The following is a 72,089-nucleotide window of genomic DNA, read 5'->3' as shown; positions in this document are numbered from 1 at the left end:
ACATATAGATCTCCCAGTGACTTAACGGTCTCAGTTAGTTTGTGATAAACTATTGTAAAGCTTGTAGCGTGATTGGTCCTTATACAGCAGTAATTGATTTGTTTACTGCGATTCTAAATTAATTGTTGAACAGTATAATTTCACGTAATAGGGATTTATAATGCACGAATCTACTGGGAAAGCGAGAAGGAAATTTCACGAAAAGTTTCCTCGAGCACGAGTGCCAGTGTGTTATAGAACTGAGAAAATACTGAATAAATTCAAAACTCTGAATTCAGTGCTAAACCAGAATGGGAAAAACAACCGTCTGTCTTAACAGACGAAAAATCTCACGATATTCGTGAGTTACTTGGTCTATCACCCCAAGAATATTTAAGGAACCTGGGTCAGCAAATTAAGGCTTCGTGTTCTTCTGCACGGTAAGGGGAAACAAAACTTAAATCTAAGCCCAACATAGTTAAATTCCAAGAGAGTCAGCCATAAGAAAACGTTTTTTGCGATTAGTTCCTTCAGTCTGTCAACAGTGGTGAATTAAATTCTGAATTAAGCTGTTTTATAATGAGTCGTATTTTTGTTTGCATGGACGTGTAAATTCGCCAAATACCTGGCATTTGTCATGTATTAATTCTGACCGTTACGTAGATTTAATAATCAAAGAAATTTTTCTTCAACTTACAGAACAAGAAATCCACAGCCTGTTTCCAGGCTCAACCAAGTCAGGAATAAAACGAATGAAGCCCTATCTAGCAGCGAGGGTAGGAAATGTGCCGGCTGCTGAAGGCTGTCGCACTCCACTGGGACAATGATTAATGATTTACAGATCAAATTATAAGGGAAAGTGTTGGTGGAAGGAAAAATGACAGGGAAATCGGAATACCCGGAGGAAAACCAATCGCTTCCTTTTTGTCCTTCACAAATCTCTTAGTGAGCGACCGGAATTTGAACCACGGACTCAGCGGTGAGACGCCGACGTGCTGTCGCCTGAGTTACAGAAGCATCATGTCCATAGCTCGTAATTCAATTAATGCAGTGCGTAATATTTTCTGGGATAGAAGAATGAATGTAGGTTCATCGTCAGCTCGCTTTCCCGAATGAGCGACTTGCGACCTCCATTTTTAAGGTAGTTTGAAAGACAGAGTATATAAAGGTAACGCCCATATCATAGAAGTAGTGAAAAATGTTATTCACACAGCAATTTTGAAGATTCGTGACGGAGAATTGCATGGAGTGAAACTGTATATCGTCACACGTCGCAATACTTGTCCACAGGCTGAGAGAGAGCATTCCCAACACTTACTACAGTGGGATAAGATTTTGTTGTCATTCTATCTGTTTTTAAACCTAATTGTCGATTCATCGAAGTTATTGAGTTATTTGTCTTCCCCTACGAGTGTAGGGGAACGATATGATACTGACCACGCTCTGACACACGGTATGCACGAAAGACGGAAACTCCTGTATTTACAGAAAATAATTAAGTTTTAGCTTGGTGCGAATTTAGTTCGGAGAGAGGGAGACATCCCACTACACGAACTTGCCTGACGATCTAATAATCGATAAGGCCATGCAGCTCATGACGGTTCCTTCAGCTCTGTGTTAGATTTTACTTAACGAACATTAACTAACAATTATTATTAACTTAACACTTCAGTTAAAAGTCTCCTACCAAACGAGTTGGCGGTGTTGTTAGGGGCGCGCTGCTGTGAGCTTGCATCCAGGAGATAGTGGGCTCGTGCCCCACTCTCGGTAACCCTGAAGATGGTGTTCCATGGATTCAAATTTTCACACCAGACAAATGCTGGGGCTGTACCTTAATTAAGGTCACGGCCGCTTCCTTCTTACTCCTAGGCATTTCCTATCCCATCGTCTCCATTAAAACAATTTGTAAAGAAATCTATCCAGTTTCATGAACGCATTTCTTACGAAACAATTGTTAGAGACACATTAACACGTTGCCGTGAGATTTCACAACGCGTTTGATAATGAGAAACTTTTTTTGTTTCTTTACACAAAATATTCAGAGTTGTATATTGTAATATTTTAATTTCTCACACTTGGTTGAGGCTATTATATATTATGGTCAACAGAGATTACAAACACGTAAATGTGAACAGTAACAGGCAACACAAGGATTGTTATAATGAAAATAAGAAAAACATTCTTATGGATTTAATATGAAAGTATGCGAGCGTGTTTGTTAAAGGGAATTTCTTAATATTCAGTACAGTCTCGTTTGAGTGCTACCTAGGATTCCTACAACTCTATGTGATAATTGATATGTCTTTATTTATTTTTGGGTATTCTTTTTGTGTGGAGAAAGGAATATAATGGTTGTAAATGCTTCAATGGCAGCAGAAACTCTTCACAATTCTGCACACTCTAGCAGTGCTCACATAAATATCGCACAATATCCAAAAGCTGTAAGCATCTTCTATGTTTATATATCTGGGAAACACAAACATATTCTCAAATTATTCTAGTACCTCGTTTGTTGCGGCTTTCCAAAATTTGTATCTTTATTGAAAACTTCCTTCTGACAACTCTAAAATGTCGGGTTACTTTTTGTATGGTTCGACCTTTGTCTTCCCCAGTTTACAGATTCTCTTCATATAGCAGTAAAGTTTTAAACATACATGTTCTGCATGCTTCCATTTTGATATGTTACAGCTGCTAAGGAGTTTAACACAGGGTTGGTGCCATGTTAATTTATAACAAGTATTAACATTTTATTAGTATTCAAAATTCTTGATAATGCGGTTACTTTATTGTCTTGTATGTTAAGTCTACATAACAAAAGTTAACAATTAACATTTGTTGAAGAAACTGGGCAAGGATCGCCTTATATCACGAGAGTGATGTCCGGCTCCATGGCTAAATGGTTAGCGTGCTGGCCTTTGGCCACAAGGGTCCCGGGCTCGATTCTCGGCAGGGTCGGGAATTTTAAACTTAATTGGTTAATTTCGCTGGCACGAGGGCTGGGTGTATGTGTTGTCTTTATCATCATTTCATCATCATCACGACGTGCAGGTCGCCTACGCGAGTCGAATCAAAAGACCTGCATCTGGCGAGCCAAACTTGTCCTCGGACACTCCCGGCACTAAAAGCCATACGCCATTCCATTGCTACCAGAGTGATGACTGAGCTCTCGCTATTGTTTCCCACGCTCTGAATAAGCTTCCTAAAATCTATCAGAAATTGCACCTTAACATTTTACGATCATTTCGATCATCGATCGATAACATTCAACTCTGCAGCTAACTAATGTAAATAAATTACTTTTAATTCAAACATCATGGCTTTTCCTCGCTTTTGAACGTTACAAGGGATTCTGTGGTCATTAACTTAGTACCACTTACTTAAAATTAACAGTACGCATGCACTGGAATAAAAATTGCATACCTACTCCTAACGAGTGGAGCTTTATTACTCAGCAGTCATGAAGCTTACCTCCTCTCCACCTAGAAAGCCTTCCTGAGCATATTCTCAGGGTTTGATGGTAAACATTGAGATTATTACGTTATTACACTCGTATGAAAGTTCCTTATGCTTGTGTACTTACGCTGTTTTGATTCTGAGGCTCAGTTTTCAATTTCTTGTAAACGTTTGAGATCTTACATATTTTCTAGAAATCTTGAGGCATACATTTCTCTGATATGAAGATATAAATACATTTTTCTAGAAATCGTGTGGCAGAAGTTTCTCTGGTATGATGATTTAAATTTGTAGGGTACCTACAATTGCTTCATGAATTCATTTCCCTTTTCATTTTAATATCCATCTCCCAACACCGTTACGCTTCTACTTCCATTTATTGCGCCTTCTGAGGAAGAATTATGGACCAGTCCGAAATATCATCAATGCTACACTCCCCTTCTTAGATTGGCCGCAACAACCGGACATCGACTTGTAATTAGTCACTCGTATAATATTTTGAATACTAATCTGTCATCAGTGAATTTTATCAAGGATCTTGGCGTGCATTTTGACGCTAAATTGACGTTCTCTCTACACATAAACTAAGTAGTTGCAGATGCTTACAGAATATTAGGATTTATTAAGAGATGCACACGTGACTTCACAAATCCCGAGGCAATAAAGTTATTATAAAACTCCTTTGTAAGAAGTCGGCTAGAATATGCATCGACCATTTGGAATCCCACCTTTACACTATACGAAAACAAAGTTGAAATGGTGCAAAATAAATTTCTTAGATACCTTACGTACAAAATAACTAATAATTACCCTAAATTTGATTCGTATGATGACTTAATGGAACAACTTGGCTATATAAGTCCTTAGCAAAAAGACGAGTAATTGCAGTTCTTCTATTTATCTACAAATTATTTAACAATCTTATTGGTAGCTCTAACTTTCTCCCTCTGTTCAACTTGTCTGTCCCTAATCCATCTACACGCCCGAAATATGTTACTTTCTACTGCTCTAGATCAAGAACCCAACAACATAGTAATTCACCAGTGTTAAACTCAATGAAAATATTTAATAAATATAGCAATGAGTATAGACTAGATATATTTGCAATTACATACAAATCCATAGTAAAACAATGTAAACAAATAACTTAATTGTTTTCTGTTCTAAGTTAAAATCAAACTTTGCTGATTCCTATTGTTAAGCTCATAACATTAGTTAATATTCTAGTTTCTAGTTATACCATCTACCTCATCATTATTATCTTCGATAACATCACTACCATCATGTATAATTACAGTACCAATGCAGCTTTAAAGCAGTTCGTAAATCATTTTAATTGTTATAGTATGTGTATATGTAACTGAATATTTGTAATACTATGTTACTGAAGAAAAGTTTATTTTTTATTTCATTTATGACTTTATTTGACAAGGAATTCCATAAGAGATATTGTAATTTTAATTTAATATTTGTTTTTATCTAATGTAATAGTAAATGTATATGTGTTTCACATTATTAGGTTTGTACCTGTCTGAAGCACAATTAATTAATTAATTAATGTTATCATTATTGTTGTCCTTAAATGTATTTCATAATTTTATTTTCAATGCTTACCATACGATAAATAATAATAATAATTTTTACAGCAGAGGTGAAAGAAGGTGCCGGGGTGAATGGGTCTAACCTCAAAGTCAAAGTTAATTTAAAATTTTAACAAAGGTTATATTTTTCGAAAAATAACAAAACTTTAACAACTTTTCACTTACTGAAATAACAATGAGATAGCAAATTAGAAAACAAGATTTAGAAAGATCCAAGATTTACGAACTTGAACATTCTTGGGCTACAAGACCCTAGTTTTACAATTTTTGGGTACCCAGCTCGATTTTACAATGAATATACATTTACCCAAATGGCAGAAATCCTCTAAGACCTGGAGCACTCGCTCCCAAAATTGCAACATCAGGCCTCCCAGAGGCAATTTTACAACAATTGAAAAAGAGCTCACACGCTCTCAGTCCTTAAGCCTATTCCAGGCAACGCATTATGAAAATCCAATAATCACTGGCCTTACAAGGTACTATTTACAAAAGCCATCTTATTACACAGAGGTATCTAGTACCCAACCTATGGGGCCTTAGTAAAAAAAGAACAGGTTCAATAAACGGCCCGAGTACAACAGGAATGGAGTCGGAGATTGAACTCCACAAAAAAATTACAGACCTATAGGGCACATGGCCAATGAGACAGGGGCTAATCCCAATCTACTGAGGTAGCGCGCGTGGAGATAACTTTAATACATAGCAGAAACAAATGCGGTACCTCAAACCAAGATGAAGGGCAGCTCGAGAGGGAAAATCACTCTCTATCCCCGGAATACAGTTAAAGATTTATGAAATTTTACATGAGCCGAACGGAGAATTACATTTTTAGGAAGTTGGTTACATAATTAAAGTTTCGAACCTTTCCCTCGAATTAAACTGCAGAGCTAACAAGAAATAAAGATGTTACACGGCCATTACCTTGCTGAAGAACTGCTGCGTGAAGAAAGAGGCGCCTCCCGCCCCCTGCTTGACACACACACAAAGTTAGACGACGATCAAATGGCTAAGAGACGAGAAAATCTGCAGTTTATAAACCTTCGGGGAAGGTTCGAGACCTTTCATGAATAATCAAGACACACCCGTTCAATTTTATTAGCTACCTTAAAGTTACACTCCAAATCGAAGAAGAAGCCTGTGATAGGCTTAAAATTAATTACAGAAATTCTTGATTGGCTAAATTCAAAACTGGCGGAAAGAAAAGATAAATATTGCCAACCTAAAAAATGAATGAACGAAATTTAGTAAAGATAAAACTTATGAATACAAAGTTTCTTCAAAGGGGTTCCTTCACTTCGCACCAGGGTGCATGATCATAGTTTGTTAGTAATGACATCTATGAGAGAATTTTCAAACTTCTTGATGAATGAAGAACAAAAACAAGTAGAAATTCGCACAGTTCACAATAACAAGTTTTAGTGGTGCCGTCTTCAGAGAAAATGTATAAGTTGGTCCAGTTTTAAGTTCACGGTTTCTCCTGTAGTGGAGTTCTTTAAGGCGCAAGATTTAAATGTGCGGCGTAGAGGTGTACCCCCCCGGTACAATAATAATAATAATAATAATAATAATAATAATAATAATAATAATAATAATAATAATAATAATAATAATAATAATAATAATAATAATAATAATAATGTGTACTAATGGAAGAAGTCATGTGTGGTGGAGCTCCGAGATATTGACATCTTTTCTCGCGTTCTGTATGGTGTTGGTGGGTGTCGGGGAGTGTTTGAGCGTTTAGTGGGTGTGGTGGTTCTGTGGACGTGTTTTCTTGGAGGTCTGGAGCTTGTTTTAATTGATTTGAGGGCATAATTTTGTTTCATTTTGTGGCCCTGCGTGCCTCAATCTTGGATTTTACTACAATTTCTCCATAGATAACATACTAAGAGTGTACTTTGGTTGCTAACCTTGCCTTAACAACCACCCACTTGCTAAATTTTCTTGGTCTCCATAGATACTAATAACTAGATGTATAACTCCACCCTTCCATTAAGGCATTTCTAAGGCAACAGATCTTAGCCTACTGTTGGGAGCCATCTTGGTGGTCTGTGAAAATATAATAAACTAAAGAGAAAAACGGTCAACGGCTTCTGAGGCGGACGAAGATGGTTTACATCATCCAACGGCAAGGAAGGTGGAAGAACCGCTGTGGGGAAGATTGGTCTCCGTTGTAAGCCTCGGAAGGCAACCAGTCTAAGGGAGAAAACCCTAAAATAAACCTACCAGTCTCTAAAGCAGAATAGGAAGATTCCCAATGGTTTAGAGGGCGGAAGAACCAAACTCTGGGGCTTACAACCTCAGTTTTAATTTGGAGGAGCAGGCAATGCCTACTCTCCCAACTAACTTCAACGTAAGGCATGATGGAAACACCTTCAGGTTAGACTACTCCAGGGGGCAGCCGGAAACGGAAATCCCCCACCGCCGTGAGCGGTGCAACCAGGCCTTTGGATTCTGGAGAGACTGGAACGTCATGCAGGGAAGAGGCGTAGCTTCTAGAACCTCCTCAAGGCAGATACGAACCAAGCATAAACATCTGCTCGGAACACTAAACATCAACACGCTCCTAAAAGTTGGAAAATTAAAACAACTTACTGATGTTTTGAGAGAAAGAGATATTTACATACTTGCACTTCAAGAGACAAGATACCTTGATGAAAATCACATGGAATCTAATGGCTATAGAATTTACAAAGGAAAACCTGCAATAAAAAACAACGCAAATATAACAATCCTAGGTACGGCCTTTATGGTTAAAAGTAACATTCTGGAGTCCATCATCAATTTCACCTCACCAACAGAGAGGATCTCGTTTCTGTCCTTTAGGTCTGGCAATAAAGCATACACGATCATCAATGCACATGCGCCGATAAATGACGATAACAAGAACAACCCGGAGAAGGTTGATGACTTTTGGGAAATTCTTGAAGACACAACGTCCAAAATTCCACAACACCATGTGAAAATTTTGGTTGGTGATTTCAATGCTCAGATAGGTAAAGAAAGAAGGTACAGGAAAATTGTGGGGGACTACCCAGCACATAACAGAACAAACAGAAATGGCGAAAGATTAACCAGTTTCTGCAGACATTTTAACCTGAAACTCATGTCTACGTACTTCAAGGCACTCCCTAACAAGAAAAAAAAAACATGGGCATCTCCTAACACGTTGCTGGGGGAGTTTCAGATCGACCATGTTGCTATTACGACCAGAAACCGAAGGGAAATCTTGAACGTCAAGGTAAGAAAAAGCTTCGGACCACTACCTCTCGGAGATTAAAGTAAGATTCCAACCAAAAAAAACCAAACAAAGAATCAAGAGGAAGCTTAGAATTGATGCAGATACTCTGAAACAAAGCAAAGAGACATATTGTGAAAAATTGTCGAAGCTGAATATGAACAGCTGGGAAGATATCAAAAACTCAATGTTTAAAAGCAGCTGAAGGTTTGGGGAATCCAGCGAGGAAACGAAAACACAGATGGTGGAATGAAAAGTGTGATGAAGCTTTGGACAGAAGACTACAAGCATGGAAGAGGTGGCATTCCAACAAAACCGAAGAGAGATGGGAAATCATTAGAACATGGGAAAATGCCTTGGAAGTGAAGGGAATAAAGGGAATACATTTAGGGAGGAAACGACAGAACTTAGAAATTAAGTGTTTGGCTTTCGCGGATGATCTTGCACTCTTGGCTAACAACCGAGAAAATGCCCAAATTATGCTGAATACTCTACATGAGATCGCTGAGAAAACGGGTCTCAAAGTGTCACATGAGAAGACGGAATACATGGAATATGGACATCAAGGGGAGAGACACTTAGAAGTGAAGCATGGGACTGTAAAAAGAACTGAGAAGTTTAAATATCTAAGGGAATGGATAGAACCTAATGGATTGGATAAAGAGGCGATTAGGGCAAGAATTAGAAAACTAGAATGGGCTTACAGGTTAACCCAGAACAGATACAACAAAAGAGCAATATCTTACAAGGCGAAACTTAGACACTACAGCTCAGTGGTAAAGCCAGAGGGTCTCTACGCTTCAGAGAACCTGACAATGAATAAAAAGGGTGAGCTTCAAGATCTCGAAAGAAAGGAGAGGAGAATCTTAAGGAAAATTTTAGGACCACAGAAGAATGCTGATGGGGAGTGGAGGAATAGGAAAAATGATGACCTCTATAAATACACCGAAAAAATCAGTCACCATGAGAGAGCGAAGGCTAAAATTCTATGGACATCTAGAAAAATGGATGAGAAACGGCTAACTAAGAAAATATTCAAGTACATCACTGGACAAAAAGCTTCGACGAAGTGGGTGGAAGAGGTAAAAAGAGATGCAAAAGAAAGTGGACTTACAGTGGATATGGTTCACAACAGAAAAGAATTTAGAAGTCGAGTGGACAGCATCAAAACATTCCAGGGGAAACCACCAAAATGTAGACCCAAACTGGTCATATCTGAGAAAGAAAGGAAGATCAGAATTGAAAGAATGAAGAGGTTCTGGGAGAAGAAGAAGAAGAAGAAGAAGAAGAGAAAGCCTTAAGTTCAATGCGGTCCATAGGCGGCCATATTCGGAAACAATAATAATAATAACAATAATAATAATACAAACAAAAGACTATTTTGACATAAATATGTCTCAGAGCTGGGGGTCATCGAAAAATACGTGTAATGAAATAATGACATGTAACAAAATGTGTGACGCTATGTGTCCTAGCAACAGTACCTTGAGAGCTGGTTAGGCCATGGTTCAGTATGTCATGGCCATCCATCAATATTTCACATCACAGCCTGCACGGTTGCTAGGTAACATCGCGTCACACATTTTACCGAATTACATATTTATGTTCATTTTATCTTATCAAAGGGAAATTTAATAACTTTTTAGTTACTTATGTTCCAGATGGAGTTCGCTGCGTGATACCTGCCGTGTAGCTGGGTTCGAACTCCACCATCGGCAGCCCAGAAGATCGTTTCCCTTTGGAATTCCACTACCACACCTTAATTATGGCACAGCCACTTCCAATCCAGTCCTAAATCTAGCTTATCGTTACCAAAAACCTACTAAACCTACTGCCAGCTACTCTCATTTCAGGATTTCTTTGCATAATTCCATATTCTTTCTTTATGGTCATTAATTTTTCTTACTGAGGTATTCAACCTCATTAGGTTTTTGCAATCGTAAAATTACCAGCGTGTGGCACCGGTCTCATCAGTTGGATTGCCACACATTTCCTGGACGCTGGCAGCGTTAGGGCAAAGCAGCAAGCCTCCTTTGTGGGATACTCGGGGAGATATTATGCACTTCCTCTTGTACAAATGCTTGCCTTTTGCTGATAATTTCACTACTGAAATGTATTAAAAGACATGACACTTTGATATTCACAATCGGTTAACTTAAATAATGCTTCCTTTCTGAGGACTTCAAATTTCTTACTTTTCCGTCATGGCAAGATGAAATTTAAGACCGCACAGAAAAACTGAGCTTAAAATCAGTTTTCACAGAGATGCCAGACTTAAAATAATGGACACTATATTCTATTGACACACAGTCAGTTTTATTGCTGTCAAGTTAAATTTCACAGCAACTCAACTTACACAAGGCCTAGTTCAAAAGCACTTTACGTTGTACGAATAACCCTCAAGCTGGATAATCCGTACACGAATAATCTGTAATAAAAATATTCTCAGAATTAAACCTTTTTAGCATAACTTCCTCTGTCTCTTCCACCCTCAATGAACAAAACATAAATTTCCCTGGGCTAGCTGATTCTCGAAAATCTCTGGCACATTATCGGGTTGAAAGCTTCAAATCCAGTCTGCCTATTAGGCGGAAAACTTCTCTTTTTTAAAAATCACTCATTTTGTGAAGGAAAATATCAAAAGAATAGATTTCGTTTATAATAAACTGTAATAAAACTTATAATTATGGACATTTAAGGGGAGACCCTACTGAGTTTTAATTTTTCTACAATTCTTATCTGATTTTCACCAAATTTTGGTAGTACAATGAGATAAGTAAGTTTAAGCTAATTATAACATTTGAATGAGTTTGAATGGATATTTTTCAATTTATAATAATTTTTTTGAAAAAAGTACATTATTTTCAAAATGTCCCATGCACAATATTTTTGAAAATATTTTCTTGAAACTTTCTTACAATAGTCACAACACATATTTTAATAATAATTGGTATTCATTTCAAAAACAATCCATTGGTTATCCAATTATTTCCATTTTTCTCGCTACACCTCATAACCATGTTAAAACCTATGAATATTTTGGATTTCACACCCAATATCTCTGAAAATTATAATTACATTTTAAAACGGATACTAAGTTTCATGAACCTTATAATGTAGAGTGTGTGGACACAGTTTGAAGGTAATCGTGCAAAAACTGTTGTGCAAGGAATGTTTTAAACATCTGAAATTGTTAGTTCTGAGAAAAAGATAGTTTTATAAATAAACATCTGTCAAGTAATAATACCTTCATCAGAACTTCCCAGCACCTATGTTTCTCCTTCCTTAGCCCTTTTTCTCTCTTCAGCAACTGATTTTGACTGCTTCTGCTTCTTGCTAACAGTTTTTTTGTCTTCTTTACTATTCATGGCACTTTTTAGCTTCCTGTCTCTGTCACGTTCATGACCCACTTTGTAAGTGGTTTCACTCAATTGTCTGCCATCAACTGCCATTTTGACCTTTTGACAGGCTACGGAACCCATACTGAACTCCCCCACAGCATTTACAACAGCCATGTCCACCCTTGCTTTGGAAACAAAGGTCTGTTTAGGGCATTTATGCCAAATAACAGATTGTAAACTCTCATTTGGATTTTGAGTTTTTTCCCTAATACACCTCTTCAACAAATCATCAAAAATAAGATAACAGATGGCAGCACTAGGCCATTCCTAAACATCATGCTCAAGAATCAAGTTGAAACACAAAAGAATCTTTGAGCTATGCCACTTTATCTGCAGGGAAGTGGGCGTGTCCATTCAAACTGAAGTGCACGTGTCATTTTAACGCCCCCGCAGAGCATTTAAAAATGGCCGTACAAGCAAAAAAGTATATCACAATGCGCGGCAAGGAATGAAAGATCATCTGATGGAAAAATCTCATTTTCGGTTTCTGGACCATTTTTGACTGAAAAACTCAGTAGGGTCTCCCCTTAAAATGCGTAGTTCTTTACTATACTCAACAATCACTTAATTAGGAACATCTGGGACGTATTATCTTGTAACAATGATGCGATATCACGTGGTGATCTCACAGATAACGTGCTGACACATCAGGCTATAACATTCGACAGTAATGGATACAGGTGATGATTCAAGTGAGTTTGACCGCGAGCAGATATTTCGGATCGGTATCTTGGCAGGAACTGCTCTTGGTAGATACCGTACCACGTTGTCGAGGATGTGGTGGAACTGTGGCCAGGCATCGACTTGAAGATGAAACTGCTGTGACCACGAGTCATCGATGCGATGCGAGTGTCGGGTGCCACAGCTGATATCACAGAAATTACGCTCCGCAATGGAACGTTCCTCCCTCCAGTACAACAGCGGGCAGGTACGTCCGGTTTGTATAATGACCAATTGACATATCTTGTGTCGACCCGAATTCGGGAAAATTGAGCAACAATGGAGCCCCAGTGGGCACGAGAAGGGTCGTTGGACGCATGAAAGAACGTTAAATGGAGTGACAAGTCCCGTTTCCTGTTGCATCATGCCGAAGACTAAATTCACATCTGGCGTGAACACCCTTACCTGTACCGCGGGGTGTATGGAGTGTATTTTCCTGGAATGAATGGGAGATCAAAGGTCATTGTACCACACACTTTGAGTGGTAAGGACTACAGCAACGTGTTAACCGACAATCTGTAACCGTATTTTCGGGAAGTCTTTCCGAACATCATTTCTCCAACAGGACAGTTCATCGTGTCACCGAGCTCAGGTCACTAAAAACTGCTTCAAGGAACATGACAATGAATTCTTCACTCTGCCTTTGCCTCCACATTCTCCGGACTGCAACTCCATCGAACATGTCTAGAATATGCTGGAACGTGCTTTGAGGGTTGTTCCTACGCATTCACAAAACGTGCGTTAATTACATGAGATACTGAAGCAGGAAATCCTTGGATTAGACACGGGTGAAATGCGTCATTTGTAAAATCTGCTTCCGATGTTTGCAAGCCATGATCGCCGGTAAAGGGGAACCAGTCGGCTATTAGATAGGTGTACCTAGTGAAGTGGTCGTTCATTGAAAGTTTTAAATATTTTTAAAGTATGCAGTGTTTTCTGACTTAATTATACCATATGTAATCTTATACTTTATTACAATCTAGCATAAGTACCAATGCGTATTTTTCTGTATGTTAAATGCCATAGCTGAAATGATTCGTAGAAAATATTTACTAAGAGCAAAAATTCTTGAATGAGCTTCTAGATTCTTCTGTATTTGTGTATTCTAGATTAATCAGGCTAACTATATTTAACAGAAGGAATGTGAATGAGTTCGACATTTACTGAACTACCTAGAATGTCCACCTTCTAAGTGAGGAATACCTTCAGTTCTAAAAGAAATAAGAATGGTAATAATATTTGTATAACAATGTTGCTCGCTGTGTCTATACCGAAGCTTTTAATAAAGGATAATTATATTGTCTACCTGTAACGAATTATTGAGATCATATTTCAAAATCAGCTCTTAGATTTAAATAATAAATAATAAATACGTTCAAAAGTATCCATTTCCTCAGTCGTAGAATAATAACACAACATTAAATACAGTACACGTACCTTACGTAGTTAAAAACATACAACTTTAAAAAATGAATATTATATACTGTGTACCCCGATTATTAATGTACGAACATCCACGGAATTTCGTAATGCGATCTATCTCTACTGTTTTATTTCACTTAGTAATGGCTTGTAGAAGGTACTCCTAATGGTTCAAGGTAAAGACATGCTATAAATGAAATCACGTATATCATTATTGTGCTATATTAATAATCGCTACAGTGGAATACTTTTTAATACGAAAAATAACAGTTTACAAAGTAGAGTATTAAAGTGAGGTCTAACAAAATAAATAAGGTTTTTCTGTTTGTTTGGCTTTTATTTTTTCGAGGATTTCTGATTTCTTTCTTATCTTAAATTTCTAATATATAATGTAAATCTCTGTAAAAAGAAAAGTCGTAATAATTTTCCATGTAATACAAATTAGTGTCTTCCTGAATACCATTTATGATGAGTATAAGTTTCGTATCCACCAATCTGCGACGTCAATCTCGCATTGTTGACAATCTGCATCAACTTTTTCTCCAACAGGTGGAAGATATTCTTCTCAATTCCTTATCTTCATTCTACTCTTCTTTACCGATCTCGAAACATTCACCCACATTATCTCCTGTTTATGCATCAGAACAGTCATTGGGCGTGAGGTTTAGAATAATGTCTTCCCCGAAGTCAATATTAACCTCTAGTTCACTCAGAAGAGATTTCTTTAATATGTTTGCAGTTTCCAAGTACTCTTACTCGTCTCAAGCATCCCACCCGCTGACGAAATGGTCACTTTACTTCTCTTGATGAAAAGTTTACTGGTGAAAATAATTTTAACAGTAGATATGGGAATTAAACGCACACAAATTATTGGGAGTTAACTGTATTCACAAGCACAATAAAATTTGCTTACAAATAAATAATTCAGAAAATCAATAAAGATCATTATATTGCTGCTACTCCTCTAGATTTAGGATCCATTTCAGTCTCAAACACAATATTCATCAGCTTTCATTTAAATTCTCCTTTAAACAGCGATAATCTTCAAATAAGAGCTCTGTCAGTAAAATACAAATTAATACAACCGAGAACTTCTACTGTTATCAAACATTAGAAACGTTCAAGTTTCTCTGAAAGTTCTACCATATTAAATACGTATGAACTTAAAATATATTCGAGTACACCTAAGTGATACTTTGAAATTTAACCACTAAAGTTCTTCTCTTCCAAATATTTCCATTCAGTTCATCACGTGCGGCACATTTTCAGAACGCAGGTAAACAGAGAGTTAAGATTTTCGTCGGTGGATTTGGAGAAAATTTAGATTATTTTAATTAACAATTATTGACCTCTTTGTCATCGAACATACGAGTATCGTTCGATTATCAAAAGAGTAATCATAAAAATATTTACACATCTTCATTACATATTTTCTATGATCAGTCTGCATCATTTATCCATTTTTAGGTAATCAACCCGCGTACCTAAAATATGGAGGAAGTTGGCCAGGGATAAATTGCATATTGAATCACTAACTTTTATTACTCCATCTCTTAGATACTTCTCTCGTAGTTGGATTGTATTTTTCACAGAATCTAATACGTCTCGCGTCGTTCCTGTGTTGAGCGCACGCTTCACACTTCCATGAAGAACACTAGTCACTTATTGTGTATCAACCTGGATGTCTGTTCCAGTGCTTACCTACGCTAGTGGTATGTCATATAGGCTTTCGGTAGTTGAAGTAGACTCCACGGACCTGTAACCTCTGGACCGTATATAATATTTTCTCCAAAGTAAAAGACCACTAACTGCAGCACCTAGGATCAGTCCCCCGAAGAAAGTGACTATAATACTAGTGGAAGAGCTACCTTTCACGGGATCCGTAACTTCATGTGCCAAGCGCCTCCCCTCATACACTGATGGATCATCGTATAACGGAGGTTCGTCAATATCATACTCTCCACTATCCGTGTCTTCTGTAGGTGGTGCTGTGGTCTCTGAGAGGCTTTCATTTACAGTACTGGAGAACACTGTTGTCGTTACTTCTTTAGAGTCTATTGTCGATATTTCTGTACTTTCTGGGGTTGAAGATTTTATATATTGTATTGTCGTTAGTTCTGTAGTCAACATTTCTGTATACGTGGTGCTAAACTTGTCTGTGGTTGATATTTCTGTATATTGTGTAGTCGTTTCATCTGTCGACTCTGTCGTCGATAAATCTATATACTCTACAGTCGATACTTCTGTCGACTCTGTAGTCGATACTTCCGTAAACTCTGTGGTTGATTCTTCTGTCAACTCTGTACTCGGTACTTTTGTAGACTCTGTGGTCGTAATTTCTGTATATTTCATAGTCGTTTCTTCTGTCGACTCTGTAGTCGACAATTCTGTGTATTCTACAGTCGATACTTCTGTCGACTCTGTAGTCGATACTTCCGTAAACTCTGTGGTTGATTCTTCTGTCGACTCTGTAGTCGGTACTTTTGTAGACTCTGTGGTCGTAATTTCTGTATATTTCATAGTCGTTTCTTCTGTCGACTCTGTAGTCGACAATTCTGTATATTCTACAGTCGATACTTCGGTCGACTCTGTAGTCGGCTCTTCCGTATACGCTGTGGTTGATTCTTCTCTCAACTCTGTGGTCGATAATTCTGTCGACTCTGTAGTCAATTCTTCTGTTGATTCTGTGGTCGGTATTTCTGTGTACACTGTAGTCAATACCTCTATCGACTCTGTGGTCGACACTTCTGCCGACTCTTCAGTAGACACTTCCGTTGTTTCTATAGTCGATAAGTCTGTATACTCCGTAGTCATTTCAGTGAGTATCGATTGACTGGTTGGGTGGCTGGTTGTATATGAGATTGGCGGTCTCGTCCATTCAGAACAGTTGGCAATACACCGAATGCAGTTAGAAGAACAGACTTCCATTAATGAATGAAATACATTACCGCAAACAAGTGGGTTTCCTGACAGGTCCACACAACTTAATCTATACATTCTTGAAATTACATTTGAATCAAGTTGCTCAAGCTCATTAGATGATAGGTCAAGTTTGGTAAGATAAGGGATATAAACAAAAGCATTTGACGGAAGATGCGTTATGTTACAAGATGCCATGGCAAGCTTTGTTAAGGAACGCGATCTGAAGAGTGAGCGTTTAGGTGGAAGAGTTAGAGGATTATTAGATAGGTCCAGCGTTAGCAACTTGTAGTTATAAACAAAAGCATTATTCTCGACGACAGCTATCCTGTTTCCTTTCAAACACAACACCCTCAGGAACTGAAGATCGGAGAACACGTCGTCCTCTATGACAGATATCTGATTGTAATTCAAGTTTAATTCATTCAGCCCGGAAATGAGTTCGAACGTTTTTCTTGACAAGTGATCTATGGCGCACCAACTCATATCTAAAATACGAAGACTTTTCGAATTTAAGAAAGTACCATCTTCAGGCAGATTAAATGGGTTGTGACTGAGAATCAGTTTCCAGATATAGTAATTATGTTTTAGCGCGTTCGACACAACACTGGTTATGCGGTTTCCTTTGAGATGTAACTGACGAAGTTGAGTTAATCCTTCGGTTATGTGACGGTCAAAGGTGATTATATTGTTGTTATTCAACTCTAGTATTAAGATGTCTTCTGGAATCTCTATATTACTCTGATACTTATTCGTTAAGTTACAAGAGTTCATAATAAGTTGTTGTAACTCCACTTCGGATAATAGGGAAAGCTTCCCAGGAAACGAACCACTTATATCGAGGACTTCTAGTCTGCTACGCTGTCTATCTCTATCACGAATGGCAATTAAACTGTTATTCTTCATTAATATGGTATAAAGGTTTCTGGTATAATCAAATATTGTAAGTTGAATCAATCCGAGCTTGTTATAGCTTAAATCTAGATATATCAAACCATGGAGACCACTGAATGCCTTCTTGTCGAGCTTGCTAATATTGCAATATTTCATATATAAATGAGTGACAGATGGAGCCTGCAATATGGGGCCTTGCTTTGGCAGCATTAGTGCATTATAACTAAGATCCAGAGACTCCAAATTGATGTTATTATAAAATAAACTAGTTGAGAACACAGTGATGTTATTCTTGCTGAGATCGATCCATCGAAGAGAGTCTAAACCATCAAAGGTATTGTTGTCTATTTCAGAAATATTGTTTCCCTCCAAATCTAGATGAGAGAGACAGCTCAGTGTAGAAAATGTTGTGTTATGTATATGGGTAATGTTATTGAATGATAAGTCCAGCACGTTGACTTTGCTCGGCACTTCAGGAACACTGGGGAGAGACAAGCCACTGCAGTTCACTTTCTGGATAATGGAATAGTAGCCCCGCACATTGCTGCATGCACAGTTTAGGGGACAAGCATCGAGGCCACATATTAACAAGCAGAAGACCAGCCATCGACACAACTCCATTTCTCACAACCTGTAACAGAGATAACTCTGCTTAAGAACAACAAAAAATATCATATCAAAAACCACTCCATTGTTCACAACCTGTAACAGAGATAACTCCGCGTAAGAACAACAGAACATTTCATATCCAAAACCGCTCCATTGTTCACAACCTGTAACAGAGATAACTCTGCGTAACAACAACAGAACATCTCATATCAAAAACCACTCCACTGTTCACAACCTGTAACAGAGATAACTCTGCGTAAGAACAACAGAACATTTCATATCCAAAACCGCTCCATTGTTCACAACCTGTAACAGAGATAACTCTGCGTAAGAACAACAGAACATCTCATATCAAAAACCGCTCCATTGTTCACAACCTGTAACAGAGATAACTCTGCGTAAGAACAACAGAACATTTCATATCCAAAACCGCCCCATTGTTCACAACCTGTAACAGAGATAACTCTGCGTAAGAACAACAGAACATTTCATATCAAAAACCGCTCCATTGATCACAACCTGTAACAGAGATAACTCTGCGTAAGAACAACAGAACATCTCATATCAAAAACCACTCCACTGTTCACAACCTGTAACAGAGATAACTCTGCGTAAGAACAACAGAACATTTCATATCAAAAACCGCTCCATTGTTCACAACCTGTAACAGAGATAACTCTGCGTAAGAACAACAGAACATTTCATATCCAAAACCGCTCCATTGTTCACAACCTGTAACAGAGATAACTCTGCGTAAGAACAACAGAACATTGCCCCCATAACAACTCGATTTGTTCTGGGCGATTTCCGACAAAAGAGTAGCGTTACAAAAATGTTGCAAAGTTTGGGATGGGAAGACTTGGGAGAAAGGAGACGAACTGCTCGACTAAGTGGTATGTTCCGAGCTGTCAGTGGAGAGATGGCGTGAGAGGACACCAGTGACGAATACGTTTGAGTGGTGTCTTTAAAAGTAGGAAAAATAAAAGAAGAAGATAAAATTGGAATTAGAGGATAAATATTGGGCCAAATATTCGTTCATAGAAACGGGAGTTAGGGATTATCATAACAAAAATTAGCTAAGTTTATAACGGGAATTATAAAGCATTATCGACAAACGTTAAATAAATTAATCTAGGAAGGTCAGTTGAATCAGACGGAACCAACTAGATGGAAGAATATTCTATATATATATTCTATATAAGAATATTACTATACATTAACTGTATAGAGAAACTGAAGTGACAGACGATATAAGTGACGATATAAATGATCATGGAGGTGTTCCAATCCCTCTCAAAATAAATGTGATAGAATGTTAAACATGTAGGACTATTATGAAGTTCCATATAGTTGACAAGAGAATAACAAATCAGTTTTAAACAGTAAATGTGCCCGGTGGAAAGTGATTAACAAATTTTACGACCTCTGCGTTTGGTTTAAAGCAATTGCTGATTAGTGTGAAAACAGGTATGTACCTTTAAATGTGGTAAGGTATGACTATATTATAGCACAGAAAGAAAGATATTAATAAAGAGGATTGAAGAGTATAAAGGGTATAGAGTTAGACGAGCCTAACGGGTGGGACTAGTTACTTCCTCACTCGCATCACGGTATTTTGCTCGGCGAATTAACACGTTTTTAGTCAAAATAGATTCCTCGATACGAATAAATGTTTTCATCGTAAATTTCCGTGTTATGAAGTTAAGAAGGCCAGGTATTGAATGTCCTTATATTACCAAGCCAGAAGAAAAGAAAATGTGATGTCCTACAATGTCCTAAGCCCACAAAAGGTATCAAAAATAACGTAACAGTGATTGCTTGTTTTTTGCTGAGTTGCACTTCTCTTCTGCAATATCTCCACTGTATTATACGACATTACTACTACAATTACGACAACTAGCATGTCAACCACGGGTTCACAGGAGCAAGTACTCAAGACATGCATCATGCATGGGTCGCTGGAAGTTTTTACTAATTGCCTCCTATCCACTATCAGCAGACCAATACTGATAGCTCTTTTATTAATTTCGAATTAGAATGTGACGTGAGACGTGATGGATGTGAACCAGACCAGTGCTTTGTAACAGAATGACGTTTAGAAGCATTTGTTAAACACAGATGGTGAAAAGTATCGCGTGAACAGAAAGCACTCTAAATAATTGACCATTCAGCCAATAGTATGATCATTTTTCATATATCAAGTAGTCGATGGAAAACGTCAGTTGGACTTTCTACACTGTGTGGTCGCTGGATATATCTGAAATGTAGCTAACAATAATACAGAGATTTAGTGTCCTTGGTAATAGTTGGAGTACAGTACAGCATAAAATTATGAATCGTAATTCAATATTCTTTCCTTATTTCTCGGCTATTCGCTTTTTTCATTTTCTTTTCTTTCCTTCCGGAAGTCCGTGTAATTTGGACCACCTAAAATTAAACGTCCATAAGTCTACTGCCCGTAATTTTTTTTTTTCAAATTGTATACACGGTAATTAGTAGAATGTATCAAATGTTTTGGTGGGAAAATGTTAATATTATCTTTAGGATTTGTTTAAAAGCAATTCTATAATTTGTTATCGTGTAATTTGGACCGATGCGTGTAACTTGGACCAGGTGATGGTGTTATTTGGACTGGTAAGTTGGCGAAGATGTAGTGTTTACAGTGCCCTTTGTCTTCTGGTATGGGCTACAATAAATTTCTTATTTTTATAGATTTGTTCCAGTCTCATCCTTGGCTTTGATAATATGAAAGTGACTGAGGTATGGGCGATGCTAGTAATACCATTCCTTATGCAGCCAGGCCCTGCTATGTATGGAGAGAAAATATCTCTCATAAGGTCGGTTGATGCATGTCTTTCAATGGGCTTGGCAGACTGATATGTAATAGCAACTTCTGGCTCGGTGAGGAAAGCAACGGGGAAACTATCTCACTCCTCATTTCTCTAGTACGCCTCTTCAGTGATATTTATGACAGCTGTTGGCGGAGCTGTGGAGGGTCAACCCAGCCTTCGGGCTGAATATGCAACATACATGCAAATATAAAGAAATACTTACAAGCGATTTAAGTGTTATGAAATTCTAAGCAATAAAATACGACACTATGAATAGTGGTGGTCAAGTTTGGCTTGTAAGACAGTGATAAAACACTCTACACTTCCACAATTACAATTACACGCGGGTTCATTTCATATGGTGCAACTACTGGCAAATGATCTCTAGAGGTCGAGCCACGAACAAATATAATTAAAATAATAATATGCAACATACTTAAAATTCATGAATGAAACTATGTTAAAACTTACCTAGATATTTCATCAGTACTTGCAAAAGGTGGACACTGTTTGCTGAAATAACTACTTCACAGTACTCTCACCGTAGAAGCTTGATAGGAATGTGAGTATTAAGATTAATTTTCCCTTCACCTTACAACCTCAAGTCCATTAGCAAAACAACTTCCAGGAAGAAAGCTACCCTCGGCTGCCTTGCTGACCTTGCCTCAGACAGGGGGCGATCAAACTTGCAAATACCAAAAATATTACCGGTCAAAATTACTCGCAGGTCCTCATTACATAGACTTCTCCTAGCTGGGGTAGAGTGGAGCTTATAATTATGAAACATAATTCCGTATTCTTTCTTCATTTCTCGTCTATTCTCTGTTTCCTTTTCTTCTCTTACCTTCCCTTCCTCTCTCTTCTCCTCTTGTTGGCCGTGCAGATAGGGGTGCACAGTTGTGAGCTTACTGTATATTCAGGACGTAGTGGGATCGAACTTCACTGTCGGCAGCCATGAAGATGGTTTTCAGTGGTTTCCAATTTTCACACCAGGCAACTTCCGGGGGTGTACTTTCACTAAGGCTACGGCCGCTTCTTTACCACTCCTAGACCTTTCTTATCCCAACGCTGCCATAAGACCTATCTGCGTCGGTGCGACGTAATTCAAAATTGTCCTCTCTTCTCCCCTATCTCTTCACTTACTATCATCATCGCACTTCTCTTCGTTCTCCGCTCCTCTCATCAATTCTCTTCTCTCCTATTCTCAACGCTTTTCTCCCATTCTCTTCTCTTCTCTTCTCTTCTCTTCTCTTCTCTTCTCTTCTCTTCTCTTCTCTTCTCTTCTCTTCTCTTCTCTTCTCTTCTCATCATGGCTGACAATCATAGCAGATCGAGTATAGTAATATGATGTTACTGTCAGAATATCGTACAACATATTAACTATTTAATACAATATGCAAAAGGTGACGACAATCTAATTATGATAGGAGACTGGAATGCAGTGGTAGGCCAAGGAAGAGAAGGTAATACAGTAGGAGAATTTGGATTGGGATAAAGGAACGATAGACGAAGTCGGCTGGTTGAATTCTGCACTGATCATAATTTAGTCCTTGCCAATACTTGGTTCAAACACCACAAACGACGGCTGTACACATGAATGAGACCTGGAGACACTGGAAGGTATCAAATAGACTTCATTATGATTAGGCAGAGATTCATAAACCAGGTGTTGGATTGCAAAACTTTCCCAGGAGCAGATGTGGACTCTGACCACAACTTGTTGGTCATGAAATGCCATCTGAAGTTGAAGAAAAGAAAGAATGCAAAAGAACGTGATCTAGACAAGTTGAAAGAAAAGAGTGTGAGGGATTGTTTCAAGGAACATGTTGCACAAGGGCTAAATGAAAAGGGTGAAGGAAACACAATAGAGGAAGAGTGAATAGGCATGAAAAATGAAGTCACTAGGGCTGTTGAAGAAATCTTAGGAAAGAAGAAAAGATCAACAAAGAATCAGAGGATAACTCAGGAGATACTAGACCTGATTGATGAACGACGAAAATACAAGAATGCTAGAAATGAAGAGGGCAGAAAAGAATACAGGAGATTAAAGAATCAAGTGGATAGAAAGTGCAAGGTAGCTAAGGAAGAATGGCTGAAGGAGAAGTGCAAGAATGTCGAAGGTTGTATGGTCCTGGGAAAGGTAGATGCTGCATACAGGAAAATCAAGGAAACCTTTGGAGAAAGGAAATCTAGGTGTATGAATATTAAGAGCTCAGATGGAAAGCCACTTCTAGGGAAAGGAGACAAAGCAGAAAGATGGCGGGGGCATATCCAACAGTTGCATCGAGGTAAAGGTGTAGATAATTTGGTTCTGGAATATGAAGAGGCTGTTGATATTGATGAAATGGGAGACCTAATTTTCAGGTCAGTGTTTGACAGAGCTGTGAGTGATCTAAATAGGAACAAGACAACCAGAATTGATTACATTCCCCCTGAATTACTGAGGAGAAACCAGCATGGCAAGGTTATTCCATTTAGTGTGTAAAATGTATGAAACAGGAGAAGTCCCATCCGATTTTCGGCAGAATATTGCTTTACCTATTCCCAAGAAAGCCGGTGCTGACAAGTGTGAAAACTACTGCACCATTAGTTTAGTATCTACTGAGCTTGATAGCTGCAGTCGCTTAAGTGCGGCCAGTATCCAGTATTCGGGAGATAGTGAGTTCGAACCCAACTGTCGGCAGCCTGAAGATGGTTTCCCGTGGTTTCCCATTTTCACACCAGGCAAATGCTGGGGCTGTACCATAATTAAGGCCACGGCCGCTTGCTTCCCACCCCTAGCCCTTTTCCGTCCCATCTTCACCATAAGACCTATCTGTGTCGATGCGACGTAAAGCGCAAGTTTAGTATCTCATGCCTGAAAAATCTTAACACGTATCATTTACAGAAGAATGCAAAAACAAGTTGAAGCTGAGTTGGGAGAAGATCAATTTGGCTTCAGAAGAAATGTAGGAACACGTGAAGCAATCCTGACTTTACGTCTGATCTTAGAGGATCCAATCAAGAAGGACAAGCCCACGTACATGGCATTCGTAGATCTAGAAAAAGCATTCGATAATGTTGATTAGACCAAGCTATTTAAGATTCTGAAGTTGATTGGGATCAGATACCGAGAACGAAGAATTATCTACAGTCTGTATAAAAATCAGTCTGCAGTGATAAGAATCGAGGGCTTTGAAAAAGAAGCAGCAATCCAGAAAGGAGTGAGGCAAGACTGCAGTTTGTCCCCCTCCTTTTCAATGTTTACATAAAACAGGCAGTAAATTAAATCAAAGAGGAATTTGGAAAGGGAATCACAATCCAAGGAGAGGAAATAAAAACCTTGAGATTTGCCGATGTTATTGTTATTTTAGCTGAGACTGCAGAAGATCTTGAGAAGCTGCTGAATAGTATGGACGAAGTCTTGGGTAAGGAGTACAAGATGAGTTGAAAATAAATAAGTCCAAAACAAAAGTAATGGAGTGCAATCGAACGAAGGCAGGTGATGCAGGAAATATTAGATTAGGAATTGAAGTCTTAAAGCAAGTAGATGAATATTGTTACTTGGGTAGTAAGATAACTAACGATGGAAGAAGTAAGGAGGACATGAAATGCAGATTAGCACATGCAAGGAAGAGCTTTCTTAAGAAAAGAAATTTGCTCACTTCAAACATTGATATAGGAATTAAAAAGATGTTTTTGAAGACTTTCGTGTGGAGCGTGGCATTGTATGGAAGTGAAACAAGCACGATAACTAGCTCAGAAAGAAAGAGAATAGAAGCTTTCGAAATGTGGTGTTACAGAAGAATGTTGAAGGTGAGATGGATAGAACGAATCGCGAATGAAGAGATAATGAATCGAATTGGGGAGAGGAGGTCGATTTGGCTAAATTTGACGAGAAGAAGAGATAGAATGATAGGACACATCTGAGGACATCCAGGACTTTTTCAGTTGTTTTTGAAGGAAGTGCAGGTGGTAAGAACGGTAGGGGTAGACCAAGGTATGAATATGACAAGCAGATTAGAGTAGATGTAGGATGCAATAGTTACGTAGAAATGAAAAGGTTAGTACATGACAGGATGGCATTGAGGGCTGCATCAAATCAGTCTATGAAATGATGACTCAAACAACATCATTAACTACTTTGGAGGGAAATGGATTTAAACTGATATTCTGAAGTTACTGAGCCTCAGTGGACCAGGAGGCAGCACGCCGGCCTCTCACCGCTGAATTCCGTGGTTCAAATCCCGGTCACTTCATGTGAGATTTTTGGTGGAAAAAGCAAAGGGGGGACTAGTTTTTCTCCAGGTACTCCGATTTTCACTGTCATCTTTAATTCCAGCAACACCCTCCAATATCGTTTCATTTGATCTGTCAGTCATTAATCATTGCCCCACAGAAGTGCGACAGGCTTCGGTAACCAGCAAAATTTCTATCCTCGCCGCTAGATGGGGGATTCTGTCAGTCCATTACCGACCCGGTCGAATGACTATAAAAAAAGCTGAAGATTTTCATTGTGAAGTTCTATTAGATTTGAGAATATTTGTTTTGTGAGACCATATATATAGTTTTTAATTTTTTTATTTTAACTTTACTACACCGGTTACTTAAAATGACCGTGTTGTAAAGTAAGGCATTTAAATATTATTTACCCAGAAGCCGTACTTCGGCCGTTGAGAGTCACAAAAGTATTACAATTTTAATATTAGTATAATTTCTAGAAAACATGTGCGACGACTGTGTTCAGTGTCTCCCGCAAATAGGAAGGACCGTTATACTAAGCAGCACGAGTGTGAAGACGGTATGATGCAACAGGTGATATATGGGAGCTGCCATCTTGAGATACTAAAATCTCCGTAGCTCTGGACTCCGGCGTAGTAGCATGATATGAGACGATTATTCTGATTAGTCGTAGTGAGATCTATAGGTATACGACAACAATAAAACTGTCATCATATCAAAATTTTGATGAGAAAAAGCGCAGATAAGTTCTGTCCGTTGTAAAATGTCGCCTTATATGGATAATAAATGGTTTCAAAACTACCGGAAACGCCTTCAAGAGGATGAATCGGTTCGTCACAATTCGAATAAGTTCGAAATCGTTTATGCGGACAGTCCAAACGGTTTATCGGCGCTCGTGTTGTGTAGCTAGTTCTGCCCTATTGGAGACCCAACCCCTGCTCCTGTATGCAGATACCGATCAACCTAGTCACGGTGAAGAGCTTCGAACAAGAAATAAAATTTCAAACCCATACGACTATATACCTTAATGCTGCGAGAGGAATAGGCAGTTGTGTTTTTGTTTCGTAGATCTATAGAAAGCATGTGACAGGATACCGACGGAAAAGGTGTTTGCCATACTGGGGGCCTATGGAATTAAAGGTAGATTATTAAAATCAATCAAAGGCATTTATGTTGACAATTGGGCTTCAGTGAGAATTGATGGTAGAAGGAGTTGTTGCTTTAGGGTACTTACAGGGGTTAGACAAGGCTGTAATCTTTCACCTTTGCTGTTCGTAGTTTACATGGATCATCTCCTGAAAGGTATAAAATGGCAGGGAGGGATTCATTTAGGTGGAAATGTAGTAAGCAATCTGCCCTATGCTGACGACTTAGTCTTAATGGCAGACTGTGCCGAAAGCCTGCAGTCTAATATCTTGGAACTTGAAAATACGTGCAATGAGTATGGTATGAAAATTAGGCTTTCGAATAATAAATTGGTATCAGTAGGTAAGAAATCTGAGAGAACTGAATGTCAAATTGGTGATACAAAGCTAGAACAGGTTGATAATTTCAAGTATTTAGGTTGTGTGTTCTCCCAGGACGGTAATGTAGTAAGTGAGATTGAATCAAGGCTAATGCAGTGAGCACGCAGTTGCGATCAACAGTATTCTGTAAGAAGGAAGTCAGCTCCCAGACGAAACTATCTGTGCATCGGTCTGTTTTCAGACCAACTTTGCATTACGGGAGCGAAATCTGGGTGGACTCTGGATATTTTATTCATAAGTTAGAAGTAACATACACTTATGTAGAGAGAATGATTGTTGATACAGACAGGTGGGAACAATGGTTGGAGGGTACTCGGAATGAGGAGATAAAAGCTAACATAGGAATGAGCTCGATGGACGCATAAACTGGCTTCGGTGGTGGGGTCATGTGAGGCGAATGGAGGAGGATATGTTGGCTAGGATAATAATGGACTCTGTTATGGAGAGTAAGAGAAGTAGAGGGAGGCCAAGACGACTATGGTTAGACTCAGTTTCTAACGATTTAAAGATAAGTGGTATAGAACTAAATAAGGTCACAGCACTAGTTGCAAATAGAGGATTGTGTCGATGTTTAGTAAATTCACAGAGGTTTGCAGAGTGAACGGTGAAAGTCACACACCACGAACACCTTGACTTAAATCCACCAAACTTACACCCCAGTATTTCCACATCTGTGAGAAATGGTGATTAAAATTTCATCATCATACGGCCTAATTGTTAATACAGGAAAACGCCATTCCAAGAGATTGCGGCTGGTGTGTGTACGTGATGGCTCTTGGGTGTGTGTAACGATACTGTATCTTTTCGAGTAGAGATCGTAACACAGCATGCCTACAGGACGTGCACGGGCAGCATATCGCCATCTTTCGAACTTTATGAAACGTCGAATCATTGGCATGAGGGATATGGTAACATCATACCGAATGATTGCGCAGACAGTTGGCTGCAATGCAATGACTGCAGAACGAGTACTAATGAAATGGCGTATGGCTTTTAGTGCCAAGAGTGTCCAAGGACAAGTTCGGCTCGCCAGATGCAGGTCTTTTGATTTGACTCCCGTAGGCGACCTGCGTGTCGTGATAAGGACGAAATGATGATGAAGACGACACATACACCCAGCCCCCGTGTCAACAAAATTAACCAATTATGGTTAAAATTCCCGACCCTGTTGGGAATCGAACCCGGGATACCGCTGGACAAAGGCCAGCACGCTAACCATTTAGCCATGGAGCCGGACAGAACGAGTAGTGACGAGATAAATGCAGGACAACAGTGTGGCACGAAGAGCAGGCATGGGTCCTTCCAGAAAGGCTACGCCACGAGGAGATCGTAGGATTCCTCGGTTGCCCTGACGAACAGACGGATGACAACAGTTGAAGTTCGAGCAGAGGTTATAGGTTACAGGCAGAGTGTCACTACGAAACTTCGGGAACAGATTACTGGAAGCTGGGTTGAGATCTCGCGTTGCCATGCGTTGTTTACCGCTGACACCAAACAGCAGACAACGGAGACTTGCATGGTGTAGACCCAGAGTCAACTGGGATATCGAGTGGCATTCTTTGATATTCAGCGATGAGTATCGCTTATGTTTGTGGAGGTCAGACCGACGTGAACATGTCCGTAGACGAGCTGGTGAAAGGTCACAGGAAGCAGTGATTATCGAGGCGCATACCTCTCCAACTCCTGGAATCATGGTGTGGGGAGCAATTGGATATGGCAACAGGACGGATTCGGTACGTGTTGAAGGGGGACTACATGCTCGCCAGTATGTTACAAGAATCGAAATCCTGTTGTCATGCCCTTCATGACGAGGGTACCAAATGGCATATTCCATCAGGATAATGCCAGAGCCCACACTGCGGATCACACCAGAAACGCTTTTGGGAATGTACGGATCCTTGACTAACCTGTCCGGTTCGCTGGCTTGTCACCCACAGAGCATGTTTGGGATGTGATGGGAAGACATATTCGGTCATACCAGCTTTCAGCCAGAAATATTCATAAACTGACACAGCATGTGTTTCAGGCGTGACAAGAAATTCCTCAAGATGACATTCGAGTGCTGTTCGCTACCATGTCACACCGAACAAAGAATGTATTCGTGAACCTAGGGGTCACACCTCATACTGATGATGATGATGGTGACGGACAGTTCCGAATGGGTTGAAAGTTTAATACCTGTTATGTGGTGAACATCTCTTCAAAGGTTGATAAATATCGGAGTTGTTGTTCATGGTGTAACACTTCCCAGTGTACTTACGAGATCTAAGATATCTTTCATATTCTCACAATTTATGAGCCTTTAAATTATTTTGTGGATACACTCATTTTTCTTTCGACACATGGGAAATTTCCATCTCCCAGTGGCTGGTGTATCCGTATGTGCCTCGCTGCATGTCGTTAGAGGCTACTAAGAGGAAAACCTGTACTCGTTCTCTCGTCTGTTAAGCCCAACAGCGTATCCATGATTCTACGCTTAATCGTTTAGCGTAAAATATGTAGGCGTTCGAAGTTTTTTTTTTGTGGTTTTGTTTGGTTTTCATATTGAAAACATTGCTTACCAGACAAAGTATGTATCCCCATATCACGAAAAATGTTAAATTAAGCAATTTCCTCAATTGTGCCGAAAGTGGGAAGGCTAAAGTGTCCGGGAAGGTTTCAAACTATGAGCTTTGAGTAGCTCCATTAAATTAACAAAACGAGTTTCAAAAATAACTTGTTCCCATATTCGTTCTCTGTTTGATTCAAATCATAGCCAAATTAACTCATGTACATAAATATTTCTCAGTGTTTCCGTTGGTTCAATGCCCTCAGCCGTTTTTTTTTTGTTAGTTTTTAAATATCCACACTGAATGTAGTTATAAGTCTTAAGTGAAACTCTGCATTGACTGACATTAGGGCTGGCAGTGGTAGAATAGGAAAAACTGCTGATCTGATCGACCTATGATGACGATTAATAAAAGTATTGTAATTTTTAGGAGCAAATAAAGAATATATTCTGATACTTTATTATATTTTATTTACCTAAACGTCGTAGTTGATATCCCTAGGATGTTTTCAACAATGAGTTACTTGCCTGAAAAGCTAAAACTGTAGATTTTTTACTTTTTTCCTTTTTGACTCGTAATGTTTAATGATACGACACTAAAGTATATGAATATAACTGAAATAATATCGTCGCTCGACCGGTAAAAGGTTGTATTCCACAAAGCTCTTCCTATCAATTATTCTCCTTAAGACTGGTCACGCCTCCCAGCCACGTATGGATATGCAGTCCATCAGAACAAATTTCGTTGTGTTCATTTTCCTATGCCCATGTGTAAAGGAAAATGAACCTTACAGTACCGTACTGTAGGAATGCACGTTTGCATTCTGTATTTACGCACTCCTAGTGTACAATGCATGTAAGGTTCATTTTCGTTTAATAGTCGACATAGGAAAACGAACACAACGGACATTGTTCTGATGGACTGCGTATCCATATGTAGCTGGGAGGCGTGACCAGTCTTAAGGAGAATAATGGATAAGAAGAGTATTGTGGGATAGAGCGTTTTACCGGTGAAGCGACGATATATAAAATATTCTAAACACTTTATGAAAAGAAGTGAAAACTCCTTGTGAGAAATAGTGACTTTCAGAGAGAGAACATCTTTACCTTGTCTATGTTCGAAAGTAATACCTTAGTGCTCTGCTGGAGCAGCTGGTCACTTCCTTGAAGATCGTAAATAAAAGCTTTCTGGATTAGCTTCATCGTGCCTCGATTTTATCTCCCTGACTCACAGTCATTCCGAGAGTCTTTACTTGAAGAGGGCCGTTTGCCCTAATTGGGTTCCTTTCGCGTCACAATCAGTCCTCTTCGGAAAGATCATTCGCTTAGGAATAACATTCAATATTTAATGGATTTCATTCCCATGATTAGTGATTAGCTTAGTCATATAATACGTTTATCAATGTTCAAAACATTTCCCGGAAATGTTTCAAATTGACTTCAATTCATCATACCAGTTTACCTCCGTCAGGTAGTGTCGAAAGTATTCATAGAATAGCAGTAATAAAATGTCGTATGGCTTTTAGTGCCGGGATATTCCAGGACGGGTTCGGCTCGCCAGGTGCAGGTCTTTCTATTTGACTCCCGTAGGCGACCTGTGCGTCGTGATGAGGATGAAATGATGATGAATACGACACACACACCCAGCCCCCGTGCCATTGGAATTAACCAATTAAGGTTAAAATCCCCGACCCGGCCGGAGAATAGCAGTGAAACACCTGTAGAACCCGTTTCAGGGATTTTTTATTATGAACCACTTCCTTCACTACGTGGGAATGTACATCCGCTCAAAAAGGAAATAAGTTCGATGGATATACACTTCTCATTGAAACGATTCAACCTATAGATATGATGTTTGTTGTGGGTATTAACAGAGTTTGTATCTGGAAGGGAGGTGAATAATGTTTTGAAAATTAAAATTCTGATAACAGAATAATTAGCTGCGCGGTTTGCGTCCCACCTTTAGTATTTTATCGTCACCATAAGACCAATATGTGTCGGTGCCAAGTATGGGATATTGTAAAACAATACTCCGATAAGATATTAAATACGAGTAACACGCTGTACCATATCCTCATATTTTCGTTGAGCGAATGTGCGTTCCCATCATTTGTTCAGGTGAATCTTAGTGATACAATGTGTCGAATACATTTTTTAGTGTTCAAAACATTTCTTACAAAGTACCGAGCTCGATAGCTGCAGTCACTTAAGTGCGGCCAGTATCCAGTATTCGGGAGATAGTAGGTTCGAACCCCACTGTCGGCAGCCCTGAAAATGGTTTTCCGTGTTTTCCCAATTTTCACACCAGGCAAATGCTGGAGCTGTACCTTAATTAAGGCCACGGCCGCTTCCTTCCCACTCTTAGCCTTTCCTTGTCCCATCGTCGCCATAAAACCTATCTGTGTCGGTGCGACGTAAAGCAACTAGCAAAGAAAAAAAGACAAAGTAGGGATCCCTACACCACGAAAAACGTAAAATTAAGCAATTTCCTTGTTTGTGCTGAACGTTGAAGGGAAGGTTTCAAAGTGTGTCTTGGTTATCTCTATCAAAGTAAAAAGAACAAATTTTGAAAATCGCTTACGACCTAAATGCACTCTCGGATAAACAGCCCAAAATAACTACTTTATTTACTCGTTTTCCTTTTTATTCAAATCCTAGACAAATTAACTTATTTACATACTACTTTCTCTGTTTCCTTTGGTTCAATAACCTCGGGCATTTTTTAAACTTTTGAAAGTTGTCTGCACCTATAAAGGCTTAAGTGAAAGAGTGCCTTGGCTCACATTACCACTTGTACCGCTAATCTAATCGACCGGATAACGATGATTAAGAAAAGGACTGCAAATTTTAGGAACAAATTTAGAACTTATTCTCATAATGTATGATATCTTATTTACCTAAAATTCGTAGCTCACATCCCTGGGATGTTTCCAACATTAAGTTGCTTCCCTGAAGGGCTAGAACTGTGCATTTTTAAGAACGAGGATACACCAACTGTAAATTAAAAAGTGTACATAAAATATGCTTGATTTTTGTCCTTCTTAGATGAATTTTCACTTCTTCACTTGATACATGATAAAGTTAAGTCCACATTTAATCATGGGAATCAACAAGACTTAAGCTTGAACGTTATGGTTTCATTATTATTACGTAACTGCAAAGTGTTTGTAAATAATACTATTAATTTTTACAATATAAAATACATTGTGCTTCTCCTAAGCAGTGTTTAAACTTTACCCATAGGCACACACGCGTATAGAGGGTGTTTGACAGAAAACTACAAATTTCTTTTCTGCTGGTTATTGATAGGTCCATGAATACATTGGACTCCACAAACGTCCTACTTTATAAATTAAAAATTGAAGTTGAGTAGTATTTAATGATGAACGACTTAAGGATTTGCAGACAAACATTATAATTTTATCCAGAGGGAAACCATCCGCTTCTTCTACGCAGAACATTTTCTCATAATTTACGCATGCATGCGACCTAAAGCTTCAGTGCTGTATGTACTCAGAATTGCTTCTTACAGCCTGAAACATGGTACATCGGAGAGTATAATTCGAGGGGGCAAATGAAGTTAGTAGCTCCTTCACAAACATCGCACTCTACTTCCAGCTCCTCCCTCGGACAAACCATCTGCTACATTTTAACAATATAACACTTTACGAACTGGGGACATTAATTCCTAACTTTTATAAGGTTATTTATACTTATCTCACAAACTCCCCGTATACATATAATTATTTTCACAGTCTGAAGTTGAGCTATGACCTACATGTCAGGCCCCTTAAAACAATAATCAACGAACACTCTAAAGTTGTGCATAACATTGGTTTAGAGTATGTATGACCACGGTTGAATACGTGGCTGTTGATAACGCTATCCTTGCATAGTTTTTTACCAAAAAGATCTTCTGAGAAAACGTGGTCTAAAAGTGCAAAGCAAGTGCTTAGTGACGTAGATGTAATCAAGTTTAGTCAATTTTTTAAACCTTGCTAAATTCATTCTCTTAGAGGAATAATATTAAAAGCACGTCTAAGGAATGGTAAGGAACTACAGGATATTGTTTTTGTTGATCTAGAGAAAGCATTTGATAAAGTAGAATTGAATCAGTTATTTCAAATGCTAAAAGAAACAAGAGTCAGATATAAAGACAGTAGTGTTATCTGGAGTCTCTACAAAGGATAAGTGGCGATAATAATATGCGCTGAGAAACAACAAGGTGTGCCCTCTCACAAGTACTATTCAAAGGATATATCCATAAAGCTCTAGATGAAACACGGGGGAATCTAGGACAAATAGTTGGTGTTAAGATTCAAGGAGAGAGAATAGATAAAATTTGTTTTGCTGACGACATATCGATAATAGCGGAGAGTGAATAATATAACGACAATGCTGGAAGTAATGGACTGTACTTTTACACGTGGATATAACATGAAAATAAATTCAGACAAAACAAAGGTAATTGTGATAAGTAAGCAACAAAGAAATAAAGATAGCTCTGCTTGGAACGAGCTCAGTAACGTTGAAGATTCCTCTTACTTAGGAAGCAAAATAACAGCTGATAAACCAAGTAAGACAAATCTAGTCAGTAGAATTAACCAAGCAAAAGAGAAAACTCTTCACATCTAAAAGTTTCAGCTTAAAACTGCGGAGATAATTAGTTAAGACATTTATGGAGCGTATTTCTTCACGGAGGTCAGACCTAGACACTAGGCGTGGTAGGGAAGAAGAGGTTAGAAGCTGTTGAACTGGTTCTATAGATGAATGCTGAAAATACTTGTTAATAAGGAACTAATTGAAATTGTCGGAGAAACCCCGAGCGTGACATTGAATATGAAGAAAAGAAGAAACACATGGACTGGATACACAAATCTGACATGAGAGTTTACTAGCTTTCTTCCTGGAAGGCTCTGTGAAAGGAATAACTTGTAGGGGAAGGCCCAGACAGGAATATATTGGTCGAATGGTGGAGGAGCTGGGATGCCATTCTTATGTAGAACTAAAGAGAATCACAAAACCGGAACCTTTGGAGAGCTGCTGCCAACTAACCTTAAGGTTGTGAACTTTAGGGTTAGTAGAAAAATTAAAAACATCGGCGATCCTAAATTGATCGAGACAAATATTTGGAGTGCATCCATAGCTGGAAAAATATTAAGGGACTGAAAGACATTCACAGAAACCATCGATGAATTTCAAATCGAGAACATTTTACTTTTTAGAAAAATCTCAGTTTGCTACTGGTTTAATGTCGGGTTAACTTCGATAGTATTTCGGAAACGTTAGTAGAGGAGAAGGTTAGGACAACGAAGGAAATGGTTTCGACGGCTTCGACATTTCTTAAGGCCTACCCCCCAAATTTACCATTGTTTTATGACCGCACCAGCACGGCAACATTTAGCTCGAATAGAGTGTGGCATGCTGGTAACACGATATATCTGGTGGGGACAAAAGTCCGCTCGTATCGTAATTTATAACGCCTGGAAGATACGTATAGCAACGTAACGGCGCGGATGGTTAAGTTGCCGGCTTACCTCCTAGCTATTCCAGTGCAAGGGCAACTATGTTATCGCAGCTGTAGAGCGGGTTGTGGCCTTTCCAGGCTGAATATTTCTCCTGTATGGATTACAATGCGAACTGGCTTACGTATCCACCAAACACACAGGGTGGTCGGAAACAACGTGAACCGAGTAGTTGAACGTTAGTGTGTTTGTCATAATTATTAATAAATACTTTCAAAAAATAATTTGATAACTCGCGCCGTTGCCATTTTTTCAGCCGCTGAAGTTCGCCAATTAGATCGCTCCGCGGGGGAATTCAAGACGACTTTGCGAGGCGGTGTTACTAAAGTTGCTCGTGGCTTAAGAGCGGCTTTAGACCACCCGTCGAAGAAAAACAATTTAGCCACGGGAGTGATATGAACATGAACCTCCTCCGAGCTGACGGGACCGCCCCATAACAAGTACGCTACGGTGACACCGGATAAAACTCGCTGTCTGTTTGCGTTTGATGAGATTTAATTGTTGTGCAGTTGTAGTCCTTCAATCATTTCATGGAGGAGATTGATCGTTCAGCTGTGCAGTTTGTTGCCATCGTGCACAGAGAAATGTTAACACGAGTGTCCAGATTGGGATACATAAACTGTTGACCTTCGTGTGGATTTGTTTTGTGAATGTTATAGGAATGAAATTATTTCTAGGCCATTTGATTAAAGTTTCACTCTTATGTGTAGACGTTCGTCTAGAAATTCGGAAAGATGTTGGTAGAAAATATTTTTGTTGGATTTCTAAACGTCCTTTACTCATTTCACCTGCATTGTTCAGAGAAACTAGCATTAAATTAATAATAATGCTGTTGTTTAATTACGCTACACTAACTAATTTTACGAGTTTTAGAGACGCCGAGGTGCCGGAATTTTATTCCGCAGGAAAACGTTTCCGTGCCAGTAAATTTACTGCTACAGGGCTGACGTTATCTTAGCACCTTCAAATACAACCGGACTGAGCCAGAATCGAACCTGCAAACCTGGGCTCAGAAAGTCAACTCCTTTTCCGTCTGAACCACTCAGCCCGAGAAAAACCGGCATTCTTTCGATAGATTATCATGATAAACTTGTACGGTGAGTTTTTAAATAGGGGCTCTAAAATAGTGCGTCATGAGTAACAGTTTTGAAATTCGCTACAGAATGGTATGCGTCTTTAAAAAGGTACTTAATCCACAAGACATTGACTGCGTTAAGTCTGATAAAGGTGGGAAGGAAAATGTTGTGCTAGTTCCTATCGCAGTACAAGGTAGCAATTCACAATTCACACACTACGTAAAGTATTTGTGGAATAACTCTAGCAGCCTACATTGCACCATTGAGGTCCGAAAGTAAATATTTTCTAGTTATATATATACAGTAGTCATTTTTAGGAGTTTACAAGATTTCTAGAAATGTATCAACGCTGGATACAACGAATAGAGCTTAATGAAATCTGCAGGAAGAATTATAAAAACAAAGAGGATTTTAGTTGTATGTACTTGTAGATACTGTGATCATAGCCAGAATGAACCTCCAGTTTTACCTAGAATACGAATTATAAGAATGTTTTCATTTCAACGTTATCAGATGCTTTGTCCGAGGCTTGTTATTACACAGCCACCTTGATGAATAGTCTGTGAAAATATAACTCATCTATCACGCCTCGAATTTATTTGTGTCTCATAATAATCACTGATTCAAGTTGTGAGTTAGACGCACCATATCTTAAGGAATATCAAAATAGAAAAATTAAAAATACACTCACCTCATTATATACTATTCTATATTTCCTTCAATACAATATTTATTTCTTCCGATGTCACCAACAAAAACACTGCAGATCTTCTTCACTTTATTAATGGAATATGAATTTCAATGAGCGATTTCTTAATGATAATGGATGGTCGTCACCTGAAATAAAATATTTTAGATATATAATTTCATTTTTAACATACAGTACTTTGCATATGAAATGAAATGGTGTATGACTTTTTAGTGCCGGGTGTGTCCGAGGACATGTTCGGCTCGCCAGGTGCAGGTCTTTCGATTTGACTCCCGTAGGCGACCTGCGCGTGGTGATGAGGATCAAATGATTATGAAGACGACAAATACGCCCAGCGCCCGTGCCAGCGAAATTAACCAATTATGGTTAAATTTCCCGACCTTGCTGGGAATCGAACCCGGGACCCCTGTGACCAAAGGCCAGCACGCTAACCATTTAGCCATGGAGCCGGACACGTTTCATATATATAATAGTAAACTGGGGTAAGTGTGAATGTGTCAGTTTCTGGCTGGGTTTTCATACAGCTATCGTCATATTTGAAAACACTCATCGGATAAACATCATGATGTTAACTGTTGCTCTTTATTTGTTACATTTGAAACATGTACTCTAATTGAAAGGAAAATATAATTCAGGGACACAGAGAAAATATCAGCTAAAACTTTGAATACATATAGGCAATGGTAGTTCATTCAGATGGAAGTCAGTCATGATTTTGAAATTACAGTGTTCGTTGCATATTTGAGGAGTGTCTTTTCGAAAGGTACCATTTCCACTTCAAGAAAAAATCACTCACATACTTTACAGTTGTTAATTATTATACATTGCCATAAGCAATCCAGACCAGAAAGGTGTAATTCCTTAAAAGTTATACCATAACCAATCATGGGGTATTTTCCATGTGCCTTTTCTTATATATTTCTTGAGTTTTCGAACAGCTTTCTCATGAAATAGCGCCTTTTGCACAGACATTCCTCACTTATACTATTTAAATTAAATATAATGTCTGATTCGTTGGATGAATGGTCAGCTTACTGGCCTTCGATTCAGAGGGTCCCGGGTTCGATTCCTGGCCGAGTCGAAGATTTTAACCTCCATTGGTCAATTCCATTGGCTCGGGGGCTGGTTCTTTGTACTGTCCCCAACATTCCTGCAACTAACTCATAACAATATCCTCTACGACAATAACACGCAGTAACCTACACATGACAGATGCCGCTTACCCTCATCGGAGGGTCTACCTTACAAGGGATGCACTCCGCTAGAAACTGCCACACGAAATTAAAAAGCATAATTATTGCAATTCTTGTATATAATGGCTTGAATTTACTGAGATCCTTGCGCACCAACTTCTATTACCAAAATTAAAAATAATCAAAATACTTCGCAACTGTAAGGGCTTAAACGTCTCTCAGCATGCCATAATGGTCCTGCGACTGTATATGGCCTCCTGAAGTTTATTTTCCTGGGTAATAAATTTCAGTGCGAGCTCTAGTCGATAGTGTGGTTCGTTTGCATACTGTTTCGGTCCAATCACAGGATGTTTTCAATGTGCGAAGGAATTTAGTCTGTTAATTTGATTTAGCTTTGACCGGGCTAGAAAAAGAACTGATTATCTACCCACAACTGAACTCACCACCATATTCACGTCATTCAATTGTCGATCAAAATCTCTCACAAGAATGAATCTTTCGATTGCTCCATATTATTATTGCGAATTTGGGTACTGAAAAAATTGACTCTCAGTCTCTCATTTCTACCAAATCATCAGGTAGATCAACTGTTAACAGACTTGAATTTCATCAGTAAAACGGCACACTCACACAAACTCTGTATTCGAGTAAGATTAGACACCACTGAATGAAGCAACACATACTATCACATAACTCAACAGTGAAAAGTTAACATAGAATTATATTATTCAAGCATTAAAGCAATGGCATACCGGGCGAGTTGGCCGTGCGTGTAGAGGCGCGTGGCTGTGAGCTTGCATCCGGGAGATAGTAGGTTCGAATCCCACTATCGGCAGCCCTGAAAATGGTTTTCCGTGGTTTCCCATTTTCACACCAGGCAAATGCTGGGGCTGTACCTTAATTAGGGCCACGGCCGCTTCCTTCCAACTCCTAGGCCTTTCCTATCCCATCGTCGCCATAAGACCTATCTGTGTCGGTGCGACGTAAAGCCCCTAGCAAAAAAAAAAGCAGTGGCATAGGCACATGTTCACCCGATCATTTGATGTATTACGACTCTGAATAACCTCTAAGCATCTCCTCCAGAGCAACTCATTTGTCAAATGAAACTTTTTGAATCATTCCGCGCCACAATATAAAGTCACATGTTACCAAGATCAAAAGGTTTATCGTCTGACCAGATCTCCTCCTACCGCATACTGAATTATTCCTTCTGACTGTTACAAAAATAAGCACCCAAGCTAATAGTAAAAGTAAAGAGTTCGCTCCATGGAAGTTGATATACACCTCTACTCACGGTACAGGCACAACCAACTTATGTACTTGTAAATCTCTGCAGACTGGAAGGTTGCAGCTGTCTCGAAGTCTCCATTTCTCGTACATTATAAGTATATGCCACTGAATCGGCACGGTACGACACTTGTAGTGAGTGAACATTTCCATATCAATTGATCTCACGGATAAGCATATTCCTAATGCACAACTTCAAACACCTTCAAAACATCAGTATAACAGGTGAAATTATATGGGACAGGCCTAGCTTTGGAACGTCCGTGAACAAAAGTAATTTTGCTGAATAACCCAAAATGAGAACCCAAAATCAGAGCGACAGGTTGAAGAGATTTCTGGAAGAATAGAAAAAAATTAATCTGATAAATAAGTTCAATCACGCTCCTTAGTTGGGCACAATGTTGTGATAATAATAATAATAATAATAATAATAATAATAATAATAATAATAATAATAATAATAATAATAATAATAATAATAATAATAATAATAATAATAATAATAATAATAATAATAATAATAATAATAATAATAATGTTTCATGGTGTGGGTTACTGTAGTCACGTCCTAGTTCGTGAACCATGGGCAACGGCTGAGTGGCCTAGTAAGTTTTCCTGTGAGTCAGGAACCCCAGTTTCTATGGAATGGGAGTGGGCATCTCGGACATATTATGAGTCAAGGCCCTCCTTGCGCTCAGGCGGCTAGGGCTATACAATCCACCGGTGGTCCCCAACCCGTTAGAGGAGAGCTCCTCACTTGGACCTCATCAATTTACCGAGCTCAGAACATTTTAAGCAATAATTTGGGTAGATTTGGTAGTTGGAGGAATTAGGACGAGAACTGTATCACTGTTTTCAGCATGTGACGGTGCAGACGAGGGTGAAGTTGACAAGTTTTATGAAGCATTGAGTGACATCGTGGTCAGGGTCAACAGCAAGGATAGGATACTGCTAATGGGCGATTTCAATGCGAGAGTTCGAAATTGAACTGAAGGATACGAAAAGGCGTTTTTTAAATGCGGAGAAGATGCGGAAGCTAATGGGAATGGAAAGCGTTTGCTGGAATTCTGTGCTAGTACATTCTTGAAGCATAAGGCTACTCATCGCTGTACATAAGAGGCTAGGGGTACCAGATCCATAATAGATTGTATCTTAACCGACTTCGAATTCAGGAAGTATGTTATGAATGTACCGGTTTTACGGGGAGTTTTCGATGACACAGACCTCTATGTGATTCGTAGTGAACTAAGTATCTCTAGGCCGAGGATACCGAAAGTGAAATCTGTCTGCAAACGAATAAAGAATACCTCTGGGGAAGTTCGGACCTGCCTTCGGGCAGAATAACCCTCACCTTACCTTACATGTACCAATACGCTTGACTTGATATTTGACAACGTTCTATTAATTGGTTAGAGTCCTGAATTTAGGCAGGAATAGGTTAGAATGCAAATTTATTGAAGCGGGTAACAAGTACAGTCCACCCTACACAACAGCTATGATATGTGCCTTGCATAAACTTTAGGGGTACGGCCCATTCAAACACTTACAATTTATGGTACTCTTGCTACATACCGGAAGAACGGGGAAGGTGACACATTTTTTTTCTTTCTTAATCTATTTACCCTCCAGGGTTGGTTTTTCCCTCGGACTCAACGGGGGATCCCACCTCTACCGCCTCATGGGCAGTGTCCTGGAACGTGAGACATTGCGTGAGACAATGGGTCTGGGGATACAACTGGAGAGAATAACCAGTCACTCGCCCAGGTGGCCTCACCTGCTATACAGGACAGGGGCCTTGGTGGGGGATGGGGAGATTGGAATGGATAGGCAAGGAAGAGGGAAGGAAGCGGCCGTGGCCTTAAGTTAGGTACCATCCCGGCATTTGCCTGGAGGAGAAGTGGAAAACCACTTCCAGGATGGCTGAGGTGGGAATCGAACCCACCTCTACTCAGTTGACCTCCCGATGCTGAGTGGACCCCGATCCAGCCCTCGTACCACTTTTCAAATTTCGAGGCAAAGCCGGGAATCGAACCCGGGCCTCCGGGGGTGGCAGCAATCACACTAACCACTACACCACAGAGGTGGACTTTTAAGGGTTTATTCTGCTCGAAGACAGGGCCGAACCTCCGCAGAGGTGTGCCTGAGCCGGAGTTTACGTACGATAGGGTGACCAGTTCCTTTCCTCTCCTCCATTCCCTTATCACCCACCAACAGCGCGTGTCCACCCATCCAAATCTTGACAATGCCCAATGTTGATTAACTCAGGGGATCCAGCGTTTCAACACGGCTACGGCCATTGGCAGGTGACAAATCTAATAACCAAATTAGTTTGCGTTCTAACCAATTTGTAGAGGTGGAGTGTATGCCTCTTACCCGTAGGCTCTGGGTTCGATTCCCAGCCAGGTCAAGGATTTACCTTAGATTTGAGGGCTGGTTCGAGGTCCACTCAGCTTACGTGATTACAGTTGAGGAGCTATCTGACGGTGACATAGCAGCCCCGGTCTCGAGAGCCAAGAATAACGGCCGAGAGCATTCTTCATGCTGACAACATGTCACCACGTAATCTGCAGGCCTTCGGGCTGTGAAGCGGTCGCTTTGTAGGTCAAGACCCTTCACAGGCTGTTGCGCCATGGGGTTTGGTTTGTTTTTTTCTAACCTGTTACCTATTCATATTATAATAACAACAACACGTTCAGAAAGTACTGTACAAATAAATTACTATTTCAGAAATTCTCCACAGAAGATTTTATTTCACGTTACCTCTTTCTGGACAAACGAAATTTTCAGACTCACCTCGCACGATTCTGCATATTACCTTCTCTTGATCGTTTCTCGCAAGCTCGGTTGAAAGTTATGGAGCTCTTAAACGTCGATATAAACTGTACGGCAACACAGCAATGGAACACAATCGAGGAAAAGAGATCGCGGAGTGAAGAAAAAAAAATTGCCCCATTCGTTCTTCTGACCACAAATTGTCCCGGTGCGAAGGGTATATATCCCTACACTTTGTAATGTAAAACGGTTTGCTGAATAACTCAGCCATGGGAGAACGAAAGGGAAATGGACTAGAATATGTTGAGCGCTGGAAGTCCTTGTTGAAGAGTACGAGCCCGATGTCAATAATGCGATCAAAGGTGACCGTAACTCCTGTTATTATTATTATTATTATTATTATTATTATTATTATTATTATTATTATTATTATTATTATTATTATTATTATTATTATTATTATTATTATTATTTGGTTTAGGCCAAATAATATCACGTCATTTCAACCGTTTTCGTCGTCTTCCGTATTCTTAAACTTTTAACAAATAATCTCGCATTTGTGTTCGGTATTCTTTTCCTTCTCCAACCCACGCTTTCTCGATTTTAAGTTCTGGTAAAGTAAATTTATTTATTTATTTATTTATTTATTTATTTATTTATTTATGTATTTATTTATTTATTTATTTATTTATTTATTTATTTATTTATTTATTTATTTATTTATTTAGAGAATCCGTGGCTCAGATGGCAGCGATCTGGCCTCCCGCTGCTGGGTTCCGTGGTTCAAATCCCGGTCACTCCATTTGCTGGACAAAGCGGAGGTGGGATAGGTATTTCTCCGGTTACTCTTGTTTTGCCTATCATCTTTGATTCCAGAAACACACTCCAATATAATTTCATTTCTTCTGTCAGCCATTAATCATTGCCCCAGAAGACTGCGAGATGCTCCAGCAGCCGGCACAATTCCTATTCTCGTCATTAGATGGGGGTTCCATTCACTCCAATGCTTACCCGGTCACTGACTGTAAACAGGCTGTGAATTATATTTATGTATTTATTTATTTATTTATTTATTTATTTATTTATTTATTTATTTATTTATTTATTTATTTATTTATTTATTTATTTATTTATTTATTTATTTATTTATTTATTTTATACTAGCAACATGATATGATGCTAATCACAGGTGGCTTAAACAAGAAACAATTCAAAAGTCCTTCATGAAAATATCGCAAATGAACAGCGGACGCTTGGCTGGCCAAGGCCCTTCGGGGCTGTTGCGCCATGGGGTTTGGTATGATTCGTGAAAAATAAACTAAAATATTACGAAAAAGGAATATACAAGTGTGGAGAATTTTTTTACTGTAACTAAATCCTGGCCGTATGTGCACCCTTCAATTAGGCATTCTCAAATTAACTTGGGATCGAGACGTCTAGTCTTGAAATAGTGATTTTTCTTTCTACAACCAGATTCCTTGTTAACCCTTTATCCTTACGGGTGGTTTATTTCTATTGGCTTGCCTCTTCTTGCACTCGGTTTTATTATTATTATTATTATTATTATTATTATTATTATTATTATTATTATTATTATTATTATTATTATTATTATTGTACCGGTTGGTACACCTCTACGCCGCACATTTGAATTTTCCGCCTTAAAATACTTCTCTACTGGAGAAACCCTGAACTTTAACAACTGAACTAACTCTACTGGTTATCAGAAGATGTCACTGTGAGTTTTTATTTGCTTTTGTTTTTCATTGATCAGGAAGTGTGAACATTCTCTAACAGATGTCTCTACCAAAAACTGTGATAACGCACTCTGGTGTAAAGGAATGAACTTTCTTGGGGAAATTTTGTATTCATAAGTTCTGTCTTTACTAAATTTTGTTCTGTCATCTGTGGATTGACAATATTAATCCTTTCTTTCCGCCTGTTTTGAAAGTAGCCAATCAGTAATTTCTGTAATTAATTTTCGGCCAATCGGGGCTTTCTTCTTCAATGTTGTATGTAACTGTGTACTGTAGCCAATAAAAGTTTGAGGGCGGGTTGTTATCATTCATGAAAGGTCTCGAACTTTCCACGAGGGTATAAAACTGCTGATTTTCTTGTCTCCGGGCCACTCGAATAACATCTTGCTCAGTGTGTGAATATGTAGCAGGGGGCGGAAAGCGCCTCGTTCTTCAGGCAGCAGCTCTTCAACAAGGTAATGGCCTCTTAACATCTTTATTTCTTGCTAGCTCAGCAGTTTAACTAGCGGGGAAGGTTCGAAACCTTTAATATGTAACCTATATCTCTAAATATGTAACCCATTTCAATCCTTGTAAAAACTCCACTTAACTTGAACTATAATTCGGGGATAGAGAGTTCTTTACCCTCTCGAGCTCCCTTTCAATTTTGGAATTTGAGGTGACTACGTTTTCGTAACCGTTTTTCTCTTCCTTCTTAATGTGTTAAATTTAATTTGCAGACTAGTCACCTCCATAGATTGGGATTAGCCCCTGTGTTATCGGCCTAGCGCCACATAGGTTTTAACAAGCTTTAGTGTAGGAGTGCAAGAACGCCCCTCCATCCATCTTTGTGTTTGGGCCATTTAATTAACCTTTAATTTGCTATTCAGGCCTCGTAGGTTGGGTACTAGATACCCCTGTGTCCTTATAATTGTGCCTTGGGAGGTAGTTTAGAGGAAAGTTTGTTGTTGCCCTTAACAGGCGTGAGAAATTGAGAGCAGGTTAGCTCTTTCTGATGTGATAGATGCGCCTCTAGGAGGCCCAATATGTGTCTTTGGAGCTAACGCTCCCGGTAATGAAGGGGTTTTCTGCCCTTTGGAAAGTAATTCTGTAGCTTGGTATTGTTGAGCTAAAGTTCAAAGATTGTCAGATTGAGGGCTTGGAGCCCATGACTTGTAAGAACCCGAAACTCGGGCTTTCCTTGTAAATCTACTCTTGTACCTGATTTTGTTATTTCCCATAGTGGAAACTGGTTAAAATTTTCTCTAAATCTTGGACTTCTTGGTCGGGTACCTGATTTAATTTGTTGTTATTTGTTGTATGCTCAAAATTCTATGCCACCATTGTTAAATATCGAAAATATGACCTTTATTGATATTTTAGATTAATATTTTGCCCTTGTAGTTTACACCCATTCCAACCCGCACCTTCTTTCACCTCTGCTGTTCCACAGATACCTCGGAACAATTATTATTATTATTATTATTATTATTATTATTATTATTATTATTATTATTATTATTATTATCCTAGATACAAGTATGGGTTTTTTTCACACTCAATGCTTCTCTGCCCTGAGATGTTCTAGATCTTCTTCCATCACCAAACTACAGCTAAACCCAATCTCTCCAGTGTTGTAAGCGGATGCCGCTTAATTTTCAGAATATCCGTCATAAGAATTCAACGAACTCCCATTATATCCAAGGTAAGGAAATACATCCTTGGACCAAACACGGTTTTCTCTGGTCATTTCTGTTGAAAAGCCTTGCTTACGCTGGGAAAACACACAGACATAATTTCATTTCACAGCATGAAAGAGCACATAAAAAACCCACACGAAACTGAATGAAACTCAATTTCGTTCATGAATGATCATAATACGGTATGCAAAGACACTTTCCATTTGGCGTAATCGATAAAATTAATTACAATTCAGGCACTGACCGCCCAAAATGTGTCTGCTTTCCCTGCTATCTGGTAGAGTTAAAAGGAACGTCTAAATTGACTCGTCCAAGTGGCGTCAAATTAAAATACCTACATAGGGTAGCTGCGGATATACGATTACTATTATTCTTTCATTTCATCCATCGAACCGGCCATCTGAGGGCAACGCTTACACAACTACCTGCCCTTCTGTAACGCAGAGTAACGACCTTCACCTTACACTCTCGCCAAAGATCCTTAAGTCTTTTGCTTCTCCTTTCTCGTTCTTCAGCCGAGATGTTCCGTGGCTTGGTCAGGAGTTTCTCGTTCTTCAGCCGAGATGTTCCGTGGCTTGGTCAGGAGTTTCTCGTTCTTCAGCCGAGATGTTCCGTGGCTTGGTCAGGAGTTTCTCGTTCTTCAGCCGAGATGTTCCGTGGCTTGGTCAGGAGTTTCTCGTTCTTCAGCCGAGATGTTCCGTGGCTTGGTCAGGAGTTTCTCGTTCTTCAGCCGAGATGTTCCGTGGCTTGGTCAGTAGTTTCTCGTTCTTCAGCCGAGATGTTCCGTGGCTTGGTCAGGAGTTTCTCGTTCTTCAGCCGAGATGTTCCGTGGCTTGGTCAGGAGTTTCTCGTTCTTCAGCCGAGATGTTCCGTGGCTTGGTCAGGAGTTTCTCGTTCTTCAGCCGAGATGTTCCGTGGCTTGGTCAGTAGTTTCTCGTTCTTCAGCCGAGATGTTCCGTGGCTTGGTCAGTAGTTTCTCGTTCTTCAGCCGGGATGTTCCGTGGCTTGGTCAGGAGTTTCTCGTTCTTCAGCCGAGATGTTCCGTGGCTTGGTCAGGAGTTTCTCGTTCTTCAGCCGAGATGTTCCGTGGCTTGGTCAGGAGTTTCTCGTTCTTCAGCCGAGATGTTCCGTGGCTTGGTCAGTAGTTTCTCGTTCTTCAGCCGAGATGTTCCGTGGCTTGGTCAGTAGTTTCTCGTTCTTCAGCCGGGATGTTCCGTGGCTTGGTCAGTAGTTTCTCGGGTGCAACCCTCACTCCCTTACCGTTTTCCTAAGTGTCGTTCTGTCTCGTACCTCTTCTTCCTTGACACTCGCATCTGCTAGGTCCTTGAGCGCCTGTGTAGGCAACACAGACTGTATTTTCCATTCTCCTTGTAAAAGGAACATTCTGTTGGCCAACCACACTTGATGCAACCTTTTACTATGTAAATAAAAGGCCAATCACCTTTTACTCATCGTCGTCGTAACTTCTTTCCTGGTTTTGTAAAGTTCCTGGCTCGATCTCAACCGGAATGTACTTTGCTCATTTTGAACCCAAGATTTTCCGAAGTTTCTCTTTCTTCAAAGTCTGAGTCTGCCAGCCTTGTCCGTGTTTCAGTTCCATAACTGCACTCCGTTCTGACTACCGCGCAATAATTTCTTAATTAGCCTTTAATGGAGATGGACTTTGTCTTGTATGTGTGATGGCATAATCTGAAGACCATCCCTATCCTCATCACCCCCAATTTCAATGCCTCCTTTTCATATCAGTTGGGAGCGATAATTTCTCCCAGGCATTTACATTTATAAATGCGTTGGATAACATTTAGTTAAAGTTCTGTTGGTGCCATCTGCTTTGTCTGAGTCTATGAATGCTTTTTTTTTTCAAAATAAATCCTTAATCCTGTTTGGGCCACAATATTTTGTACCTATTCCACTTGCATCTGCTATCAGAACAACGTCATCTGCGATGGCTAGACAGTCAAACATGACGGCATTCTTTCCACAACCTATCTTTACTCCATTCTGACTTTCACGGTAAGTCATTCTTGATCTCCATTCCCTGATGACCTTTTCTAGGGTGCAGTTACGGATGAGCGGAGAAAGGCTATCTCCTTGCTTTAGGCCTGCTTTTACCTGAAATGGAGTCGCGAGTTCATCCATAAATTTAAGTTGGGAAACCTCTCTGCGAGTGTTTGTGTAATTATAGCGAAGGATTTTCCATCAGCCCCAAACTCACAGAGAACGTTCATGAGCACCCCACGATCTACGGAATCACACGCCTAGAAATCTACAAAGGTTGCGGTTGTCCTGTTTTGGTCCTCATTGATCGTATTATGATTAATGATTTTAGGATATATATTTACTACACACAAAAACGAATTAATATTGTTATTACTACGAAACAAGGGCCGATGACCTGCGATGTTAGGCCCCTTAAAACAACAAGCATCATCATCACTACGAAACGTCCTCCTCTGTGGTGTAGTGGTTAGTGTGATTATCTGCCACCCCCTGGAGGCCTGGGTTTGATTCCCGGCTCTGCCACAAAATTTGAAAATTGGTACGAGGGCTCGAATAGGGTCCACTCAGCCTCGAAAGGTCAATGAGCAGAGGTGGGTTCGATTCCCTCCTCAGCCACCACCGAAGTGGTTATGCGTGGTATCCCACTTCTTCCCCAAGCAAATACCGAGATGGTACCTAACTTAAGGCCACGGCCGCATCCTTGCCCCTTCCTTGTCCATCCCATCCGATCTTCCCATCACCCTCAATAAGGCCCCTGTTCAGCATAGCAGGTGAGGCCTCCTGGGAGGGATACTGGTCCTCTTTTACAGTTGTATCCACTCGATCCAAAGTCTCACGCTCCAGAACACTGCCCTTGAGGCAGTAGAGATGGGATCAATCGGTGAATCCGAGATAAAAACTACCCTGGTGGGTAAGCGGATTAAGAAAGAAAGAAGGGAAATGCATTACAGCGAAATAGTTGGAGAGGCCCGGGTTCGATTTCCGGCTCTGCCACGAAATTTGAAAGTGGTACGAGGGCTGTAACGGGGTCCACTCAGCCTCGGGAGGTCAACTGAGTAGAGGTGGGTTCGATTCCCACCTCAGCCATCCTGGAAGCGGTTTTCCGTGGTTTCCCACTTCTCCTCCAGGCGAATGCCGGAATGGTATCTAACTTAAGGCCACGGCCGCTTCCTTCCCTCTTCCTTGCCTATCCCTTCCAATCTTCCCATCCCTCCACAAGGCCCCTGTTCAACATAGCAGGTGAGGCCGCCTGGGCGAGGTACTGGTCATTCTCCCCAGTTGTATCCCCCGAGGGAGAAGCCGATCCTGGAGGGTAAACAGATGATGATGATGATGATGATGATGATGATGATGATGATGATGATGATTAATATCCCTCTTTTATCTCTCCATCCACAGTGTTTCAATGATCATATATGTAGAGCAAATTCTTTGAAATTAATGGGAACAAATGTAGACCAGTGCTAAATTATTCTGTCAATTTTTTGTCATTCCTTCCGCAATAAGCGTTTTCACTTTCCGTTATTACTTTTAACCGCCACACGTTATTACATAGTGAATGCTTGATTAAACTTTCCAGCGAGCCCGAAATGTTGTTTTATTAGCCTTAGTGAGGAGGATCCATCAACGATCATACACACCTGCCATAATAGCGGACGTTATTAATGAGTAGGCGTTCGCCTACAGTAAACTGATACACACCTACTCGCTATCAAGCCTCTTCATACACATAGTTTTTCAAACAGTTTTCTCGAGAGAAACTAAAATGTTTCGCTTCTGTTTTCACAACCATGAATTTTCAGTTCAACTGCCTCTCATTGTAAGGGTAAGGCAAAGTTGACATCATTCACCCTTGTTGTTCACAGTACACATGGGCGATTTACACAACTGATACGGAGAGATTCAACAAAACTTGATAACATTAAGGCTTTTCAATCTTAGACACATTCAGCTGAGAGTCAAGTGCCATACTTTACTATCACCAATAAGATTAGAAATTCAACTAGGAACTTAAGGGAACCGGGAATCAAATAATGTTGGGTTTTAAATTGAAATAAATTCTCCCAAGTTTTCCGAAGTTCTGTTACATTTCTGGTGTATTTGATACTTTAAAAATATTTAAAGAACTGCATGTCTGTAGGAAACTTAAGTAAATGTTGGCACTGTTAGACAAAGGACTGATAAGTAAAATTATGTACTTAGATGCAATGTACTTCAAGATATTATTTTTATAAAGAAATTGATAGAAATTGTTCGTTCGTTCGTTCGTTCGTTCGTTCGTTCGTTCGTTCGTTCGTTCGTTCGTTCGTTCGTTCGTTCGTTCGTAATCTGTTTACCCTCAAGGGCCGGTTCTTCCCTCGGACTCAGCGAGGGATCCCATCTCTACCGCCTCAAGGACAGTAATCCTGGAGCTTCAGACTTTGGGTCGGGGGATACAACTGGGGAGCACGACCAGTACTTCGCCCAGGCGGCCTCACCTGCTATGCTGAACACGGGCCTAGTGGAGGGAAGGGAAGATTGGATGGGATAGGCAAGAATGAGGGAAGGAAGCGGCCGTGGCCTTAAGTTAGGTACCATCCCGGCATTTTCCTGGAAGAGAAGTGGGAAACCGCGGAAAACCACTTCGAGGATGGCTGAGGTGGGAATCGAACCCACCTCTACTCACTTGACCTCCTGAGGCTGAGTGGACCCCGTTCCAGCCCTCGTACTACTTACAGGTCGGGGATTTTAATCGTGTTTGATTAATTCTTCTGGCTCGGAGACTGGGTGTTTGTGTTCGTTCTAACAGTTTCCTCTTCATATTCAGACAACACACTACACTACCAACCAGCACAGAAACACGCAAGAGTGATTATATCCTTCCATATAATTTTGGCGTCAGGAAGGGCATTCGCCCGTATAACCGGGCCAAATCAACATGTGCAACACAGTTTGCACCCGCGATCCCATAGGTGTGGGAAAAGTGGTAGTAGAAGAAGAAGAAGAAGAGGAATGACATTTCAATGATATTTGTTGTACCGGGCGAGTTGGCCGTGCGGTTAGGAGCGCGCAGCTGTGAGTTCGCATTTGGGAGATAGTGAGTTCGAACCCCACTGTCGGGAGCCCTGAAGATGGTTTTCCCTGGTTTCCCATTTCTCACACCAGGCAAATGCTGGGGCTGTACTTTAACGAAGGCCACGGCCGCTTCATTCCCATTCCTAGGCCTTTCCTATCCCATCGTCGCCGTAAAACCTATCTGTGTCAGTGCGACGTAAAGCAACTTGCAAAGATATTGTATTTTATGTACATAATTCATATTTTATATTACAAAAAATACGGGCCGTACTTACTACGCCGTGATTGATGTGAAAGTCAGTGAATTTCACTTCATCATTACTTAATGTAATCACTTCGTAGATAGAGCGCCATAACAATTTCAAACAATTCGGTTTCCTTATTTTCATCTAATATAGCAGCCGTATGGCCAGGTGCTATGCAAGCTCTGTCGAAAACAATATCAAGCTTTTCTTCGTCACATCTGGTCAACAGCGACGCAGCAGTTTTATAGAGTCTCGGTTTTAATTCTTCTGTATAAAAAATAATATTTCGTGGAGCGTTTTGGTGAGCCCCCGGCAAACTCTTCGTCTTTCTTTCTTTCATGTCGGTTATTGCACTCGGCACAGTCCGTTGTAATCTTTAGTGTGTGCAGTGGGTTAAAATGCGGACTTCTGTTCAGTGGTTTCCACTCTTGAAAGTCTTTTACAGAAGCAATGAACTGTTGCTTTAGAGACGTTATAGTGCTCATAACGCTTAAATACTGAAATTAGCGCGTGCCATGCATTGAATAAAAATTATGTGAGATTCGAACACAAACGGATAATTTTCATGAGTGGCATTCAGTGTACAGGTATTTTTGTTTTAATTGTGACTTAACTTTGTGGTGAGTCAACCGGGCACCGTTACTATTCGTGGTATGTGCTCCGAAAATAAGCGTGCATCCCCTGCGCACGAATAGAAATGAACAATCGTCAGTCACTATATTTATTGATATCCGTTTAGGGCTGAAAAGCAGGAAGCAGATTCCCTATGAATTGTGTACCTAGTTTTTTAATTATTTCAAATTTATTGAAGATCTCCCTTTATAAATTATTCCTAATTCCTCTTGCTAGAAATGAATACTTGCCCCAGTTCTTTCTTTTTTTTTGCTAGGGGCTTTACGTCGCACCGACACAGATAGGTCTTATGGCGACGATGGGATAGGAAAGGCTTAGGAGTTGGAAGGAAGCGGCCGTGGCCTTAATTAAGGTACAGCCCCAGCATTTGCCTAGTGTGAAAATGGGAAACCACTGAAAACCATTTTCAGGGCTGCCGATAGTGGGATTCGAACCTACTATCTCCCGGATGCAAGCTCACAACCGCGCGCCTCTACGCGCACGGCTGTGAGCTTGCATCCCAGTTCTTTCTCTTGAATTCCAACTTTATCTTCACATAGTGATCGTTCCTAGTTCTAAAAACACCATACAAAATTGCTTCCACTGACACTCCGGAACATACTATTTAGTTGAGCATCTCTTCCACTTCCAAGTCTTTCCAACTCAAAATGTGCCCGAAATCACCCAGAACTAATTGCACTGCTTTCCCTTGTACCATTTTCAGTTATCGAATAAAATACTCCTGATGAGTGCCCCATACACTGGAAGCACGCTCTAATTGGGGTCTTACAAGAGTTAAGCGCACTCTCCAGTACATCAGTACTACAGCCCCTAAACACCTTCATAAACATACGAAGAGATCTAAAAAATGTATGTACAATCTTGTCAATGTGATTACCCCGATGAAGATAATTGCTTATATTAACATCCAGGTACTTAAATCTTTAAGTCCATCATTTCCTTCTTTGCTATTTGCTTTACGTCGCACCGACACAGACAGGTCATATGGCGACGATGGGATAGGAAAGACCTAATAAGAGTTGGAAGGAAGTGGCCGTGGCATTAATTAAGGTACAGCCCCAGCAGTTGCCTGATGTGAAAATGAGAATCAACGGAAATCCATCTTCAGGGCTGCCGACAGCAGGGTTCGAACCCACTATCTCCCGAGTGCAAGCTCACAGTGCTCGACCCGAACCGCACGACCAACTCGCCCCCGACACAGCATATCGTCGTTGAAAAAACAAAACTCGTGTCTAACAGTGCTCTTCTTATCCATTATTTTCCTTAAGACAAGCACGCCTCCCAGCCGCATATTGATATGTAGTCCATCAGAAGAAAATTCGAAGTGTTTACTTTCCTATACCCTTATATAAAGGAAAATGTACCTTATGGTACCGTACTGCAGGAATTATGTTTGTTAACATAATTTCCCCCAACTCGTACACTATACTGCAATTTATTTATTTATTTATTTATTTATTTATTTATTTATTTATTTATTTATTTATTTATTTATTTATTTATTTATTTATTTATTTATTTACTTATTTATCTTTCGTATGACGTTTAGTGCTGGGAGTGTCGGGGGACATGTTCGGCTCGTCTGGTGCACGTGTCTCTCTTTTGACGCCCATTGGCAACCTTCGCATCTGGAAGTGTAGTTCTTGTTCTAACCCTTATCACTGAAGAAACTTGTTATGAATATATGTGCTCTTTCGATAATATATCTTTCTTTCTTTCTTTCTTTCTTTCTTTCTTTCTTTCTTTCTTAATCTCTTTACACTCCAGGATTGGTTTTCCCTCGGACTCAGCGAGCGATCCCAGCTCTACCACTTCAAGGGCAGTGTCTTGGAGCGTGAGACATTGGGTCGGCGAATACAACTGGGGAGAATGGCCATTACCTCACCCAGGCGGCCTCAACTGCTATGCTGTACAGGGACCTTGTGGGGGTTGGGAAGATTGGAAGGGATAGACAAGGAAGATGGAAGGAAGCGGCCGTGGCCTTGAGTCGGGTACCAACCCGGCATTTGCCTGGAGGAGAAGTGGGAAACCACGGAAAATCACTTCCAGAATGGCTAAGGTGGGAATCGAACCCACCTCTACTCATTTGACTTGCCGAGGCGGAGTGAACCCCGTTCCTGCCCTCGTACTACTTTTCTAATTTCGTGGCAGAGCCGGGAATCGAACCCGCGCCTTAATCACACTAAGCACTACACCACAGAGGCGGACCGATAATGTTTCACTCCTTAATAAGTGTCCAAGTCCCCTCTTCAGACATAATTATTTAGTTGTTACCCTTTCAGTTATTTGTAATGTTTTCTTACTCTCTACTGGTGAACACCTACAGTCCCTCCTTCGCCAGATCATTTCTTAATTGATTAAAGTATTCACACCAGCCACTGTAAACCAAACCACAAACAAATGCATTGACAGGTTTATCATTTGTATGGATACATGGCGGTGATAACAGATCATGGAGCATGTAACTGATTAATTTCATCATTGTCATACCAAACGAAATACGAACTCGAACAAGGTGTTGTGACAAAAATTCTGTACGTTAAAACTCGAACAACTTCGATATCCTTGGCGAACTAGAGACCACATCTTGAAAGCATATCATCTCAGATTATTTGCGAAAGCCCTTCATATCCCAGAATGATCTGTTGTGAGAAGATAAGCGCCTCCTTGACCTAACAACACCGAAGGACGTAAATTCGACAGTGATCAAGATGGATTGCGTTCGTCCAGCTGTGGCACTCTGCTCACAAGCAGCAGCAAGCACAAAACGCACTTCCTGGCTAGAAGTAGACTGTATAATCCGAAGATATAAATCAATAAACCACCACTGATCTGAATTTACGACTGGCGCCAAGGTGAAAGATTTCTCATAAGTCGTTTACCTAGCGTTTTCTAAAATGATTTCAAAGAAGTTTGAAACTCAAACATTCCCCTTGGTAGTTTATTTCAATCCCTAATTTACAGTCGAACCCCGATATCTTGAAACTCCATTACTCAAATCTCGAAGTAACTTAAATTTCCCGGCCGTTTGCCTTATTCACCACGTGGGTTTATTTCTCTATTACTCGATTTGTTCTGGGTGATTTCCGACAAAAGAGTAGCGTTACAAAAATGTTGCAAAGTTTGGGTTGGGAAGAATTGAGAGAAAGAAGAAGAGCTGTTCGACTAAGTGGTGTGTTCCGAGCTGTCAGCTGAGAGATGGCGTGGAATGACATTAGTAGACAAATAAGTTTGAGTGCTGTTTACAAAAGTAGGAAAGATCACAAAATGAAGATAAAGTTGGAATACAAGAGGACAAACTGGGGCAAATATTCATTTATAGGAAGGGGAGTTAGGGATTGGAATAACTTACCAAGGGAGATGTTCAATAAATTTCCAATTTCTCTGAAATCATTTAGGAAAAGGCTAGGAAAGCAACAGATAGGGAAGCTGCCACCTGGGCGACTACCCTAAATGCAGATCAGTATTGATTGATTGATTGATTGATTGATTGATTGATTGATTGATTGATTGATTGATTGATTGATTGATTGATTGATTGATTGATTGATTGATTGATTGATTGATTGATTGATTGATTGATTGATTGATTGATTGATTGATTGATTGATTGATTGATTGATTGATTGATTGATTGATTGATTGATTGATTGATTGATTGATTGATTGATTGAAATTCATTTACACGAATTTCTCGATTTCTCGAAGCAAACGTTTCCTCCCTTGAAGCAAAAAGATACACTTTGTAACTCGAATCTTGTACAGCATTGACTGTGTAATACATCATTTGTATCTTGTGAGGAACAGCTAACAATTACCGTACAGAAAGGGTTACGGTGATGCTGGGAGCTAATATGTCGGGAAGGGTAAAACAAACTTCTAGTGATCGGAAACTGACGAATCCTCGTTGTTTTTTCGAGTGTGAATTCATTACCGGTCACGTACGAAAGCAACCCCGGAAGTCGTGGATGACAAGCTCCATTTACGGATCTTGGCTGCGCGGTTTCGAACCTACATACAGAGTCAGTCGAATATAAATGACAGTGTTTTCACAGCAATAAATGTTGTTGAAAATTATGTAGAAGGAAAGAAGGTTAACAGTAAATGACCAGAAGAGACTAACGGTTTATTCCAAATGTGTTAATGGAGGTATGTTTCTTTTTTCACTACTTCATGTAATGTATTGTATCTTTTAAGAATGTTACTTTAATAAAGGTTATCATTAAAGCGATGCCGTAAAATAAGAGTTTGTTAGTATATTTTTAATGCTGTAAAAATACTGTATTCAGCATAATCCCGTATGATTCAATTCTGCGCTATATGCTTAAAAACGGTATTTTCCATATCTAGAAATTTCGATAACTTGAAATGAAATTAATCTCCCGAGCTCGTTCGGGATATTGAGGTTCCACTGTATCTACCCACTAACGAGTGTTTTCCACAATTTTTCGTATTGAATTCCAAATTATTATTATTATTATTATTATTATTATTATTATTATTATTATTATTATTATTATTATTATTATTATTATTATTATTATTAATAATATTAATCTTCTTTCGATGAGGCCTGCTAGAGACGACATGTCAATTTCAATTCATTTTTCCTTGTTGTTTCCTCTTCCGTTCTGTCCAGTATTCCTTCATCATTGCATTTTGCTTTATTCTTATCTCCTTTGGACCGGGTTTCCTTTCCATTCTTCCTTGGAATTCTTCCGTTCTTAAAACGTCCTTTTAAAAATCTATCTTTATATAGTTTCCTCTTCTGACATTTTATTTATTTCTAAGTCTTACTTAATCTCCTGAACTCACGTCGTTGTGGACAGTTTTCCACCGTCTTTCTCAATATGTTATCATACATTCCATAGATATGTCCGAAAAATAGCAATCTCGTTTTTATAATTGTTTCTATTATATTTTCTATGTTTTGGTATATATTTTATTAATTCTGATTTTCCATTGTTCTGTTTTATCGTTGGTCCTAAGATTTTTCTCATGATTATTCTTACTAAAGCCGGCCCCATGGTGTAGGGGTAGCGTGCCTGCCTCTTACCCGGAGGCCCCGGATTCGATTCCCGGCCAGGTCAGGGATTTTTACATGGACCTGAGGGCTGGATCGAGGTCCACTCAGCCTACGTGATTAGAATTGTGGAGCTATCTGACGACGTGAGAGCGGCCCCGGTCTAGAAAGCCAAGAATAACGGCCGAGAGAATTCGTCGTGCTGACCACACGGCCCCTCGCAATCTGCAGGCCTTCGTGCTGAGCAGCGGTCGCTTGGTAGGCCAAGGCCCTTCAAAGGCTGTAGGGCCATGGGGTTTGGGGTTTCTTACTAATACTTCCATTATATATGAACTGTAGTTCAAAATTAGACATTCACTTGCGTAAGGACATTTTGGTTTCACCACTGTATTGTAGTGCCTTATTTTAAGATTTTTGCATTAGTATTTCTCATTGAAAAATTCTTAGTGATGCCATACGCTCTTCTCATCTTGTGTAAACTTTCTTTCACAGTAGATTTTTCTAAACCATTTTCTTGAATTATTTCTCCCGGGTATTTGAATTCTTTACCGGTACTTTATTTACTCGGCTTTATTTTAACATTATGATCACCCCTACGTTGAAAAATACCGCTCAGCCTCATTCCTTGACTAATGTTAGTCCATGCCATCCCTCCACTCTCAGCTCTGAACATACCGCTTAGCCGGACAGCTTGTCTCCTTACTCCCAAGTCTTCCCAGCCCAAAATTTTTGACATTTCCGAAACATTACTCTTTTGTAGGAAATCACTCGAAACAGATCGTGCCGATTTCATTTGGAATTTTCCCGTTATTTAATCTAGTAATCCTGGTGAGAATCCAATACACTACAGTTATATTCTAATTGGGGTCTTACCAGCAGCTTTTACGCTATCTCCTTTATATTCTTACAATAACTCCTAACACCCTCATAGCCATATCAAGAGATCTGTAACCTTTATCTACAATCCCTTTTGTGTGATTACCCCAATGAAGTTCCTGCCGTATGTTACACCTGGGTACTTACAGTGATCTTCTTGTGTTACTGGCACCACACCAAGACAGTAATTAAAACGAAGAAGACTTCTCCCCTTGATCAAACTTACCACCTGACTGTTCACCCCATTTACTAACATACCATTGCCAGCTGTCCATCTCACATTATTATCGAGGTCTTTTTTGCAATCGCTCACAATCATGTAACTTCTTCATTACCCCATACAGGGGAACATTGTCCGCAATAAATCTTACCTATGATTTCAGTTCCTTGCTCATGGCATTTATACCTACAAGAAAAGAAACAAGATAACACAGATGTGCAATAATACTGACTTGCGGAAAGCTCCTCGTAATCAATACATGATCTGATAATGCTAATGCAACTCGTATTATCTACTTTAGCCACTCACAGTCACTCCTTTATCTATTCCAATATTCCCAATTTTCCATTATCTACCCAGTCAGAAGTCTTAGGTATGTCAATGACGATGCCGTCTATTTGACCGCCTGAATGTAAAATATCTGCTGTATCTTGCTGCAATCCATCAAGTTGAGACTCGCAGGAATGACTTTTCCTAAACCCGAACTGCCTTGTACAAAACTCGTTAGTAATATCACAAACCTACCAGAAGAAAACATGACTGGGAATATGCCAGTCTGTGAAAAGTATCAGGAGAGCGGGAACCTACTAGAGTAAAGAGAACAGAGAAAATACCAGCTGTTGAACAACGTCCGGATAGCAGGAACCTACAAGAGTAAGAGCACAGAGGAGGTACCAGCTGTTGGACAATACCAGGATACGGGAGTAAGAACACAGAGAAGGTACCAGCTGGTGTACAACGTCCGGATAGCAGGAACCTACAAGAATAAGAGCACAGAGGAGGTACCAGCTGTTGGACAATACCAGGATACGGGAGTAAGAACACAGAGAAGGTACCAGCTGGTGTACAACGTCCGGATAGCAGGAACCTACAAGAATAAGAGCACACAGAATGTACCCGCTGGTGGACATATCAGGAGAGCAGTAACCTACAAGAGTAAGAGCACAGAGGAGGTACGAGCTGTTGGACAATACCAGGATACGGGAGTAAGAACACAGAGAAGGTACCAGCTGGTGTACAACGTCCGGATAGCAGGAACCTACAAGAGTAAGAGCACAGAGGAGGTACCAGCTGTTGGACAATACCAGGATACGGGAGTAAGAACACAGAGAAGGTACCAGCTGGTGTACAACGTCCGGATAGCAGGAACCTACAAGAGTAAGAGCACAGAGGAGGTACCAGCTGTTGGACAATACCAGGATACGGGAGTAAGAACACAGAGAAGGTACCAGCTGGTGTACAACGTCCGGATAGCAGGAACCTACCAGGATAAAAACACAGAAAAGGTACCAGCTGTTGTACAAGGTCCGAATAGCAGGAATCTACAAGAATAAGAGCACAGAAAAGGTACCAACTGATGGACAATATCAGGATAGCAGGACAATTCGGGAGTAAGAACACAGAGAAGGTAGCAGCTGATGTACAACGTCCGGATAGCAGGAACCTCCAAGAATAAGAGCACAGAGAAGGTACCAGCTGATGGACAACTGTAAAGTGGAACCTACCAGAGGAATAGGACAGAGAAAGTACTAGCTGATGGACAGTGTCGGGATAGCAGCAGGTTACTAGCAAACGAAGATATTCGACTGCAAGTAGTGCTGCAATGTGAAGACTCGACTGAGGAAAGAACACGCATACGCATTAGGGAAATATACATGCAGGTTGTCAGCTATATAACGGAAAAGATTATTCGACCTTAGATTCCTATATAACGCTGTTAACGGTTTACTTCGTTGTCCAGAACCTGCATCCTTCTTTTTCCTACATGTCCCAACTCAAAACACCAGGGTAAATCCGTCCTTCATATTCCATATTCCCACCTCTCTCTCGTTCAAAGTACTTTATTTATCCGCATTCCAACACTCCGTAACTCTTTATCTTCTGACAGGAACTTGGATATTTTAGCTTCGTATAACTCCTTCAGCCCGCCTCTGTGGTGTAGTGGTTAGCGTGATTAGCTGCCACCCCCGGAGGTCCGGGTTCGATTCCCGGCTCTGCCACGAAATTTGAAAAGTGGTACGAGGGCTGGAACGGGGTCCACTCAGCCTCGGGAGGTCAACTGAGTAGAGGTGGGTTCGATTCCCACCTCATCCATCCTGGAAGTGGTTTTCCGTGGCTTCCCACTTCTCCTCCAGGCGAATGCCGGGATGGTACCTCACTTAAGGCCACGGCCGCTTCCTTCCCTCTTCCTTGCCTATCCCTTCCAATCTTCCCATCCCTCCACAAGGCCCCTGTTCAGCATAGCAGGTGAGGCCGCCTGGGCGAGGTACTGGTCATACTCCCCAGTTGTATCCGCCGACCAAGAGTCTGACGCTCCAGGACACTGCCCTTGCGGCGGTAGAGGTGGGATCCCTCGCTCAGTCCGGGGGAAAAACCGAACCTGGAGGGTAAACAGATGATGATGATGATGATGATGATGATAACTCCTTCAATCGATTCTTCCTTAACTTAACCTAGCTCATTTCTCATATTCCTGTCTTAATGTAATGTTTGCTTTTTTTACTGTACTATACTATTACTTATGTGTCATATCTGGATTCATATCACGGTACCTAGCTATAAGATCTTCTCTTCGTTTTACTTTCAATCTTTAATTTTTCTCGCTTTTTCTTTTACCTTTATAAGTTATTGTTAATTGTTGTTTCTTTATAGTTACTTTCTAATTTTTAAATTTTCTTCCACTACTTTTGACATTAGATGATTGTTCTTCATTGCTCTTTCATTTCTTTTTTTTTTATGTTTGCATTGTGCTACTACATTTTAATTGTATTTTTCATTGCGGAACTCTTTAATTCGGCTTCTCGCTGTTTTGGTTTCCCAAATAAATAAATAAATAAATAAATAAATAAATAAATAAATAAATAAATTAAATAAATAAAACAATGTTTTCTTTCCCCTCGGACAATCAAAGATTTGGGTTAAAAAGGTGGGGGAGAGCTAGGAGAGATTGAAATGTACAGGTCTGTAGTTCTAGTATCGTCAGGTTGGATAAAAATCTAGACTCAAAAAGAAAGATCCACAAGGATAAGATAGATGACAGGAGGCGTCTGAAAGGTAAGTAGAACTGCTGACGGACACGCTTATATGTCTCAATTTTTATACACCTCTCTTAACAATGAGTTGTCCATGAAGATAATTTGTAACCCAGGTTATGTGACGAACTTTAGTTGCAGCGAGTGTGGACGAGCAGTACGAATAGACAGTTCAAACGTTATCTCGTTGATTCCAGCTTATCAATCACTGCCCTGTTCACAACCTAGCAATGCTCTCAAACAGGCACTTGTCAGCGTTCGTCTTCCCTAATGCAGTGGATGTACCTTTGGTTGTAGGGATGTTTTGCTGTCTGTTATGCAATAAAATCGGGGCATCACTGGTATATGTGTTTGATTGACTGTACAGTTGAAGGTGTAACTTAAAACTACCTCTGTCCTCATGGCAACACTATGCATTAAAGGGTTAAGGAGGAAGAAGTAGAAAGTCAGTTCAGTTTAATTTTAGTGTGTCTGACAATCTGTTACGACTTGACAGGAAACTGGCTCATGTCTTGAAACTCGACAGTTAAAATGAGGAATAGCCGGATTGTACACAAGACTATGTGTTATTTGATTACGATACAGTGACGTAGCAGTATAAAGAGGGAAGAACAGAAAATTTCAAATATCAAAAATTATTGAAAATACTGTAGTTTATAATAATGTTGTGCAAAGTGTAATTTCCCATCTTATATAATTCATGTGTTCTTACCGAACGAGAAATTGTTTATTCTTAACCCCAGAAATACGAAGCTTATTTTTGTAACATGAATTCCAAAGTTCATAGAATCCACTACATATAATTATTTTAAGGAAAAAACAATTAAAATTTTATTAAGAGCTAATCCATTTACAAGAGAGTTTGCGATCACTATAAATTGTTGCTAGTATGCAATCAACTATTTTGAAATATTCAAAATGATGTCATGGGAGTAATACAATCATATTTTGCAACGCTGTACAATGAAATTACTCAAAATCCTCAGTTTCAAGGCAACTGACACATTCTACAAGTTTTTCTGAGTATGCGTTACAGACACGTCTGTTACACTGTGCACAATATTTCTTTGGCTTGCCCGAATTGTTGTACTTTTACTTTCTGGCTTTACCATATCTTATGCAAAAGTAGCATCAGCCTTTCCCGGTAGGAGGCTGATCTCGATGAGGTCACTCCAGCTTGATTTTCCTGTCTAGGATAGATTCCATTGACTGAAAAATCTGCTTGGAAAGCTTATTTGGATTTTCACATCTTGTCTTTCAGTCCAGCTTCTGGAAGGAATAGATTTTACCTGTTATGACTGAGATACGAACAATTAGATGCCTAGAAAACAATGCCATTGTTGACAAAATCAAGTTTATCAGAGGTACAACTTCCTCCTTGATTGTTATAAATGGGAGAAACACAACGCACCACGCTATAAAAATATAATATGGGCTCCCATGGTCTTGTAAACTAGCCACGGGACAATTTCTCGAAAGAAGGAGGATCTTTAAAAATTTTAAGAAAAATATCAGTGTTTTATAAAGTTGCGGGTTCAACATCTGTTGTAAGTCCAATTTACATAAATCCCTCTTGCTCTCAATCCTACGACCCTTATCAATCGGATCTCTTCCATTCTCACCAGACATCCATAGAAATTCAACCTTCGTTTCCGTTTTGAGATCTTTTCGCTGTGGCAGTAAAGATCCTCGTTCTTTATTTTCTTTCTCATTAGAATAATATTGGTGACTTCGAAATTATTATACTCTTCACCAATACTAAATATCTCCAGGACGGTTAGTTTAATCTAAAATGTATAAATAACCAAAACGATAGCAAATCCAATCTTTTACATCCAACAGATTTTCAGCGTATGACATACAATAATGTATTCAAATTTTGTGCTAAGTCTAGCCGTCATGGTAATGAGTTAATTGGTGATATGTTTATGAGTTATTTGATAATCCATCCGGGGCGGGTAGAGCAGGACAGCTTGTCATTGAATAAATCAGGCAAGGTAGTTTATTATGAATGAATAACTGACTCAGGCAGGTCTTATGGAGACGATTGTATATGAAAGGGCTGGGAATGGGATGACAGCTACCATAATTTTAAATAAGGTCAGCCACAGAATTTTCCTGATGTTAAAATGTGAAATCACGGAAAGCAATTTCAATGGGTTTTTTTCTTTACGTCGCACCGACACAGTTGTCTTGTGGTGACGATGGGATAGGCCTGGGAATGGCAAGGAAGCAGCCGTGGCCTTAATTAAGGTACAGCTCCAGCATTTGCCTGGTGTGAAAATGGGAAACTACGGAAAACCATCTTCAGGGCTGCCGACAGTGAGGTTCGAACCCACTATCTCCCGATTACTGGATACTGGCCGCACTTAAGCGACTGCAGCTATCGAGCTCGGTATCAATGGTTTTAGATCCCGCAATCTCCTGAAAGTAAGCTGACAGATACGGGGCCAAATCCTGTAATTAATTTGCTCGTTTAAAACTGTATCCTTAATGCGTGTTTGTTCATTGTTAGAATTGATTCAAAATGTATTATAAAAGCCCTAAATATCCGGTAACTACACCAGCGTGCTTAGTTGTCATTATGATATCCTACCCTCATCAAAAATATGTTAACTATGTTGTAACTCTCAACTGTTTAGCAATCATTATAATGAATACCGTCAAGATATGAAAGGGCAAAGAGATGGAAGTGTCAAAAATTATGCTAAGAAATTGCCGTATTTTTACTAAAACTGAACTCCTGTAGGAAAAATATGATGCACAATCCATAAAAATAACATTACATGGAAAAATCACACTATTTTACAAGGATCTACTTTCCTCTTAGTTCAAGGCTTAAATGTTGTGAGTTGTTTTGAAATTTAATAGCCTTGTGTAGGAATATATTTTAAGCAATATTATAACCACGAAAGATTCTTATTTTTCAACACTGAAAATCCGCAGCCGCTTTCCAGTCATTCGACCGGATCAGGAACGGAGTGAATGAAGCCCCATTTAGCGGTAAGGATAGTGCCGGTTGCTGAAGCCTGTCTCACTTTTCTGAGGCTGTGATTAATGACTGAGAGATGAAATGAAATTACATTGGAGAGTGTTGCTGGAATTAAAGATAGCAGTGAAAACCGGAGTGCCCGCAAAGAAGTCTGTCCCAGCTCCACTTTGTCCAGTACAAATCTCACATGGAGTGACCGGGATTTGAACCGCGAAACTAGTCGGTGAGGGGCCAGCGCGCTGCCACTTGAGCCATGGAGGCTAATCTATTTTTCAACAGTAGAAAGTTCAAATTAACATTTCTTCAGTGGGGGAGTTGAGTTGAAAGAACACTGGTTGATTTCGTTAATACTTAAATTCAGTTAATAACACGAAAACTTACAACAAATCTTGATATGGACCAGATGGTATTAATATTACTAGAAACCCGTTTCTTCAGATCTGTATCATCGTCCTTAGCCTTGCCAGTCTCCATGTACTTAAAATCCTGAACATATTTATTCAATCCTTCTCGTGTTAAGATATATGACCATAGAAAGGCATATTTTCACCCCATGTACAGAGAACTAAATATTATTAATTTGAATATATTTTCTTTAGTTAAGGCTATGTGCCGGCACCGGGTTTCACCCTCTCCCTACTATCATATATCACGTCATTCATTTCATCTCCCATTAACTCCTCTGATGAGGTTGACGTCAGGAAGGGCATCCGGTCATAAAAAACCGCCACGACAAATTCATCTCACCTCATACCCGACCCCGTAGGGACAAGGGTTGGACAAACAAACAATGCCATTGATTATCTTAACAGTAAGGTGAAATTAAATGGCATATGGCTTTTAGTGCCGGGAGTGTCCGAGGACATGTTCGGCTCGCCAGGTGCAGCTCTTTTGATTTGACTCCCGGAGGCGACCTGCGCGTCGTGATGAGGATGAAATGACGATGAAGACGACACATACACCCAGTCCCAGTGCCAGCGAAATTAACCAATTATGGTTAAAATTCCCAACCCTGCCGGGAATCAAACCCGGGACTCCTGTGACCGAAGGCCAGCACGCTAACCATTTAGCCATGCAGTCGGACAACAGTAAGGTATAGAGTGAATTTAAAGAAACTATTCCAAAGAAAGAAATGTACAAAAGAAATCCCTCTTCGTCTACAAAGATATATTATTGCCAAATTAAAAATAAAGGAATAACATGGGAAAAGAAGAACATTTCTCATTTAATGAATCGAAATGCCGTCGTCGCGCCTCGAAATACCGCTATGAGACTATGTTGAGGAGAGAAATACTGACCCGCAGTACAGGTATCACTTCAACGCTAATTCGCTGATGGTTCAACTTTAGATGACAGAACCTTTCTGATCTGAGTTCTAAGATGAAATATTATCACACAGCGGTTTTTCTAGGCGCAACGACGATATACTGCGTTAAGGAGGAGTGTTAATGATGATTAAGAATGCTTTTAAAGTAGTATGTATGTAAACAATTCGGAAGTTGAGATAAGAAATCAGCCTGGAAGAGAGCTGGATATTGAGGATGACATAAAGTTGTTGATGTTACATTGTAGAAACATGCAAGGAAAGGAATAGATTTAAATAATTTAATTTGTATATATTTAGTAGATTTTCTAATAGGAGTTGAATCCTGGCTAAGAAGCGATAATGATGCGGACATTTTCCCGTAAATGGAACGTTCTTCACAGAGACGTGGTAGAGAGTATTCATACTGGTGAAAAATAAGTTGTGAGGAATGAAAAAAATTATTTATGTCACACCGGCACAGATAGGTCTTACAGCGAAGATGAGACAGGGAAGGGCTAAGAGTGGGACGGAAGCATCGTGGCCTTAAGACGACACTCCGGAGATAAAAATATATTTTTAACTAATGCATGGATTTACACGAAACTTTGTGGGAATGTCAGCTATATAAAAGTAGAGGTATCACGAACATTTCTTTCATATACAGTTAATAGTTCTCCAAAATAAAGTCTTGTTTTGGAATTTTTAATTCCATTTTTTCATGAAAAGTAATTAACATATTAATGTAAATTCGTAATGAGGTAGATAATACTTCTTTTAAAAGCAACGTGTATCGATTTTTCTGTACATAATTTATATAACGAGATATATCGTACTAAAGTTTGTGAAATGTATACGATCAAAAATTTTGGACTTACAAATCCCTACTACTTGAAAAAAAATTGCAATCAAAAGGCTTCTTAATATAGCTGTGATACATATACCATACAAATTTTGTTACATTTGGAAGAATGGGATTTAAATGTAAAATTACAGCATAAAAGCATTATTACAGTGCTAAAGTGTTCGAATTCAGCGGAATAACCTCGTGACAAGAAAGAATCAATCCTTTAAATTTCAGTCAAAAAAATGTCGCCAAAATGAACAAAAATATCGATTTTTATATCCGGAATGTCGCCTTAATTAAGGTACATCCCCAGCATTTTCCTGATGTGAAAATGGAAAATCACGGAAAACCATCATCAGAGCCGGGGTTTGAACCCACTATCACCTGAATACAAGCTCGCAGCTGTGCGATACTTACTCCGTAAGATGAGAAAGGTGACATAGTAAGTTCATCTTTAAAGAATAGTCAACTTGATGTTTTTAGGATGTACATATATCGAAGGTGTGACGATGATGCTCAATATGACGCAGCGGAATTGTGTGATAAGATAATGAGCTATGTAGGGAATCACACTGAAAGGAAAGAGGTTGTAAGGGGTGATCTCACTTTACGAAATGCTAATGCGAATGACAGACAACATAACCAAAAATGTTAATCTGGATAAGAGAGCTGAATCAGAAAGCGAAGGAATGAAATAGAGGGAAATATATTCTCGTTGAGGTGGTGAAGATGTGAGCTGTGTATAGAAACTGAAGCGGTGGTTGGAATAAGTGATCTCGAAGCAATTTTTGTCGTAGTTCAAAATTAGAGCAACAGGAATATTGTAAAGAAACAGTACAATATGGTTGATAAGACATGCACGCGGAAACATTTAAAAGGTGATAATGATGGTTGGAAGATGGAAAAATTAAAATGTAACAGCCTATGTGATGAGTCTAAAGTATTGCTGAAGAAAACAGACATGTTCCCTTAAAAGTGGCAAGAAATAGTGAAGACCCACTATGTAACGATAGAGAAATTAAAAAGGACAGAATCAGGTTCCAGGAAGGAATGAAGCGGGCCGGTTTTGGATCGCGTGGCATATTTTTGTATCTTGGTTGCTGGAATTGTTGCGTATCGGTTCGGTATCCATAAACATTCCGATTGTTGTTTCAATTTGAATTTCTAACATCTATTCATTGTATGCCTGGCCGTGGAACACTTTGCTCTTACGCAACGTGTGCTAATTGTGAAAACGTTTCGTTAGAATGTTATGCAGCAACTGTCAGTCGTGTTTGCGCGATTCTAGGAATCAACAATTGTAGACATGGTAAAGTTGAATGAAACGGCTTCAACAGTGAACATTGAAACAATTGAGTTACTCCATGAGCAGCTTACTTTACCGTACTGCACTCAAGGAATGTATGTTTGCATCACGTATTTACGCACTCCTACAGGGTAATGTGTATAAGGTTCATTTTTCTTGACGAACTAGCATAGGAAAATGGACACAACGAAAATTGTTCTAATGGACTATATATCCATAAGTGGCTGGTAGGCGTGACCAGTCTTCAGGAAAACAATGGATAGGAAAAGCATTGTCAGGTGCGAGGTATTAGAAGTAGACCATCGATATATTATTATTATTATTATTATTATTATTATTATTATTATTATTATTATTATTATTATTATTATTATTATTATTATTATTATTATTTTTATTATTATCCAGAAGATGTAGCTACAATTTATGGACGGAATATGAGGATATGTTTCCGTCCCCGTCGAATAAATATGTATTGTACATATTAAAATCTACTTTTTACACCCTAACATTGCTTTAGATATATACATAACTGTGCATGATCACATTAACACATAGCTTATAAGCATATGGGATAATCACTCTCCCGCTCTTTCACTCGCTCAAAGACGCGCGCGCGCTTTCCCATGCGTGCTCACACACACATACACCTATAAAGTTACTTTATATATACTGTATTTCCAATTTAAGGCTCATTACGTCTTTCATTTGGTGTCAAGATTGTAGTTGAGGAAAACCCAGTAGCGCAGCCAGGATCGGCCAGTGGGGAAGGGAGGGGGCTGTACTTACAGAATATTGGTAGAACATATTGAAGGTGCATGCATGACTTGTCATTACAGATCTGTTAGTTCTACAATTATGTCTCTGAATGTTTAATTAATTTATTGTTTATTGTCAGTTCCTGTTTATTTTATTTTTGAAAAAATTCCATGGATGTGTGGTTCTAATCCCCCCCTAACACCCCCACCCCTCACCGGCTACGACCCTGGGAAAGTTTTTTTTTTCTTCTTCAGCAAGATTCACAGTTCACGAATACCATTTCAGATTGTAGAACTATCACCTACGAGACTCCTACTGCTCAGGTACTCTCTGTGACTTACACTGAGTTAGATAAAACTATCCACAATTTCTGCAACAGCAGTTCGTGTCTGTACTAATGGTAACAAAACACCAAATGATTCTCTGTTTGAATTAAAGTTCTATAAATCACTAAGTGTTAGCCTATATCGATACGTGCATAGTTAGGAATATTCTTGAGATTTGAGTTAAGTTCGATTTAAATTATTGCACGAAGTAAATAATGAACACTAACTAACGTTGTATACTCGCGAATACCAGGTAATAATTCAATTAAGATTTTCTAGACATTTTCAGCACTGTCCTGCAAGTCAGTTAATAATAATAATTGAACCAGTATGGTAAAATCAGCAAGCTAACAAAGAAAGAATTGCATAACTTCAAAGAGCATAAAATATTACTTGGAACAGATGAAGCATATCAAAAAAGGCAAAATTACGACATTATAACACAGTAGTTAAAACAGAAGCACTTAATGCATCAGAAACGATTATAATTGGGGCAAATCTCGAATAACGATGATCGAAAAAAGAAAAGAAGAAACCATTGAAGAGAACATTAATTCACAAACACATATCTTCTCTAAAGCGCACCCAACTAAATAAATGATGGGCTGAACAATGTAGAAAGGAACACATCGAGAGGATGCAGAGTATCGGGAAGAGAAAAAAAACTGCTAATAAGTTCAAACGCACTCCTCAGTTGTGCATGACGAATCAAAATAATAATAATAATAATAATAATAATAATAATAATAATAATAATAATAATAATACGTCTTACGTCCATTGTTAACGGTTTTCGGAGACGCCGAGGAGCCGGAATTTGTCCTGCGGGAGTTTTCTGACATTTCAGTAAATCTATCGACAAGAGGTTGACGTATTTGAGTACCTTCAAGTACCACCTAGCTGAGCCAGGATCGAACGAACCCGGCAGGCAATAAAGACAATCGTACTCAAGGATAAATGACAGCTAATAAATAAATGCAGTCTACGAAAAGTAATAAATGTAGAAAGGTACGTTCTCCGGTGTTGATAATGGTATGAAATACTCTGAAGGAGTGCATAACATGCAATATGTTACAGAAGAGAATTGTAAGTACCGGGTTGACTCATAAAATCACTTGCTCCACACTTGAGTCCACACATCAATAAGAGTATTTGTAAAATGAATTAACTTACCTCACCACCAGACTCCTAGACGTCTTCAGAACTGCACAAGCTTCTTCATTCAATACAGCTGATATCTTATCTGTCCTTTCGATAAGCTTCCATTTTAATCTGAATTCCCAGGAACGAAAACATCTGCCAGAAACGTTTCCGTGCAAAGTGAAAAAGGACGTCTTAGTCTCTAATAACCGCTAGAGTTACTTTCTTTAGATGCCCAATGTGTATTGTAATTCATAAACCTCGGATTTTTAGGTGCTAAAATGTTATTACAGGTGCCTAAAATAGAACGTCAAATGTGAAGAAAAGTTCGGTACTAGAAATATATTTTAGGCATCTCAAATTTTACACATTTGAATTTCAATTTTAACAATTAAAATACCAATTTTTAATTTGCTAAACTGATAATAAATCGTTAGAGGGAAATATAAAACGTACTTCAATCTCTTTTCTGCAAACGTCACAGAAAATAATTTTGTCGTCCGATATGAAATGAAGTAACTCCTGTAACCGCGGTTAAATTAAAGACGACTTCGGAGCTGACACTTCTAGCACAATTCACACAAACTGAACAAACGGACACACTTAAATGTGCTCACAGAATTAAATACAGAGTTTTGTTTCCAGCACGTCAATGAACACTATGACACGCAGACTACGGGTGTGTTTACCGGAGGACGTTCTTAAGGGCTTTCCGGGAGTGTGGTTTATACTTTCTCGCTTTTAAGATTCTGTTGAAAATTATTTCAAGAATATACTGCTCATGATGCTGAAAACGATTAGTCTAATATTTTAGTTTCTCGAAATAAATTAAAAGAAATGCTAATCTATTCAGGAATAAAAATAGGAATTATAGACAAATATAGCTTCTAACGTCAATTTAAGCATTTTTAGGCACCATAGGACGACCGTTTATAATCGTACAAATACATGAAACATGTAAATACAACTTAATTTTAAGTTATCTCTTCAGGAACAAATTAGGTTTTTACCTAAAATCCAAGGTCTAGTAATTACAAATGCCTGACTGAGTGGTTCAGACGGTTGAGGCACTGGCCTCATGAACAAAACTTGGCAGGTTCGATCCTGGCTCAGTCAGGTGGTACTTGAATGTGCTCAAATACGTCACCCTGGTATCGGTAGATCTATTCGTGGCGGATATGGAAAATAACTACTGCGGCACTAAATTCCGGCACCTCGGCGTCTCCGTAAACCGCAAAAGTAGTTAGTGGGATATAAAGTAAGTAACATTATTAGGTGTATTAATAATTACAAAATATGTCCGGCTCCACCGCAATGGTTAGCATGCTTATTATTATTATTATTATTATTATTATTATTATTATTATTATTATTATTATTATTATTATTATTATTATTATTATTTGATCCGAGATGTTCTTGGTTCCATTCCCGGCTGGGCAGGAGAATTTAAACTCCACTGGTCAATGCCTATGGCTCAGGGGCTGGGTGAACGTGCCGTTCTCATCATTAGTACCCCATCCGCACAGACAAACAGGTCGCCTATAAGGCGTACACGCGCCATTATTATTATTATTATTATTATTAGTTCCAGCTCCATGACTAAATCGTTAGCGTTCTGGCCTTTGGTCACAAGGGTCCCGGGTTCGATTCCTGGTAGGCTTGAGAATTTTAACCATAATTGGTTAATTCTCCTGGCACGGGGACTGGGTGCATATGCCGTCTTCATCATCACTTCATCCTCATCACGACGCGCAGGTCGCCAACTGTCGTCAAATCAAAAAGGCCTGCACCGGGCCTCTCCGGAAGCACACGCCATTATTATTATTATTATTATTATTATTATTATTATTATTATTATTATTTTATTATTATTATTATTATTATTATTATTATTATTATTGCTGTTACGGAGTGAGCAGAAAGAGGTGAAAGAAAGAAGGTGCTGGGTAGAATGGGTCTACCTACGATATCAAAAAATAAATTAAAACTTCAAAACAAAGGTTATATTTCTTTACCAATCACAAAATTAACAAATTTTTCACTGAGTGAAAACAACAAATCTCAGGTACAATGCCAATTCTCCTACGGAGGTGGAACACCCCAGACTAGAGAACTGAACAACTTTGGGCTCAAATCCCCCAGATTTACAAGTTATGAGCTACTAGCTCTAGTTTACAAAATTCACAACGTCTGCAAAATCTCAACGTTTATGCAAGGACAGGAATATCCCAATTTAAGAGCACTTTGCTCCAACGAATTTACAGCCTTCCAGAGGCACCCCTCAATATTACATTTGAATTTAGAAAACACAGAAAAGAGCTTACATGCTCTCCCACTTTAACTAATTTCTTACAGCCCGCTTAAGGCAACATTACACAAAACCGTACATTCTCTGGCCTCTCTAGGCACAATTTACAATTAAAATTTTTACACAAGGATATCAATTACTCAAACTACTGGGCCTTCGTGGAAAGAAGAACAGGTTAAATTACTGGCCCGAACACAAAATGAATGGAGGCGTACATTTGCGCTCCTAGAAAATTAGATATAAAACCCTAATTGGGCTCTCGGCCCGATCATGCAGAGGCTAATCCCAAGCTACTGAGGTGACTACAAGGGAAATTAATCTAACACTCTACAGAAAAGGGTAAAAGTTACAAAATCATAGTCACCTCAAATTAAATTGAAGGGGAACTCAAGAGGGTAACGCACTCTCTATCCCCCCCATTTAAAGCTTTAAGAATTTATGAAATTTTGCATTAGCCGAAGAAAGGTTTACATTTTGGAAAACAGAAGGTTACATAATTAGAAATTTGAACCTTCCTCTCGTGTAAGTCTGCGGAGGTAGCTACAGAAAAATAAGAATGGTGGTCATTACCTTAGCTGATGGACTGCCTGGCGAAGAATGAGGCGCTCCGCCTCCTATCTTAACACACACTCTCAAAAATACGGCGATCAAAAGACAAGGG

General features: G+C 39.4%; 1 protein-coding gene across 2 annotated transcripts; it reads right to left on the bottom strand.

The window, feature by feature from the left end:
* Positions 1–13,860: 13,860 nt before the first annotated feature.
* On the bottom strand, positions 13,861–69,190 carry LOC136874963 (insulin-like growth factor-binding protein complex acid labile subunit). 2 transcript variants are annotated; one of them, XM_067148675.2, is made up of 3 exons: positions 69,151–69,190; positions 36,655–36,800; positions 13,861–18,258 (listed from the first exon to the last, which is right to left on the bottom strand). In XM_067148675.2, the coding sequence occupies exon 3, from the start codon at positions 18,246–18,248 to the stop codon at positions 15,516–15,518; it is 2,733 nt and encodes a 910-aa protein (XP_067004776.2). In that variant the 5' UTR covers positions 18,249–18,258; positions 36,655–36,800; positions 69,151–69,190; the 3' UTR covers positions 13,861–15,515. The 2 variants fall into 2 exon arrangements, with proteins under 2 accessions (XP_067004776.2, XP_067004777.2); XM_067148676.2 differs by lacking the exon at positions 36,655–36,800 and having other exon boundaries at positions 69,151–69,169.
* Between the last annotated feature and the right edge of the window lie 2,899 nt (positions 69,191–72,089).

The sequence above is a fragment of the Anabrus simplex genome, chromosome 5 (genome assembly GCF_040414725.1).
Source record: "Anabrus simplex isolate iqAnaSimp1 chromosome 5, ASM4041472v1, whole genome shotgun sequence".
Classification (NCBI taxonomy): Eukaryota; Metazoa; Arthropoda; class Insecta; order Orthoptera; family Tettigoniidae; genus Anabrus; species Anabrus simplex.
This window is presented reverse-complemented; position numbering and strand designations above follow the sequence as displayed.

Excerpts from the sequence above, each read along its gene's own strand:
- LOC136874963 (XM_067148675.2), bottom strand. The coding sequence starts at position 18,248 with ATGGAGTTGTGTCGATGGCTGGTCTTCTGCTTGTTAATATGTGGCCTC.